The sequence below is a fragment of the Lissotriton vulgaris genome, chromosome 6 (assembly GCF_964263255.1).
Source record: "Lissotriton vulgaris chromosome 6, aLisVul1.2, whole genome shotgun sequence".
In the NCBI taxonomy this organism is placed as follows: domain Eukaryota; kingdom Metazoa; phylum Chordata; class Amphibia; order Caudata; family Salamandridae; genus Lissotriton; species Lissotriton vulgaris.
Window position 1 is genome coordinate 486,341,954 of NC_141694.1, and position 72,089 is coordinate 486,414,042.

Genomic DNA, 72,089 nt, shown 5'->3' on the forward strand with positions numbered 1-72,089 from the left:
ATGATTGTAAAAATTTAGTGTTATTAATTTCATTAATTATTTAATTATTATAAGTTAATTTAAGTATTTTTAAGTATATTTTAGTAATTAAATTTTAATATTAGTTTAATTTAACATTGTTTTTAATAGTCGATATTTTTATAAACTATATTTTTTTAAACGATATTTTGTACTCGATATTTTTGTACTTACCTGTTTGTAGATACAAACTCGATATTCTGTCTGTCGATATTTTGTCAACGATATTTTTGCAAGTCGATATTCTGTCCCTCAATATTATTTCAGTGATCCCGGGCAGAGAAAAAAGGGGAGTCCCAAAATGTGTTTTCCTCATGCAATTTCCCATAGGAACCTTTAATCGCAGCTGCAGCCCGAACTGATGAACAGAATTACAACAAATTTGGCAAAGAGGTCGCCCTTGGTTCAGAGTCGTGCCTTTTGCTTAAATGGTGTAAATCCTTTCAGTAGCTCCTGAGAAAATCAAAATCACATATATATCTATGGCTGCGTAGGATCCGCGCACCCTGCCCAGCACGAGCTGTATGCTAATTGGCTGTCAACACTCCAAACCAGTGTTGGCAGCCATCTTGTGCCTCGGTAGAACCAAGGCACAAGAAAGCAGAAAAACAAAAGCGCAGAACGCTAAAAAGGGGCAGGGTAGAAACACCCTGACCCCCTAGGCCTACTCAGAGGGTCCCACAAGGACCCCCAGAGCCAAAAAAAGCATTAAAAAAAATCAGCGCGATTCGCGCACCCAGCGTGCATTTCGGCCGAAATTTTAAAAAAACGAAGCGCGGGCTCCCACGCTTTGTTAGTAATTAGCCCCTGGGGGGGCCAAGTCCTGGGGGCATGATCAAAAAAAGTGTGTGGGGGCCCAATCCTCCCCCACTGCCCTGGGGACCGCCAACCCCCTGGGGCAAAGGATTTATATTTGCGGGGGGCACATGGCTCCCCGCAGCCCCAGGAACCGCTACCTCTGGGGCTGGTTGATGAAATGTTGTTGGGCTTTAATGCCCCCCAAGCCCTGGGGACGGCCACCCCCGGGGCTTGATTTAATTTTTGATTGCAGGGGGCACACTTCACCCCCGCAGCCCTGGGGACCGCCACCCCCCGGGGCTTGATTTTTTTTTAAAAACATACCCTGTGTGGGGGTCTCAAGTAACCCCACACGCCCTGGGGACCACCACCCCCTGTGCTTTGTAAATGGTGGGAGGGGGGCCATGCGGCCCCCCCTCCTGGAGCCTTGTGATGGCCCTGGGGACCGCCACCCCCCAGGGCCATCCTGCAGTGTCCCGGACACTAGTTTGCTATGGCAGGGCGGGAGCCTCGCGGCTCCCGCCCTGTGATGGCAAACTGCCTTGCTATTTGGAAGAGAGAGCAGGAAACCTGCTCTCTCTTCCAAATAGCAAAGCAAATTGCTTTTCCACAGGGGGAGCTGATTCTTAGCAGCTCCCCATGTGGAAAAGCAATGCTGGCTCCCGCAGGAGGCGGGGAGCCGGCGGGATCGTGGGGGGATTGGGGACCCCCAAACAGTCCCCAACGGAGAGGGCCAGTCCCGGGGTATGGGGTTTTCGGGGCTACAAGTGGCCCGGGAAGGGTGCCACATGCCCCCCTCCCCGAAATGTAAAATTAAATTAAAAAAGGCCGGCCCCGGGGGATGGGGTCCCCGGGGCCATAAATGGCCTATGTAGGGGGGCAAGGCAGCCCCCCTACTATATGCAAAATATTTTTTAAACGGTCCATGCCCAGGGGGATGGGGTCGCCGGGGCTGAGTTTGGCCTCAGGAGGTGGGCCACACGGCGCCCCTTCTTAAACCAAATTAAAAAGAAAAAGACTGGCATTGTGCCGGAGGCCACGCGCCCTTCTTGTAGCCCACCAGGAACCTCCAGTATGCGCCAGGGGGCTGCGTTGCAGAGAGGTGCTCTGAGGCCACGCCCCTTTTTACACCTCTCTGCAATGCAGCTCTGTAGCGCATACTGGAGGTAGCTGGTGGGCTAGTTGCTCCCCAGGGATCCTCAGTATTCTAGGGGAGTTAATCTCCTGACTTAAAACGCGCCACAGGGCGCGTTTGCACAGTGGTGAAGGGAGGGGGCGGGGCCTGAGTTCACATGTGTGCAAACACACCTTGTGGCGCGGTTTAAGTTAGGGAATTAATTCCTTTTCAGACCTGAGGGTCCCTGGGGGCCAATTAGCCCACCAGGTACCTCCAGTATGCGCCACGGAGCTGCGTTGCAGAGTGTTGTAAAAAGGGGCATGGCCTCTGAACACCTCTCTGCAACGCAGCTCCCTGGTGCATACTGGAGGTAGCTGGTGGGCTAGTTGGCCCCCAGGGACCCACAGGATTGAGGAGGAATGAATTCTCTAACTTGCAGACATGTCCCCTCAGGCCACGCCCCCTTCCTTCACCACTGTGCAAACGCGCCCTGTGGCGCGTTTCAAGTTGGGGAATTAATTCTCTTTCAATACTAAGGGTCCCTGAGGGCCAAATAGCCCAACAGGTACCTCCAGTATGCGCCAGGGAGCTTTGTTGCAGACAGGTGTTAAGAGGCTACACCCCTTTTTACACCTCTCTGCAACGCAGCTCTGTGGTGCCTATTGGAGGTACCTAGTGGGCTAGTTTGACCCTAGGGACCCTCAGGATTCAAGGGGACTTAATCTCCCAACTTAAAACGGCTATAGGGTGCGTTTACACAGTGGTGAAGGGAGGGGGCGGGACATGAGGTGACGTGTGCAAACACGCCCTATGGCGCATTTTAAGTTGGGGAAAAAATTCCCCTTCAATCCAGAGAGACCCTGGGGGCCAAGTAGCCCACCAGGTGCTTCCAGTAAGTACTGCTGCGCTGCAGAGAGGTGGTGCAGACCGTGCTCCTTTTTACACCTCTCTGCAATGGCGCTTACTGGAGATACCTAGTGGGGGTAATTTGCCCCTAAGGACCCTCAGGATTCAAGGGGACTTAATCTCCCAACTCAAAACGGCCACAGGGTGTGTTTACACAGTGGGGAAAGGAGAAGACGGGGCATGAGGTGACGTGTGCAAACATGCCCCATTGCACGTTTAAAGTTGGGGAAATCATTCCCCTTCAATCCTGAGGGCCCCTTGGGCCACGTGCTTCCAGTAAGCACCACTGTGCTGCGTTGCAGAGAGGTGGTCTAGGCCGTGCCCCTTTTTACACGTCTTTGCAACGCAGCTATGTGGCGCTTACTGGAGGTAACTAGTGGGCTAGTTGGACCCTAGAGACCCTCAGGATTCAAAGGGACTTAATCAGACAACTTAAAACTGCCACAGGGGGCGTTTACAAAGTGGTGAAGGGAGGAGACGGGGTCTGAGGTGACGTGTGCAAACGAGCCCTGTGGCGCATTTTAGGTTGGGGAAAAAATTCCCCTTCAATCCTGAGGGACCCTGGGGGCCAACTAGCCCACCAGGTGCTTCCAGTAAGCGCCATCGCGCTGCGTTGCAGAGAGGTGGTCTAGGCCGTGCCCCTTTTTACATCTCTCTGCTACGCAGCTCTGTGGCGCTTACTGGATGTACCTAGTGGGCTAGTTGGAACCTAAGGATTGAAGGGGAATTATTTCCCCAACTTATAACGTGCCACAGGGCGTGTTTGCACAGTGATGAAGGGAGGGGATGGTTTAGGAAAATGGCTTTATATATACTGGCCCAAAGTAAAATCTGCCGAACTACAAATTCCGATTTACTCGCCTGTTATCAGGAGAGACCTCAGTGCTGCTTCTTTGAGCCCAGTACTGATCCTGAAAAGTAATTCTAACCGTACTTACCAGTAACTTGAATTTCCTTCCATAGGCTAACATTGACTGGTTTCACTTGGAAATTCTTCTAAGTGTGGAGTTTTGTCATCACTGATGTCATTTGAGATGTCATCAGTGATGTTATCAGTGATGTCACTGACCATGTCATGAATGATGTAATATGTGACATTATCAGTAGTGGATTGCGGGCGTGCGAGTTATAGTTAGTACAACTAACTATAACAGAGGTTTTGTACGAGTGAAATGTCCAGCTAACTAGAACACCCCTAAAACCTTTGTTTTTTTCAGTGAATTTCTAAGGTTTTTTAAATGCTAATTCCTAACTATAACATGTCTGAAACCTATGGTTTTTTCAGTGAATATATATCTACATACACACTGCAATACCATGCTAGAATATAGAAATGTTGCATTCAGTTGTTGTGAGGTAAGCCCTGTGTGTGTGGTGGATTCCTTTTCAGAATGTGTGTACTGTTTTGAATGTCCTTGTCTGATATTGATTGTGTATGTACTCTTGTCATGTTAGGAGAGGTGGGGGTATTTCCCACTGTTTTAGGGTTAGAAGATACCCTGTGTATGTGTAGTTGCACCTTGTTGTGTGGCGAGGTGGATTGTGTTATGTATCACGCTGTATAGGGCTTTGAGGTTCCTTTGTGTATTGTGCCCTAAACAAGGCAAGGTGGCTTAGGTTATTTATTACCCACTGTTTAGGATTTGGAAAATGTGTGCAGTACACATTATCCTTTTATCTTTTGTTGATAATCAATATGAACTCGGCTACTCATAACGTGTATAATGTTGCAAAAAACACAAGGCTGCTTTACCCATGGGGGTTTTTAAGCATAATAGCATTGATGGTGCTTCATATTATTCTGAGATATGTTACTTTCATAGCTCTAATGCCTTACCCGTTTATAGAGCAATTTGTGCAAAAGAAGATTGGATGAGGTCATTAGTAATGTCATCAATTATGCCATTTGAGATGTCATCAGTGATGTCACAGAACATGTAATTAGTGATGTAATATGTGAGGTCATAAGAATTGCATAGCAGGAGCACAAGTTATAGTTAGCTCTGCTAACTAGAACTGCTGAATTTCTGTGGTGTTTTGAGTTCAAAATGTTAATGACATATTCACCAAACTCAAATATCACTTTAACCTTTGTTTTTTCAGTGAATACATACCGACAGATAGATAGATAGATATACACTCACACGCCAACACACACAGACACATACACCATTGTTAAGCCTTCTTATTCAATGTTTGTTAGTGGTTTTAAAGCTAACATTTCACAGAAAATGATCCCCCATAACCCATAGCGCTGATGGGTTAAGTACATTTAGCTTCCGTAAATAAATAAAAGTTAAACACAGCATTTCTTCTATCATAGTGACAGTGCTGCTCTAAGAACATTAATTAGTACACATGACAAGCTCACCCTTGCATGCCCAGTCCTTAAGGCATGCATCTGCCAATGAATCACCTCCCCTGTGTCCGAAAATAAACATTGTAAGCACAGAACACATTGCACTTTATTTTCTTTCTGTATGTAGGTCTAGTTAAACCTACTCTATACTGTCAATATATTACAACAGAAAAGAACATTTCACAATGCATGGCTTTAATTCTCTTACAATGTGTTTTGCATTTAAAGTCTGGTTTATAATAAACATTGATGCATATAAAATATTTCAAATATTAGCACTTAAGCCCAAACAAATACCCACAATTCTCAAAACATTGAAATATATAACTACAGTCTCTGTCAAACAATGAATAATAAACAGATAATCCTGATCTAAATCCTTTTAAAGATTACTGAAATCTATTAATATATCATGCAGTGTATAAAATACATAAGGGGTAATGTGTACTATGATCCTATTTTGCTGTCTAGGGGCTCAGGTGACATTTAAAAATCACTTGAACATCAGCCTGGTTGTATGTAAATATCACCAGAACCCCAATGCTTCTTAGTTACATGTAATGTATGTGTAAATGATGCTGTTTACTGCATGAGTTACTGTTAATATGCACTTGTCAATTGGCTAACTCTTGACCCGTGAACAAGGCTTTCACTGAAATTTCTCAGGGTTGCCGACTCTTGTAAAAAAGGTTTTTATATTGCTGCAGAATCTAGGAGTATGTGGTATTTCCTGTGGACATGCAGTGTGAGTTGTGCATATATATGTACATATATATATATTCACTGAAAAAAACAAAAGTTACAGGGACGTTATAGTTAGGCTCACATTTCACTTGTACAAAACCATAGAAATTCAGCAGCTATAGTTACCTGTGCTAGCTATAACTAATGCCCCTACAATGCACTGCTTATGACCTCAGATATTATACTATTCAATCAGTCAATCAATCAGAACATTTATAAAGCATACTACTCACCCGTGAGGGTCTCAAGGTGATGGGGGAGGGGGTGCTGCTCCTCTCGAACAGACAGGTCTTGAGTAGCCTCCTGAAGGTTAGCAGGTCCTGGGACTGCCGTAGGAGGATGGGGAGGAAGTTCCTGGTCTTGGCGGCGAGGTAGGAGAATGATCTTCCGCCAGTGGTCGCTCTTCGGATGCGGGGGACTATGGTGATGGCGAGGTCGATGGAGCAGAGCTTGCGGTTTGGGGTGGAGTTCTGGACTTTTTGGTTCCGTCCAGAGGTGTCAGGGAACAACACCCGAAGACCCCGGAGTTCCACCTGTCTTGGTGCACAAATAAACAGAAACACGGGCTTCTCGATGGTGGCGTCAAAGACCAAAGGTTTATTACTGCAGGGACACAGAAGTCACAGAAACTACGCATGGGCAGTATCTAGGAGCCTGTTCGATTTGTACAAAGAGGGCTGCTCCTTATATACTGAAAATTGGGCTTCGGGCAAATTCTTCACATGTTACTACATTCCCAAACCTTTGTGTCCTAAACAATAAATATTTGGTGTTGTACAGGAATCGTCGACAATATCTGATGATACAACATTACGAATAAGGGGTTCCCACTTTTCCATCATAATCTCATGTCAACTTTTCATTCAGGACCCGGACCGCCTCATCGTAAATTTCGTTACCTCCCCCTAATAAAGGCCCAGAAGGAAAGGAGCAGAGCCAGGTGCAGAAGATAGAAAAGCAGGATAAGGGATGTTTGTGGGTTGTAAATGGGCAAGGCTACCAGCTTCGGCCGCCTAATCGTGATCAGGCCAACGGACACGAGAACCAGTATAGCAGGACTGGCCTCGGGCAGAGGAGGCAGCCTTTGTCGAGTCATGCAGCTACAGCGTGATCTGGTCTAAGGTGCACGTGTCATTAGAGAGGTGAATCTCCGGCTAAGGCTACGTGTCCTTAATCGAAATGAAGTGATCAGAGGTTATTGCGTATGTGAGGGCAAGAAACACAAAATGGCTGTCATGATCTAAGATGGATGCCATGGGTAGATCAGAAATGTGTTTGTTACAGGAGTACTCTTGCTCGTAGCGTAGCGAAAACACCAGGATATGCTAAATGGATCATTTGCGGTTCGCTGATACCAATATTATGTATTTCCGACAATATTGAAAACACGGGTTCAAATCGTCACGGAACCTCAGACCCTCCTTTTGCCCTTACATAGGCAATTACTCAGTCTATGTCAGAGTCTAATTCTATGCTCATCAGGTCAGTGACATGCTGTTGTATCATCATCCTTTCTCGCGCCTTTTCTCCAAACGCAGGTGGTTTCCTAAAACAAGTTGCAGCACAGAGACTACACAGAGCTGGACCACACTGGATAATCAGGCAGCATGAGAATAGGAATACTAAGATGACACCAATGACCATCAGAACCTTCCATCCCCACGCTGAGATCAGAGTCCAAAACCACTCCATGAAGGACCAGTTTCCCTTGTCTACGTGTATAGAGTCGGAAATCTTGTGTAGCTTAGAGATCGCCTCATAGACTGTTGGAGCATTATTGGGAATAAAGACACAGCAGCTCGATTGGATCATTCTGCATACCCCACCTCGATCTGCAAGTATTACGTCTAGAACCATACGGTTCTGCAACGTCATGAGTCTATCCGCCTGAAGCTCAGCTGTCAAGTTGCTAAGGGCAACTATCATAAACAAAAGGAATCCACTAGGTGGACGGCGGTTGTTACCACAATGGTGGGGAGCAACCAGTGTTGTTAAAATACCCCTCACACACCAACAGGCCCCTTGGTGTCATGCTTCATCATCGGGGTCTTCGCAAACCTCTACGGAATGCGGCGTGCTACGACTTCACGACTACGCAGGAGCACTTTATGAGTGAACTATGTGTTTGGTGTGTGAAGGTACCAATAATGTGAGTGGTGAGGTGAAAAGTGAGGAATTAAAAAATACCTGGCACGTGAGTGCTGAAAAAAATTTTTATTTAGTCTCCGGCTGGTATTATTAAAAAAAGTGCTAGAGTGGTTGTGGTTTACTAATTAGGGTAACCCAACCAAATTAGTGCGTCGACATGTTTCGGAGTACTGGAACTCCTTCTTCAGGACGGGAATATGCACTACTTATCCCCACCTTACTCACATGTGTGTAGATATTAAAAATTGTGCTCTACAAAAATAGATATGGTGAATAATGTACCTATCTATGTTGGATGTACGGTCCGTTGCGCCCAGTTGGCGGTTCAGGATACTTATTAATAGAGGTCCAATGGCCTCATGAGCCACAGCGTGTTGGGGCGTGGTCCGTTCTACCCGATATGGCAACGGTTCTGCACAGGGCTGTCTGGCTTGTTCCCCCTCCACGCGGCTCCGACGAGTCGGAGCCGCGTGGAGGGGGAACAAGCCAGACAGCCCTGTGCAGAACCGTTGCCATATCGGGTAGAACGGACCACGCCCCAACACGCTGTGGCTCATGAGGCCATTGGACCTCTATTAATAAGTATCCTGAACCGCCAACTGGGCGCAACGGACCGTACATCCAACATAGATAGGTACATTATTCACCATATCTATTTTTGTAGAGCACAATTTTTAATATCTACACACATGTGAGTAAGGTGGGGATAAGTAGTGCATATTCCCGTCCTGAAGAAGGAGTTCCAGTACTCCGAAACATGTCGACGCACTAATTTGGTTGGGTTACCCTAATTAGTAAACCACAACCACTCTAGCACTTTTTTTAATAATACCAGCCGGAGACTAAATAAAAATTTTTTTCAGCACTCACGTGCCAGGTATTTTTTAATTCCTCACTTTTCACCTCACCACTCACATTATTGGTACCTTCACACACCAAACACATAGTTCACTCATAAAGTGCTCCTGCGTAGTCGTGAAGTCGTAGCACGCCGCATTCCGTAGAGGTTTGCGAAGACCCCGATGATGAAGCATGACACCAAGGGGCCTGTTGGTGTGTGAGGGGTATTTTAACAACACTGGTTGCTCCCCACCATTGTGGTAACAACCGCCGTCCACCTAGTGGATTCCTTTTGTTTATGATAGTTGCCAGGGGAGACAGAATCCACTTTTCCCTCTCCATCCCTCCTTTGTTAAAAATTATTTAAGTTGCTAAGGGCACCAGCAGTTTCGGTAATAGTAGATTCAACTACCCGTGTTAGCTGACGTATGTTTCTACTATTGGCCATAGGCCCCCAGAACGGAAGGAAACCTTTGAAGAAGTCTCCAGCTTCCTGACCAGCGGTATCTTCCTTGCTGAAGACACCTCTTGCTACTCTGGTCTTGTGATAATCAGATGAAGCAGTGTACGTTGGAGGCAACAATCGAGCAATATAACATGAACCTGAAAAGTCAGCAGGCAACCATGTATACGCTCTATCTTGACAGATGAAGTAGGTACCCCTAGCAGTAAGGAAAGCAGGGGAAGAGTTAGACGGAAACACGTAAGTCTCTACGCACTCACTCCTCCCTAGCTGAGCTCTCGGATTTCTCCCATTACCTTGCAAACAGACCTGACCTCGGTGAGGTACGACCCAGATTGGAGTTGAGCTTTTACGCTTGCTTTCTCCCAAACTAAGGCGATACTCTGAAGAATTCCAACTCAAATATACTCGCAATTCGTCTCTAGGGTAAGATGGAGTATTATTGACGTCCTTGATCATGTCAATAATTCCCGGGACTAAAGCTTTGTTGGCAGAGTTATATTTAGTGGAACGTGGTGGACGTGGAGGATAGGTTTCAAGGGCATAAGCAAAGATGGTTTGAAGGGCCTGAAATGATCCATTATAGCTAAAAGGCAAAACCAGGTAGGGGATGCCTTTATCCATAGTGTGGGGTATCAAGCCACACACCCAGCAGTCTGTAGTGTTAACTACCAGTTGGTGTTGGTGCAAGAGCTGTACAAAAGTGTTATTGATAAATTCTGAGCGTCGAGCTTGCTCATGTTCAGGAAATGAGTGAAAAGAGTGTATAGAAGAGACAGTAGAAGTTGCAGGATCAAGGGGAGGTACTGTAGTTACTGGCATAAAAATCAAACTCATACCAAAGACGATTCCACCCACCAACGTTATCAAAACAATCAAAAATGTAATGGCACATTGTATCAAAAAGCATTTGCTGTGAAGAATTCTGTAAAGTCTGTTTCTGCGAACATAAATCATATTTTCTCGTTGCAGCGCAGGAAGCTCCATCTTCTACAATCCGCTCGCGACCACTGATGATGTGTACGTAGATGAAAATGCCTCTATCAGCCCTGGGAGTTCCCAGAACCAACAGAAAGATCGACCTTGTGTCAGACCCCCGCAGATTCAACTAGGTACACAGCCACGACCCTACGGCTACCCAGACGGCAAGGCAATTTTTAAAAACAGTAAAGCAATAGCAAACTTCCTGGCTGAAGGCAAAAGTTCAAAATTTCAAAATATCACAATAGGCAGTTTCCTGCTTTATTTGTCCATATTACGAGGTCGTAAGTTGTATCTGAGTTTTGCAGGAACTGTTTGATCGGCAAATAACGTATCACTAGTAGCTGTTGAAAAGTTCAGGTTCGCAGATGACAGAGTTTTTTCTGATGCAGAGGACAAATGTTCAGAGTTCAAAGGAGTCTTTTCAGGAGGAGAGTCAGAGTTCGGAGTGTCAGTTACCAATTCGGCATCGCTGAAAGGGATAAACTTGGGCGTTTGCTCGCATTCAGAGGCACCAATTCCTTTCTTCACCCAGTCGTCGTAAGGAAGTGGCAAAGGTACACGTTTGACATGAGTTGCGTGTATCCAGTGCTTACGTCCAGCCACACGAACGGCAGTTCTTGTTGCAAGTAGCACTTGGAAAGGTCCGACAAACTTGGGCTGAAGGTTCTTTGTCCTCGCGAAATTTCGGACCACAACGTGGTCACCGGGTTTCAGCTGATGCCCTGGACTCTCTGGAGGCTTTGGCAATGCATCGAAAACCTGTTGGTGAATAAGACTCAATTTAGCAGTCAAGTCGTAAAGGTAATCGATCAACATAGGATATTCTAGAGAACAAAACTCCTTTGGCCTAGGCACTCCCCAAACATTCGCCGGACGGCCAAAAATAATTTCGTAAGGACTAAGCCCTACTGTAGAGTGTACAGTTGCTCTCGTTGATAACAAAGCCAAGGGTAGTGCGTCTGGCCAAGATAAACCCGTGGATGCCTGTATTTTAGCAAGTTTTAGTTTGAGGGTGCCATTGTAACCCTCAACTAGGCCAGCAGACTGGGGATGGTTTGCACTGTGAAACTTCTGTTTAATGCCCAAACCGGCACACACACTCTGCATAACTTTCCCTATAAACTCACTTCCGTTATCTGACCATACAATCCGTGGCATTCCGTACCTAGGGAAATATTCTTTGAGAAGAATTTTGGCAGTTGACAGGGCAGTATTGTCCTTTAGTGGATATGCTTCGATCCATCTGGAAAAAGCACAAACTACCACCAGGACGTATTTTAGATTATTACAGCGATCCATGTGTATGAAATCTAGCTGAATCACTTCAAAGGGGCAGGAAGGAGGAGCGAAGTGACCAGCAGGAGTTGGTGTTCCCTTGCCAGGATTATGCATCAGGCATACCATACAATTTTTCACCACTCTCTCTGCACATTTACTGATCCCATCATTTTTCCAGACCGGAGCCAACATTTTACAGATTCCTTTAGAACTTATATGCGCTACTCCATGCGCCATTGTCACCACTGCAAGCACATACGCATCAGGCAACATCCACCGCTGTTGTTCTGACAAATCAATCCAACACCCACTCGAATCCAACTTGCCCGTACTTTCTTTCCATGCACGTTTTTCCTTCTCAGTTGCCTCTTTCTGAATCTCTTTCACACTTTCCACTGTATCCTCACACATCCCAGACTCAGAAATCCATCTTGCAGACGTAGCAACATACATTCTACTCATCATATCTCTAGCTGTCTGTTTAGCGGTTTCATCAGCAAAAGCATTCCCACGACCAACATCATCCGTGATTGCTTTATGAGCACTGCACTTTACAATCGCAACTTCAGTCGGCAAGGTTAGAGATTCTAACAAGTCGTTAACTAACTGGCCATGTTGAATCTTAGTCCCATGGGACGTAATGAAACCTCTTTCTCTCCACAACCGACCAAAACTATGGGCCACGCCAAATGCGTACTGACTATCTGTGAACACATTCACTCTCTTTCCCTTAGCTAAGACACACGCTCTTGTTAGAGCTATTAATTCCGCAGCTTGGGCAGAATTCTGACTCACTCTTGCAGTCTCCACAATCGTACTCAACGTCGTTACTGCATAGGCAGCAGTCACATCACCATTCTCCAATTTAAAGCATGACCCATCAACATACAACGTGCCATCTGGATCTGACAATGGGGTGTCCTTTAAATCAATACGTCCTTTTGTCTCTTCCTCAGTTCTAAAACAGCAATCATGGGGCTCGGAATCACTCGACTCTTGATTAGCCGGCAACAATGTTGCTGGATTCAATACATTGCATCTTTTAATCTGAATATGACTTGCTAGCAGTGTCAGCTCGTAGCCAGATAATCTCGCACTGGTAAGGTGTTGCGTCTTGGTTCGATTCATGAGTGTATCCACAGCATGAGGAACCATGACCACTAGCATATTGTTCATCACCAAACCAGCAGATTGTCGAATGGAAGCCGCAGCTGCCGCTGTAGCTCTCAAACAACTAGGTAACGCTCTAGCTACCGGATCTAATGTTGATGAAAAATACGCACAAGGGCGTTGTTTATCACCAAATTTCTGTGTCAGAACACTCAACGCGCAACCTTCTCTCTCGTGAACATAGAGCGTGAATGGCTTGCTGTAATCAGGTGTGCCCAATACAGGAGCTGAACACAATGCTTTTTGTAACTCAGAAAAACTCTCCTGACATTCATCAGACCATGGCACTGGACTCGGAACATTTTTCCCAGTCAAAGCTACCAACGGTTTTGCTAAAAGAGAAAAATTTGGGATCCACTGCCTACAGTAAGAGGTAATACCTAAAAAGGCACGCACTTCTCTCTGCGTGCGGGGAACACTCATTTGCGTAATTGCTTTTATTCTCTCTGGGGTCAACTTCCTTCCCTCCTTTGACAAGAGATGGCCTAGGTAGGTCACTTCTTGGCAGCAGTATTGCATTTTCGAAGGTGACACCTTGTGATTCAATTTGGACAAATGATGCAATAACGAAATCGTAGCTGCTTTGCAAGTTTCCTTGTCATCGGCAGCCACTAGAAGATCATCTACATACTGTACTAGATCAGAACCTTGAGGAAGTACAAAAGGATCTAACTGACTTTTTAATGCCTGACTGTAAATGGATGGGCTCTCACAATAGCCTTGTGGAGCGCGTTTAAATCTGAAGCTTCGGCCTCCTAGACAGAAGCCGAAAATATCTCTGCTTTCCTCGGCTATCGGAATGCTGAAAAAGGCATTCTTTAAGTCGATGACCGAAAACCATGTGGCTGTAGCAGGAATCAATGTTAACAAGGCAGTAATGTCTGGAACTACAGGGAACTGCGGTATCACAATCTTATTAACTTCTCTGAGGTCAATGACAAACCTGTACACTGGAGGTTTTGTAGGATCAGTTCGTTTCAAAATCGGTAATACAGGACTGTTACAGACATTTCCTCTAGTTTCTTCAACCACACCTTTCTTAATCAAATCTTGTACAATCAGTAAAAGTGCACGTTCACCTTCACTAGATATTTTGTATTGAGGGATTCGTGGAAATTTTACATTTGCTTTCAAAGTGACTACATATGGTGGTATTTCTAAAAGGCCTACATCGTTAGGACCAGTCGCCCAAAGAGTATCAGGGAGTGAACGCAGCTCTGGCGGGAGTGCATCCATTGACAAATACATCGGAGAGGTGATTCTTTTACCCAATGTAAGCTGTACTCCTTCCGGAGAACAGTACAATGTCGCATATAGTCGTTTTAATAAGTCTAAACCAAGCAGATTCTCATTACAACCTGTCGTCAAAATCAGGGGTGCTTTCAATTGACATGGTCCAACAGAAATAGACAAAGGACTAGATATGGGGTTGTAAACAGGGGCGCCCGAAAAACCTACAGAAACATTTGTTGAGCCGGACAAAGGTGCGCCAGGGAGTTTCGCATGAATGATAGAACTTTTTGCTGCACTAGTATCCAACAGAAACGGTTCGACTACACCTGATGTTGCTACTGCGACATAAGGCCCACTCTGATCCACTGGAACTGATACTACTCCCTCTCTCTGTCCATGGCTGTCCTAGTACCCATTTTGCTGAAATCCCTCATCATTTTCACAATAGTCTTCAACATGATACTGTTGAGATCTATTTTGCTGAGCAGACTGTCCATTTCGTTGATCAAAGTGATTAGAAGGGCGATCATTTGTCTGTGGAGGCATAGCGCCTCGTCCTCGACCTCTAGAATTCTGCACAAAACCACCACGACCTCTCTGAGCTGCTGCTGCATTATTTTGCGCTAGGACTGGACACTCATTTTTATAATGACCTTCTTTCTTACAATACGCACACTGGTTCCACTGATATTGAGGTCTCGGTGAACTATAATCTGTCCTTTGATATGACCCTTGTTGCGTATTAGTCTGATTCATACGAGGCGGATACGCCTGTTGCAAAAGAACTTTAGTCTTTAAATCTTTCGTTTTCTTATCTGATTTCTCTTTCTCTTCTTTATCCCTATTTTCATAATACTGTGCAGTTGCAAGTATTTGCGCAGTTGTAGAAACAGCCCACGCACTCTCGGAATCTTTTAATTTATTGCATAGTTCAGGTAACAAATTATGTACGAATTTATCGACAAACAATCTCTGTCCTCCTTCTGTGCTCATATCCTGACCACTATGATCTACGAAAGTCTCTTCGAACCTCGTGAAAAAGTCAGAGACACTTTTGTCTTTCTTTTGCCTGCATGCGGACAACTTGTCCCAGTTAACGCGCAATGCGGGCATCAGAGTCTTCATTAAGTCTATTATCCTACCTGGAAGATTAGCAATTAGAGGTTCAGGTTTGGAACCACCTACTTGCTGACCATCCGCTGCAATGATAGCTGCCCAATCACCACCTAGGGCAACTGGATGATTCTCTTTACGTATCTTAGCCCAAATTGGTTGCGGAACTACATTGCCAAATAACATGTCTATGTCCGCTAGATTCATCACACAAGCCTCAACTGTCTGTGCTAACTCCTTATAGTATCCAGCAGGGTTCTTTCGCGGGTCCGGCAAGGCCTGCTTTACTGCTAATACTTCGGCTCGCTTCCACGGAATGTGTATCCACACCCTCTGGAATTGCGCCGGAGCGGCTACAATACCATTGACAGCATCAGCTTGTACAGCGTCGCGCCAAATCGGAGGAACCTCCCTCATTGGATATTGGCGAGTCTGCTTCGTACTACCTTTCTCTAGATCTCTCGGTGAACGAAGTGATGGATCATTTCTATAACTTAAAATCAGTTCCATCGCTTCTTTTATATTTTGACCTACTATCATTGCTGCAGCAAACTCTTTCTGAACTTTAATTAATTCTTCTAAATTCGATTCAGAGTCATCTTCTTCTAGTTCCTCACGTAAAAGAGAGCACATCTCGTCAAAAACATATCGTTGCGTTGGTTCATTCCATTGCATAAATGTATCTAGTACATCTCTCGTGCTATATCTCCTACTCTTCGAAATCCATCTGAGAGCCGTGGAATCTAATATTCCCCGTTCCTCAGTACTTGGAAGCTGACTACGTCTTTGTACAGAGTCAGAAGTAGGAGTCTTAATTAAAGTTTTATAGAGGGGAGACAGAATGCTAGAGACAGAATCAGTGATTCTTCGACGAACAGAGAGCGGAGTCAACATACTGGCAGATGCAGAGAACACAGTAGCAGTTGGAATAGATAGCGGGACAGTAGGAGTATCGAGGAAGACAGCTTGTGAAACAGTAGGTGTAAGCGACATAGGTATAGGTAAAGAAGTCGGCAACCCAGGAAGAGGAGGTGCCGTAGGAACATTCACATTGACCACAGGAGGTACAGGAACTTGATTCTGAGGGGCAGGAGCAGGAATACCAGGTTGTCCAGCAACCGGTAATTGAACATTCGGTACTGGTGGAGCCGTAGCACCTTGTGCATACGGTGGAGGTGACCGTAACAAATAAGACAACAGAGGATCGTTTTCGGGGTCCTCTAGTATCTTAGTTGTTTTCGATGGCAAGGCAGGATAGCACTTGTCAATCGCTAAGTTATGCTCTCTAATGGCCACCTCTATGGCCTTCTCAGACTCGTTAACTTGCAGCTGTTTAGCCGCTTGTTCTAAAGTCAACTCTTCTTGCTCTTTCTGTTCTTTCTTCAACCTTTTAATTTGTCTCTGTTTAGATTCTTTTCGCCAGTAACGGAAAGAATCAAACATTGCCGGCCGGGCTTTCTTCCTAAACAATTTCGCTTCTAAATTATCAAGGATTTCGGGTTCAAAACTACCATGCAGTGGCCAACTAAGGACACCGTCCTTTTCCGTGTAGCGGACCCACACCTCATTATAAGATATAGGACCCACACCATGCTTACAATACAGATCATATAAGGGAGTCCCAATCGGAGGAACCAGACATGAGTCCTCCAATCGTGAATCACTGTTGCAACCAAAACAAGACAACATACAATTTCTCCGACTTACCATTTTGCAATCCGGAACACAGAACGAACAAACAAGAAACAAATATGTGCACCTGAACCAAGAACGTAGGCCTACCAAAAACGAACTGATGTATCGATACCCAAACTAAACCAAATAGATTATCGTAACCAGAACAACCAGTGATAATCTTACGAAACCAAACCAAACCAAGAACCAAAAAGGATTTTAACTACCCTTACGAAGTAACCAGCTAGCAACCACTAAATACTTAACTGAGGCACTGAAGACGTCACCAAGGAGAAACCCGTCACGTTTCGCCGTACTAAGGACTGCACCTCGGGTCCAAGACAGGGCGACGGTCAAGGCAACGGCCCACTGCAGCCGTCCTGAACGGGAACCCTCGTGGAAGAGAACTTCGGGCCACTTTTGCGATATGCCGGGATCGATGAAGTGGGGCGCCTCCCTCAGGAATCCTCACACGAAGCTTCTCGAACTCTTCAGGCTTTTGGACCGGTACCGAATGACGTCGCCCTACGTTGGGCGCCAATTGGAGTTCTGGACTTTTTGGTTCCGTCCAGAGGTGTCAGGGAACAACACCCGAAGACCCCGGAGTTCCACCTGTCTTGGTGCACAAATAAACAGAAACACGGGCTTCTCGATGGTGGCGTCAAAGACCAAAGGTTTATTACTGCAGGGACACAGAAGTCACAGAAACTACGCATGGGCAGTATCTAGGAGCCTGTTCGATTTGTACAAAGAGGGCTGCTCCTTATATACTGAAAATTGGGCTTCGGGCAAATTCTTCACATGTTACTACATTCCCAAACCTTTGTGTCCTAAACAATAAATATTTGGTGTTGTACAGGAATCGTCGACAATATCTGATGATACAACATTACGAATAAGGGGTTCCCACTTTTCCATCATAATCTCATGTCAACTTTTCATTCAGGACCCGGACCGCCTCATCGTAAATTTCGTTACCTCCCCCTAATAAAGGCCCAGAAGGAAAGGAGCAGAGCCAGGTGCAGAAGATAGAAAAGCAGGATAAGGGATGTTTGTGGGTTGTAAATGGGCAAGGCTACCAGCTTCGGCCGCCTAATCGTGATCAGGCCAACGGACACGAGAACCAGTATAGCAGGACTGGCCTCGGGTAGAGGAGGCAGCCTTTGTCGAGTCATGCAGCTACAGCGTGATCTGGTCTAAGGTGCACGTGTCATTAGAGAGGTGAATCTCCGGCTAAGGCTACGTGTCCTTAATCGAAATGAAGTGATCAGAGGTTATTGCGTATGTGAGGGCAAGAAACACAAAATGGCTGTCATGATCTAAGATGGATGCCATGGGTAGATCAGAAATGTGTTTGTTACAGGAGTACTCTTGCTCGTAGCGTAGCGAAAACACCAGGATATGCTAAATGGATCATTTGCGGTTCGCTGATACCAATATTATGTATTTCCGACAATATTGAAAACACGGGTTCAAATCGTCACGGAACCTCAGAGGTGTAGAGGGTGCGTCGACTGTTGAGGTATTCCAGCCCGGCAATGTGGAGTGCTTTGTGTGTGTGGGTGAGGAGCTTGAAAGTGATCCTTTTGTTGACTGGGAGCCAGTGCCTGATCTCTCAGGTGGGGTGAGATGTGGCTGTGGCATGGGATGTCGAGGATGAGGTGTGCAGAGGTGTTCTGTATGCGTTGCGGTTGTTTCAGGAGTTTGCCCGAGGCTCCTGCGCAGAGGGCGTTTCCGTAGTCCAGTCTGCTGCTGACGAGGGCTGGATGACCGTTCTTCTTGTTTTGGTGGGGATCCACCTGTAGATCTTGCGGAGCATGCGTAGGGTTTTGAAGCAGGAGCACGAAAGTCATGGCATAGTCACTGATATCACTTATGACCTCACTGTGACATCTCAAATGACATCACTGATGACATCATCCAGTGATTGTTAGTGTTTCGTAAGCATTTGTGAGACTTGAAGAAAGAGACTAAGCTACTGCATAAGTTAAATTACTGTTCTTTTTGTACTGCTTATGAGTTATTGTATTTCTAATATATGTGATCTGAGTGGCTGTGTGACTGTCTGTATCAGTGTGTGAGAGGGTGTCTGACTGGCTGAATGGGTCTGTGAGTGGGGGTGTGAATGGTTGTATTAGTGGGTGTATGAGTACCTGTAGGTGTGAGTGAGTGGCTGTGTGAGTGTCTGTATGAGTGAGTGGGTGTGTGAGTGGCACTATGGATGAGTGACTGGGTGTGTGAGTAGTTGTGTGGGTCTGTGAATGGGTATGTAACTGGTTGTGTGGGTGAGTAGCTGGGTGTATGAAAGGCTGTATGGGGTGTGAGCGAGTGTATGAGTGATTCTGTAGATGATATCAGTGATGTCATCAGTGAGTAATGTCATTTCAGATGTCATCAGTGATGTCACGCACCATATCATGAGTGATGTAATATGTGAGGTCATAAGCAGTACATTGTGGGGGGCATAAGTTATAGTTAGTTGAGGTAACTATTACTGCTGGATGTCTATGGTTTTGTATGAGTGGAATATGTGCCTAACTATAATGTCTCTGTAATCTTTGTTTTTTTCAGTGAATTTCTAAGCTGTTTAAAAAATATATTTTTATTGACATTTTGTAAATAACAAAACAGTACTTATCAAGCCTCTGACAGTTGGTTTATCATATAGGTTACTAAGTGCCCATCCTCAGATGACAACAGAAGGTTTTAACTCTGTACATAACATTTTGTATTAATTACCTCAATCCTAAGGTTTAAAAAAAATTCTATTTCCTAACTATAACGTGCCTGTAACCTTTGTTTTTAGTGAATTCCTAAGGTTTTTTGATTTCTATTTCCTAACTATGATGTCCTTGTAACCATTTTTTTTAGTGATTACAAAAGGTTCTGTAATTCAATTTCCTAACTTTAACATCCCTGTAACCTTTTTAGGGAATTTCTATGATTTCTAAAATGTTATTTTCTAACTGAAACCAGTAACATTTGACAGTGTGTATGTGAGTGGTTGTATAAATTGGAGAGTGGGTCTGTAAGTAGCTGTGTGGGTCTGTGGGTGAGTGTGTGAGTGATTTTGTGTATGTGTGTGGCTTTATGCTCCGGAAGTTAGGATCATGTGTCCTTTACAGAAGTGAAGCTTCAACTGGGGCACCTGAAATGTTTATATTTATGTGTTTTCATTGGGGTTTAATTTCTGTGAAATGACCACCAGGGTCAGAAAGGAAGATCACCTGCTCATTTATCCAACAAGAGGCCACAGTTTTGCATAAAATGTTTACCCAGCTGCATTAGTTTAGACTGGTTAATTAGTAAGAACTGCCTCATATGTTAAATGCCAGGTGAGTATTCTACTGTATAGCTGCATGATGGTTCATGAGGAAATGTTTCCAACGACCTGCATTTTTGCAATGTTATTGTTTCTCGTGTGTCTTTATCCAGAAATCTGTGATAACATTAATGCTGCCATAAAGAAGACAATGAGACTACAAAGAGTTGAATCTCCACCAAGAAAGTAAATCTCCACCAAGCAAGGGTACTTTATCCTAACTATATGAAGCAAGTGCTTTGTTTGGTGGAGATGTCCTCGTTTTGTTGGGCCTTCAAGAATGCGTCATAGTTTTCTTTGACATCAAGAAACAGATATCCCCAGAAGGCTTTCCTATTTTTTTTTATTATATTCGCAAATGTACTGCGAACAGTCGCAATACATTTTTTTCACTACAGTAGTAATTCGCGATATCGGCTTGATTTGTAGAAAGTATAAAAAACATATTTACACATATTATAATTAATATTTGGGATCACTGGTTTACTAACATAACATATAAAGTGAGATTTTCCTAAATAATTTTATGGTTGAACACAGATTTATTTTATGTTCTGCAATTGCGAATATGTCAGAGTACGCGATGACGTTGCAAAGATCACGGAAGAAAGGGATCTCACTGGACAAGACACTTTTGATTATTCTAGAAAGGAAGTCGCCACCCAGTTTTATTTTCTTTAGACTTCCAGTGCCGAGGTTGAAGGTTCAGCACCTCCTCTTCTCAATATGAATATGGATTTAGTATAATTTTGGGAAACTATTTCCAAATAAAATGACATCTGGTGGTAGTGAATATCAGGAGCCACATCTTGATGAAGACAGTTCTTTGGAAGAGGAGCCCCTGGCAAAGCCATAATCAATTGCTTGGAAGATTTTTTACTATCCATTCTGGGAGAAGAAAGTGGTTGCTAAGTTTGTAAAGTGCTCAATATGCAAGAAGACCCTCTCCAGGGATACGTCCAAGAAGTATTTGTGTGGCTCAATGAGCATGTTCTATCATCTGAAGATGAACCACACTAAGGAGTTGACCAGAGCACAGAGGCAGTCTAGTACAGGGAATCAGTCTACCTAAACTGCAACATCAATTGCTCCTGAAGACCCTCTACCATCTGAGGTCCCATCAAATGTCCAGCAACAGTTCCCAAAGAACTCACCAGCATGCCAAAGAATTGGCATTTTTTGTTTGGACTGCAAAAAGTTCTAAACGTAGGGAAACACTCTGTTGCCACACTTTTGGATGCTGCAAAAGTGCATAAGTGTTAATTGTTTTGTTTTTTATTTTTGAATGACACTTGTTTCCCCAGTTTCCAGTTTTTTCTTTTAAAATATTTTCCAATTGCCATTCTATTTGGTAAAAAAAACACAAAATATTAAAACACAAACAAAGTTCTGAAAAATCACAAGTAACAGGTTTTTGGTGGAACCACCTTTTTGGTTTAAAAAAGATAAATTGTATGTGTGTATGTTTAAGAAAGAATATGAGTGTCAGTGAGTGAGTGGGTGCATTAGTGACTACATAGATGTGTAGTTTTTTTGAGTGAGTGGGTATGTGGTTGGGTGAGTTGGTATGACAGTGGCTGTGTGGATTCCTAATGACTGTGTAAGTGTTTGATTGGGTATGTGAGTGGGTGCATCAATTGCTGTATTAGTGAGTGAGTGGGTGTGTGAGTGGGTGTGTGAGTGGGTGTGTGAGTGGGTGTATGGATGCATGAATAGGTACATGAGTGGCTGTTTGGGTGAGTAAGTGGAAACATGAGTGCTTGTTTGAGTGAGTGTGTGTGTTAGTAGTTGTATGGGAAAGTTAGTTGTTGTATCAGTGACTGTGAGGGTGGGTGAGTGGCAGTACGGGTGAGTTTGTGTGTCAGTGATTGCATGGGTGAGTGGGTGGGCGTGTGACAGGCTATATGGTTAAGTAAGTGTGTGTGTTAGTAGCTGTATAGGTGAGTGAGTAGGTGAGTTAGTAACTGTATAGGGGTGTGAGTAGATGTGTAGGAGAGTGGCTGTGTTAGTGCTTGGATAGGTAAGTGAGTAGGTACGTGAGTAGCTGAATGTGTGAGTGACTGGGTGTATGAGTGACTCGGTCAGTCTAGGTCTAGATGTCTCAGTAGCTCTATGACACTTTACCTTGGTGAATACCTTGACAATGTTAGTTTGTAGAACTACACAGGAAGAAGTAATTAGGAAATTACTTTACTCTAATAGATGGTATCATTTATATAAAAAACATAAAGAACATAAATATATTAGTATTACTTTTTGCAATATTCCATGATTAACTTTCAGTTGCCACACCCTGTTAAACACAGTTCTTTGGAGAAACAACCCCCAGGAAAGTGGCAATCAATTGCTAAGGAATGTTTCACCATCCCCTCTAGGCAAAAGAAAGAGGTGGTAAAGCATACTGAGTGCTCTTTATGTATCAATACCCTCTCCACTGGTAAATCAAATAAATATTTGTGCGGTACAATGAGTATGTTGACACATCCAAAGACGTATCACTCCAACCACTGCTGAAAAAGAACATACATATGTTAGTATTACACTTTAAAAATTCCACAAACAAAACAGTACATATTCTTTATGCTGTAATAGTATATTGCATTATAGTCAAAAAAGGTTTCATTTTCTTTTTTGTTAGTTCTCAGCTTTCATACTTGTACATCGTAAATGATGTACTGTATTAAAATTCCTACTTGAACAGTGGGAAAAAACAATTGCATAGATTGTACAGTATATCAGTGCAAATAAGTGAAACTATGAAATGCAGTCACTACAATTATGTAATGTTTTACCTACAGTTACTGAACTAATTCAGAAAAACATATGTTGAAAATCAAAGTTTAATTATTATAACAGGTACAATACTACTATTACAATAATGCACATGTGTTAATGTGTGCTTAGATGTGTTAGTTAACCCCGGGTGGAGACCTCCGCTCTGCCCGAGGAGTGTGTGGAGATTTGCCTCCTCCGTGTTCCGCGGAGAGGGCAACTCTCTGCACACTCGACAGCAGAGCAGAGTTTGCCAGCCCCTGCCTCCACCCCCCTATATTAACAATTAATTCTACATTTCATTAAATTAAATTAAAACCACTTACCTGACATGCAGCGTCCCCGGACTGCCCTCCTCCCCTTCCTCGCTGTCTGGGTAATTCTTGGAGAAAATTGCACATGCGCGAGCGCCCACACATTTCTCGCAAGAAAACAGTAGGGAAAGTGTTGGATAGCGGAGGGGAAAAATACTATTACCACTCCAAAGAGTGCAACAATAGGGAAAGTGTTGGATAGAAAAATAATAACATTTACTATTCAAACCCCAGTGGGAAAAGTGTTTGAATGGCAGAGGGGTGATAATTACTATTCCCACTCCAGTGAGAGCAACAGTAGGGAAAGTGTTGAATAGCGGGACGGGACGTTACTGAAGGAATAAATGTTATAATGTGAAAAATAAAGTACATAAACTCAGGAAAAATTGTTTTAACTCTTTTCAGGACTACAGACCCCAAGATGCCAAGCGGTGAGAAGAACGCAAAACAGGCCCACTAGGGGGCGATGCATCCAATAAAAAGTGAAACTAACAGCCAAACGAGTTTGTACTTTAATTTCAAACAGCCCAGGAAGAAGAGTCCTTGTGACTCGAAACGTGTTGGCAAGATTATTGTAATCCCGGAATGTTGGGGTGAATGCTGAAAGTAATCTGGAAAGATGGCGAGCTGAGTGTGCCCTTCCAAAGTTTTCGGGCGATTTGTTGGAGATATATATATATATATATATATATGAGAGCACAGGATTCCCTCTCTCCAGCTCTGCGTCCGCGGTCAAAGCCTCCACGCCAACCACAGGAAGGAAATATATATATATACATATTACCTACTGGCGGTCGCCAGTAGGTATATATAGTTAGGATCTTTTCTCTATGTAACTTTTGAAAATTCTATGTCTAATAACTTTGACGTTTGTGGACGGAATCGGGTGAAATTTTCAGGAAAATGGCACATTTTGTTTCTGAGCAGCCCCTGAAAATTTGGGGGGGTTTCGTCAAGGGGGGGCCGAGAAAAAAGGGGGGTCCGAAAACGCGTTTTTCCCATTCATTTTTCCGTAGGGCGTTTGGCCTCACTTTTAGCTCGAACGGCTGAATGGATTTGCACGAAACTTGGCAAAATAGTAGGGACTGTTAGCCCGATGTGCCTTTGCTGGGTCTCAATATATGTGCTCCAGTGGATTTTGAGAAATTAACGTTTAAAAAAACAGATATATCTGTGACAGCGTCCCGGATAGCGCTCCGGTTCGTGAACTTTTCGCGTGACGGAACTTTGCGTAGCGAAGCTGATTGGCTCTCCGGTGTCTGTCAACATTCTAAACAGTCCGGAGCGGCCGCCATCTTGTCTCTCGGTAGGATCGAGAGACAAGAGGAGGAGAAAAACGAAGGGGGAATTTAATGAAAGGGGGCAAGGTAGACCCTTCTTGACCCCCTAGGAATGATGTTGGGGTTATTAAAGGGTCCCGTGGGGCAAATAAAAAAATATAAATTTTTTTGCGGTAGAAGCGCTTTCCGGTTCGCGAACCGGGACGCGAAACGGGAATTCGCCATTTTGTGTTTCGATTTAATTAAATTACAAGATGGAGGAAAAACAATGTGAGAAATGGGTGTAAGGGGGTACGGGAGACGTATCCTGACCCCCTATGTTTTCTGAGGGTGGCTGAGGAGGCTCATATATGTTGATACTTGTCTTCCAGCGGCTGCGCGTGAGCGTTTTTTTTTTTTTTGCTGCGTGACGTCTGTTAACGTTCGATTAGAAGGAAATCAGGAAGTGTTGACCGCCATTTTGACACTGCGAGTAAATATATTGTTAAAAATAATTGTTATAAATTAATCCGTATTGATAAACATTGTCTGCGCTATCTTGCTTTTTTTCCAATGCCACACTTTTGTCGTGCACGGCAGCCATTTTAGATGCCTTGACCAGACCCACTCTCTGCACGCCGCCGATCGTGACGTCTGTTAACGTTCGATTCGAAGGAAATCAGGAAGTGTTGACCGCCATTTAGACACTGCGAGTAAATATATTGTTAAAAATAATTGTTATAAATTAATTTGTATTGATAAACATTGTCTGCGCCATCTTGCTTTTTTTCCAATGCCACACTTTTGTCGTGCACGGCAGCCATTTTAGATGCCTTGACCAGACCTACTCTCTGCACGCCGCCGATCCTCAGCATGGCTCACCACCCTAGCAAGCATCTCCCCCACGCACTGGTCACCCCCGCTCTCTGTCTTCTGCATGGGCCATAAACCTCCCCCCATCTGCGCTGCTCTTCCCTGAGAATCACACCCTGTGCCCGCCCGACACCACCCTTTCACCCTATTCACTACTGCACTCTCTGACATTCCTCTTCCTTTGTGTCTGATTGTCCAGGCCGGTCCCAGGCTATCACGTAGCCCTGCGGATGTAGTTTATGGCCTCAACTGTAAAGAATCACCCCTCTTCAAAGGAGTTACAGTAGATCAAGGCCCCCACCCGATGAGATCCGTCACACTACACGCGTTCCTACTATCTGATAACCATCCTGTATTGTGATTGGGGAGGGGATTCTCACTGTGAGGGTGTGTGGGACCGAGCCTGAAGCGGAAGATTCCAGGGATGCCTCTTTGTACATCAAAGTTTTTACAATTATGTGTCACATTAAAAATATATAGCACTCCAACAAAGTAGTAGGATTATAAAACTTTAATAACTTATAAATATATAGAACGCAACAAAAACAGTAAACACATTTAAAAAAATGTTTTAAAACAGAAGCAACAATGGTCAGTAGCTGTCTTTTGTGCGAATAGTCCTAAGGCAGCACAACGTGCTGAGTTCTGTACGGCACCCAGGTGATGTCACCTGGGTGCCGCACTGGTTTTGGTATCCTACAATGCTGCTCCGAAAAACGGCGTGGGGCGCCCCGGGGGGGAGGGAGGGGGGGCCTCGTCAGTAGCGGTCTGTTGTGCGAATAGTCCCAAGGCAGCAGAACGCGCTGAGATGTGGATGGCACCCAGGTGATGTCCAGTAAGTTGTCGCACTGGTTTTGGTATCCTACAATGCTGCTCCGAAAAACGGCGTGGGGCGCCCCGGGGGGGGGGGTGAGGAAATATAAATTTTATGGTCAAGAAATGTTCCCTAACGTGTACCCCACCGTCTCCATGTACAAGCTTAAAGTGCATGTAACTTCCCTCCTGTGCCAGCTATGAAGACGCAAATACATTTGCGTCCAACGTTAATATGTCCTCTTTCAGATCCACCTTGAATGGATTGAATATTCCGTTCCTAAGTATGCCGTGCCAACGTCTTTATGTAGTGTACTTTACACGTTTTCCAGCTCTGGCGAAGTAGGCCCCGAATTCTGCCATCAAGCCTTTTCCTGCCTTCTGACTCTGAACGCCTCAGCCTGAGCTGCCTCTGTACCCGTGACCTCTGCCTTACTTCCTGTGCGGCTAACGGCGCTTAGCCCAGCCTGCTGCCTGCCAAGACTGTATTCAACCTTCGAATTATCTGTTCCGCTCCTCAGAGATACATTCCTGCCTACTAGTTCAAGTAAACATCTTTCCAGCTGCAGAGCAAAGGGCCCGGCCTCACTGTCTTCGTGCAAGTAATTCATAGCTCCTGTTACCATGGTAGGCCCATGCCCCCCCCTCATCTCATGCAGACACGTAGACGCTTATGCACGCACTCACAGTTAGTATAGAATAGCCTCTGCCCAAGAGACCTTTCCCTCTAGATAATACGGTTCCCAAACATCAGATATCAGATATGATATAGGTACGAGTTGATCTGACATGCCAGACTTCTGTCTCTTTCCGCTAGTGTAAATGTCAAGTCCCCTGCGCCCTCCAGCTCCACGTCAGTCACACGTCATGCAGCTGCGCGCGCATCCAGATCTCAGATTTCTGCTGACATTGCAAGATTCTGCTATGCACCCGCCTACCTGTGACACTTCTATGTGACGTTTCTAGCACACACGCCTAGTTCACGCCTTTTTGATTACGTATTGCTAACACGTGTATGCTCTTATCTTGTCTCACTCAGCTGTTACGCCTCCTGTATTGATATCTATTGTATGATTTAAGTATAAAAGTTATGTCTTGTCAATAAAGTATGCTCTATCCCTTCCTGAACCCCAGTGGTGTCAGGAATCCGATATCCAGTTCTAGAACCATTCCTTTTTAAGGAATAAAAACCCCCAAGAACTCTAACACCACGGACTCTGCGTCTTTCTTTCCGATTGAGTTATTTTTGTTTAAGTACTTACCTGCATAGAAATTAGGACGGTAAATCAAATATTTACCACATTATTTTGGCGCCCGAATAGGGACCCCTCCCCCACCTCACGCGCCGGTTGGTGCGTTGCAACCTTTGCCCCCTGCCATAAGTCAAGACGGACAATTACGCGTACCTGCAGGATTTCCTGTATCTCCCTCTGGCCCACGGAGGTGACGGAGACTGCGATCAGCACCCAGACGAGGCGGTGAGGAGTGCGGAGGATCCCGACCAGAGCCTAGCCGAAAGAAGCAAGGTCCGAGGTGTCAAGAGGCCCACCAGTTTCCGAAGTATCCACGTGTCGAGTCGAGTCGAGCCGAGTCCGGTCCAGTCCAGTCGAGTTTTCCGAGGCTTTCTGTTTCCGTGCTTCCCGGTGAGTACCATTGCTGGGACGTATCTAGACGGGTGCATTATTATGTATCCGGTAAAGACGGGTTTGGGTACACAAACGCGGTCTGCACTGTTTTAGACAGTGTATCTGTGCTGTTTAGCAGTACATCAGTTATTCAAGTTCTTGCACTGTTCTCCAACAGTGTATCTGTGCTGTTTAGCAGTACATCAGTTATCGTGGGTAGTCATATGTGTTCAAAATGTCTTCATGTAATTAATGTCGTGGTATGAGTGATTGTTTGATGTACATTACTGTGTTTTTGTGTAACTAGCTGTGTTCAGAGTAAGTAACAAGTGTTGAGTATCCAGTACCAAGTAACAGAATGCCGCTTTTCAATAAATTAAGACAGATTGGAACTAGGAAAGGGATACTAGAGGAAGAGATTCCTATCCCACCTAGGGACACTCCAGGAAATTTTATGTACCATAAGCATGGCCTAGATGCCATACTGTATCTAGATTTATGGGCCGATTATACCAAGCACCTAGACGAGAGACACAGATGGCCCGTTACAGGAACATGGGATGCCGAGTGCATCATGAAGGTAGAAGAAGCGCTATGGAAAAAGAAAGCCAGACAATCTCAGAAAGACGCCATAGAATTTTGGCGAAAAGAATCGCATAAACGTGCCGAAAAAGCACTCCGAAAAGAAGACAGACATAGAGAAGAGTCGGATAAAGTCCGAGAGAACGAATTAGTTAATGAAGGGATCCGAGTAAAAGCAGAACAAGTAGATCGCATGCGAAACACTCTTGCAAATGGCATGTATTTTGTGGCCGAGGGTCTGCCTAAAGCCACTTCAGAAATACCGAAAGATCTGCCGCCACCATTGGTTCCGACTAAAGTAAATCACCGAACCACCAAAGACATATTTCTCGCTTCCTATCTAGACGATGTAGCTCCCGCTTACACCAATTCACGTGCCCACGTACCGCCTACTGACGGTGACGGAGGTGGCAACATACTCCAAGACAATGTCCAGTCAGCACCGCAACAAAGTTCACCCGTTCGACAGTCTGCTCCACCTGTTCCTCCACCTCCACCACTTCCCACATCTAAGATTAATATTCTAAATCCGTTTGCGCCTGATCCTGGTACGAGTCAAGTTCAGGTACAGATACCGACTCCACAGACACACAATCTTCAAGTCTCCGCCTCAGGAGGTGCGACAGGAGGTCTCCAGACTCCGCCGCCAACACATAGATTGAACCTAAGGGACATAATGAGGCAACGTACACCCCAAACTCCACGTTTCGACATGCTTAAAGATCCCCTTCCAATTTGCAGATATGATCCAGTACCTGGTAAAGACGATAGAATGTTGTTAGCATCGCTACGCTTACGAAAAGTTGCAGATTACCTAGTGTTATTTCCAGGAATGACTGAACACCTAGATAGAATATATCATTTTGTCCAGACTGGGGAAAATCCTGAAAGTATTAAAGAGGCCCTGGCTCACCAGAAAGTTGACACTCAAGGTTGTATATTACGTTTCTTTATAAATTGCTTAATAAGAGAACGAGACAGGCCTGGAGTAGACCAGGAAGAGATGGAAGCACTAAATAAGTGGGGTCAAAATATAGCCGAAGGAAAACATGATAAACTGAATTGTATAACAAGCATGTACAAGAAAATCAGAAAAACAGTAATAGAGATACACGAAAAAGAACAAGAAAAAGAAAAAGAAAGGGACAGGAATGACTCCCCCGAGGAGGACGGACCTGAAGAACCAGACACGACTAAAGAGATGATAGCGTATGTAGGTAAGGGAAATTACCTTAGGAAAGGAATTCGCCCAGAAAGCAAGAGAGTTTTTCTCTCTGGCATATCAAAACCGAGTTCTCCTGAATATCTGTTTCAAGGCACCAATAAAATTCTTCAAGAACGAATGGGGTACCATGTACTCGATTCTATGGATGAACAAGAACTAGCCCGGTCAGCAGTACTATGGGCTGACAATACTAACACGTATAATGATGACACAGTAGCACAGACATTTCTGAACCTTTCCCCAGACGAGCAGAAATTGGCCGGTGTATACATGATTCAGCATCTCATCACGTTATATAGACAACAACATTCTGATCCAGGTCCCTTACCGGATACATTAGAGGCGCTACTTATGAATAGATGGAGAGGCCTAAGTACCACATTAATTCAAATAATTCTAGAACAACGACGCAAATATAACGCTTTCTTAGGCCCACAATATGTTTCAGCTCCGCCCCCAGAAAGAAAAATGTTTCATTTTGACAGGCAGAATCCTTTACGAGAAGTACACCCAGTTATGAATGCCAATAACGCCTTGGAACGTGTGTTTGTGTACACACCTTTAACAAAGTTAGAATTGTTAGAAATGAAGAAACTAGTACCCTGTCACGATAAAGACCCTGCAGGTTTTCACCGAGAACTTAAAGACATGTTACTCATGGGAGATTACACGTATACGGATATTATGAAATTATTAAAAGTACTGCTGCCCACCGGCATTTACGAGAAACTCAAGGAAAAAGAATGGGAGGTGGGAGATAAAAAGATTATATGGACTGAAATAGAAGACGAGGAAAAAGGTCGTACCCCAGGGCTAGGCCTTGGGGATAAAGCTAAAGCGTTACCAGGTTTAATAGTACAGGTCTTGCCAAGATTATTGACGACTAAAAAGGAAGACTGGGACGCAATCTCAGCCTGTAAACAGAAACACGATGAAGATACTAGTGACTTCTATTCAAGATTCGAGAAATGTTTCATTATTAATAGTGGCCTGAAACCAGGTAGCGAGTCATACCCACATCTTTTTGTAACAAAACTAGTCGAGAACTCCCTGACACAAGTTAAGAACCGTGTATATAAAGTTGAAAGTACATGGCAAGCAAATACGCCATCTCAGATGTTACAAATGTTACAATACCACCAGAACAGAATTAGAGAAGAACAGGACCACGAACAGAGACGTATGAAAGACACGAAAACGAAAATGTTAGTGGCACAGTCGGTTCCAGCCGACGGTCAGAGGAAGGGTACGACCCAGACAGGTAATGCAGCAGCTCCCGTTAAAGGGACATGCAACTATTGCAAGCAGCCAGGTCACTACGTACATGAATGTCCGGTTCTGAAACACAATATAGCAACAGGTAAAACTAAAGAAAGACCGCATCCGCCTAGACAAGACCAGGTCCAGCAACAAACTTTACAGAATTCACAGCCTATGCATGCTCCACTACATACAGCACAGACTGCAGCGGTATCACAGCCGCAGCCGCAGCCCATTGCCGCGACACAACAGGTTTCACGGCAGATGAACCAGTATGCCCAATCTGATTATCCCGATTATCAGCGATACACATGAAACAGCCTAGAGAGGGAGGTTGGCTTGCCTCCTATTGAGATTCCTGTAGATCAAGAGGGTCCTTATGTACACAGTCAAGTATTGGGAAAAGACAGAAAGTTTTTAATTGACACAGGGGCAAGCCGCACAACAATCAGCCATAATGAAGTCCCAGGGGCACCCCTCTCAGGCTCACAGAATGTTTCCCTTGGTTTTTCAGGACAGCCTATTGTAAATGAAGTATCGAAGCCAGTCCCCCTAGCAGTAGGTCCATTATCACGCGTTACAGACCTGTTACTCACGAGATCATGTCCAGAAAACTTGCTAGGTATCAAAACGTTGAAGGCTTTAGGAGCTGTGATATGTTGTTCTCCGGAAGGAGTTAGACTTTTCCTACGTGACTTTAAGGGTCACTATGTATTACGAGAGTTAGATGTCAGATTGAAAAATGTACCGAAACACCTGTGGGCACAAGGCCCAACCGATGTAGGTTGTATGCACATTACACCATACCGTGTTACACTCAAACCAGGAATTGTTTTACCACGACTCAGACAATACAAGTTACCACCCGATGCTGTAGTGGCTTTACTGGAAATCATTGAAGAGCTCATTGCCAAAGGAGTGGTCGTAGAAACCGACTCTAATATCTGTAATTCCCCTATCATTCTGATTCTTAAACGTACTGATCCCAATGCACCGCCAGTCTATCGGCTGGTGATTGATTTACGAGAACTCAATAAATGCATTGTCCCACAGTATCCTGTGGTTCCCGACATCTCATCCTTATTGACTACTATTGATTCAGAAGCGACGTTCTTTACTGTAATTGACCTCAAGAACGCCTTCTTCAGTGTCCCCATTGATCCAGAGAGCCAATACCTCTTCGGATTCAGTTTAAATGGACGAAGTTTCAAATTTTCACGCGCACCTCAAGGATTCACAGAAAGCCCCAGCATCTATAGCCAAGCACTGAAAAGACAACTTGATTGTATCCAAATGCCAGTTAACACTGCCTTACTACAGTACGCCGATGATCTGCTGATCACCGCACGAAGTGAACCCGAATGTGAACAAGCATCACTGACAGTTTTACATTTTCTGGCCGACAAGGGACACAAGGTGTCCCCTTCGAAGCTACAATTCTGTGTTCAGCAAGTTGTGTACTTGGGTCACTTGCTGTCCAAAGTGGGGAGACAGCTCACTCCTGACCGCATCCAGTTAATTGTAAATATGCCACAACCCCAGACACAAAAGGAAGTGCGGGCCTTTATAGGCCTCACCTCGTACTGCAGACAATGGATTCCTCAATATGCATTTCTAGCTAAACCACTCATTCAGTTGACAACACAGGAGGCAGCGACTTCGACTGCCCTCCCTTGGACTCAGGAACATACACAGGCCTTTGAGGAATTAAAGAAAGCTTTATGTCAAGCACCAGTTTTAGCAACACCATGTTACAGCAAACCTTTTACACTTTTTGTTACAGAACGTGATGGTACAGCATTGTCTGTCCTCACTCAAGATCAAGCAGGTTCACATAAGCCTTGTGCTTATTTTTCAAGTACATTGGATTCAGTAGCCCAGGCACTCCCTGCGTGCTTAAAATCAGTTGCAGCGACAGCCCTAGCAATCAGACAGAGCGACTCAATAGTATTAGGACATCCATTGACAGTACAAGTTCCACATTCTGTAGAGGTCCTTCTAAACCGAACACAGACTCAACACCTGACTATAGCACGACTGACAGGTTATGAATTAACGTTATTCCAGCCACACATAGAAATCAGACGCTGTAACATTCTGAATCCTGCAACATTGTTACCTTCAATTATGACAAATTCAGCCCAGCATGATTGTATAGAGATCATTAATGCAGTTACAAAGCCCCGACGAGACCTAACAGATGTTCCATTGACTAATCCGGACCTGACACTTTACGTGGACGGTTCATGTATGAGAACAAGCACAGGAGAATTAGTAGCCGCATATGCAGTGACCACTGAAACTGAAGTCAAAGAAACACATCGTATTGATACACTGTCCGCTCAAGCAGCAGAGCTTATCGCTCTGACCCGAGCCTGTATACTAGCCAAGAACAGAAATGTTAACATATACACAGATTCACGTTATGCTTTCGGAGTCGTACACGACTTCGGAGTGTTATGGCAAGAACGAGGTTTCTTGACCTCTCACGGTACCAAGATTCAACACGGTCCCCTTATTCAAGCACTGTTAGAAGCAATACATTTGCCTTCAGGCATATCCATCATGAAGTGTAAAGCACATACTAAAGTTACAGACTCCATTTCCCAGGGTAACGACCTGGCAGATCAAACAGCAAAACATACAGCATTGACTCGCACTCAGACAACTGATGTAACAAAGATCATAGTGCCGACACATTGTTTGACAGTTAGGGATCCCACACTAGATGTAATCGATATTCAGACACATGCTACTCCAGATGAAATCAAGAAATGGACTGAACTAGGAGGGATCCAGACAGACCAGGGATGGATGACGAAGGGAAAATCTACATGGTTTCTCCCTGACTCTATGGTTCAAGTCATAATAAATACAGCACATAGTCCAGCACACCTAGGAGAAAAAGCTATGTTAGACAGTTTACAGAATCTCTGGTACAACAAACATTTACGAGCAGCCGCAAAACAGAAAGTGCGTACTTGCATGATCTGTTGTCAGTTCAATCCAGGTAAAAGCGTCCCTGTAGAGCAAGGTGGATTTCATCCTCCCGATCACCCTTTTGAAGTTCTCCAGATGGATTATATCCAGATGGACCGTTGTCGAGGATTCAAGTATGTCCTCGTAGTTGTTTGTGCACTTTCCCGTTGGACCGAAGCATATCCAGTCCCAGATTACACTGCCCCGACCACTGCCAAGCAGCTGGTTCGTGAATTCTTCCCACGGTACGGCTTGCCTCGTATCGTGTACTCAGATAACGGACAGCCATTCTCATCCGAGCTCATGACGCAGGTTTCACTTCTGTTAGGATACCAGTGGAAATTCCATTGCGTCCGACATCCCGAGGCCGCTGGCCTTGTAGAAAGGCATAACCAGACACTGAAAACACGCCTTGCTAAAATCTGTAAAGAGAAAGGGGTCGACTGGATAGTCGCCCTGCCAGTTGCACTGTTCTATATGAGAATGGTCCCCCATTCGAGATCAGGACTATCCCCGTATGAAGTGGTCTTTGGGCGACCACCAAATATGTGGGGGACGCCCATGCCTAAGAAAATAACCGATGTTGATTGTAATATGCTGACAGATTACCTTGCCTCCTTGATGTCTGCACTCCAATCATGTCGTTCACAGGTTGCCGCAGCTTTTCCCGACAACACTGATGTAAAGCCACACGATGTCCGTCCTGGTGATACAGTCTTAATTCGCAATTTCGACAGAAAAAGCCCGCTGGAGCCCCGCTGGAAGGAGCCGAAGATCGTCCTTCTGACCACGAGGACGGCAATTAAAGTTGAAGGACGAAAGGGGTGGATCCACACGAGTCATATTAAGAAATGTAATGAACTGTTGCCAGAAACTGACTCTTCCACCCCCTCAAAGGACTGCCTTGATTCTACAGACTTTAAAGTTCCCAAGAGAGAGAAAACTCCCCAAGAGGAGTATAAAATGAAATTACGGTCTAGCAAGTCAGACAGTTTAATTGTTTAAGTCCTCCCCTAGGTGAATCGGTTAAATTAGTTTCTGACATGTATCCCCTAGACCGAGATAGAGAGAGAGAGAGACAATTCAAGAAGCGTGCATATTGTAAATCACTTCGTAGTCACTGTATAGTGACATTATTGGTTATGTTTTTTCTAAGTCTTCTGATTATTACGGCCAGTATATTGCTGTCTATATACTACCCTATCTTCAAGCGTGAACAATCTGCTTACAATGTCACTGCCGAACATTCTTTTAGTGAGTTACCCCCTCACGAGCTATCTTACAGACTTGCGCTGCGCAACAACACATTCATTAGTATGTTACATCACTCCCATCAGACTAATAATGCTACAAACTGTTGGATATGTGGCCGACTCCCTCCCTATCAGAAATACAAGGGAGTTCTGCCTCTTTTCCCATACCCGTTCACTCACAATGGCTCATGTGGAGCATGGTTTGGAATAATTAATTCTTTAGATCCTGATATTGCTGTTTTCGAAGGAAACTGGGTTTGGGGAAACCTGAACTTAGTTTTGCTTAACGCCTGTTATCCCGACAAGAAGGGACTTCCCATTAGAATAGGAACTGATCTAGAAAATGAAGTATATGGATTAGGTAATTATACAATTAACCTCATGATTCTTACTGTTGAATCCGAATCTGCACCAGTTCTCCCTGCTATGTCAGTATTACCAGTCACAGGTGATTTATGTGTCAGAAAGAAGGGTTCAGTACATTTAGGTCATAGTAAATGCACTACTGTGGTCGAATTCAGTGATCAAGGAAAGTCTACATTTAGAGCTACTCGCCACTCTTACTTTGTTTGTGGCCATACCGCATACATACGCTTACCTCCAGATTGGGATGGTACCTGTTACATTGCATTCCTTCTGCCACCTGTTTTCCTAGCCCCTCCTGATTATCACAGAAATACAAATCTAGTAACTACTAGACTCCGAAGAGATCTCCCGATTGTCGACTATACTGAAACGGCATGGGAGCAATACACAGATTTCAATAAAGGTTTCTTCCCCTACTTAGGTACAGTTTTTAATAGTAAACTGATACGAAAATTAACTAGAACCCTCGAAGCAGTAGTGAATGAAACTACTTCCGCTCTAGGTAACTTAACAGAGGAGCAATCTGACATGCGGGTTGTTGTTCTTCAAAATCGTCTTGTTATTGACGTCATCCTAGCAGATAGGGGCGGAGCCTGTAAGGTCATCGGGTCGAGTTGCTGTGTTTTCATTCCAGAAAACGCGCCAACAGTATATAAAGCCATCACACGTCTTCATAAAATTGCAAGTTTGATACATCAGAATCCAGGCACCTGGACTTGGTCTGGTTGGTTCTGGACAACGTTGACCGCTTGGGGATGGAAGATCCTATCCTTCCTAGGCATTGCCCTTCTCATAGTATTCAGTTGCTGCCTGTGCCTACAATGTGGGCCGGCTATCTGTGGTCTATGTGCCACATCATGTATTCCGTATTCAAGTTCCCACTCAAATCGCGAAAAGAAGAAAGAAGAGCAAATGATGTTACAAGAACAGACTGATCGATTCATGAGGATCGATATATCATGAAGGGTCCATAGGGAACAAGGAGGGAATGAGGAAATATAAATTTTATGGTCAAGAAATGTTCCCTAACGTGTACCCCACCGTCTCCATGTACAAGCTTAAAGTGCATGTAACTTCCCTCCTGTGCCAGCTATGAAGACGCAAATACATTTGCGTCCAACGTTAATATGTCCTCTTTCGGATCCACCTTGAATGGATTGAATATTCCGTTCCTAAGTATGCCGTGCCAACGTCTTTATGTAGTGTACTTTACACGTTTTCCAGCTCTGGCGAAGTAGGCCCCGAATTCTGCCATCAAGCCTTTTCCTGCCTTCTGACTCTGAACGCCTCAGCCTGAGCTGCCTCTGTACCCGTGACCTCTGCCTTACTTCCTGTGCGGCTAACGGCGCTTAGCCCAGCCTGCTGCCTGCCAAGACTGTATTCAACCTTTGAATTATCTGTTCCGCTCCTCAGAGATACATTCCTGCCTACTAGTTCAAGTAAACATCTTTCCAGCTGCAGAGCAAAGGGCCCGGCCTCACTGTCTTCGTGCAAGTAATTCATAGCTCCTGTTACCATGGTAGGCCCATGCCCCCCCCTCATCTCATGCAGACACGTAGACGCTTATGCACGCACTCACAGTTAGTATAGAATAGCCTCTGCCCAAGAGACCTTTCCCTCTAGATAATACGGTTCCCAAACATCAGATATCAGATATGATATAGGTACGAGTTGATCTGACATGCCAGACTTCTGTCTCTTTCCGCTAGTGTAAATGTCAAGTCCCCTGCGCCCTCCAGCTCCACGTCAGTCACACGTCATGCAGCTGCGCGCGCATCCAGATCTCAGATTTCTGCTGACATTGCAAGATTCTGCTATGCACCCGCCTACCTGTGACACTTCTATGTGACGTTTCTAGCACACACGCCTAGTTCACGCCTTTTTGATTACGTATTGCTAACACGTGTATGCTCTTATCTTGTCTCACTCAGCTGTTACGCCTCCTGTATTGATATCTATTGTATGATTTAAGTATAAAAGTTATGTCTTGTCAATAAAGTATGCTCTATCCCTTCCTGAACCCCAGTGGTGTCAGGAATCCGATATCCAGTTCTAGAACCATTCCTTTTTAAGGAATAAAAACCCCTAAGAACTCTAACACCACGGACTCTGCGTCTTTCTTTCCGATTGAGTTATTTTTGTTTAAGTACTTACCTGCATAGAAATTAGGACGGTAAATCAAATATTTACCACAGGGGCGGCGTGAACGGGCCTCCCCAGGTGGAGGCTCGTCTGCTGTAGTGGGGCGCCCCTTTACCGTTTCAGTTGCCATTCCGCCCGCTTTTGCTACACTGTGCCTCATCCGCCATTCAGCTGTTTATCGCCCGCTCTTGCGGCTACAGCGTCTCGCTCACCATGTAGTTGAGTTGTGCCCACTCTTGCGGTGCAGCGATAGGCGGCTGCCACGGGACTCTTAAAATGGCGGCCGGCTCTTCGGATTTGGGCCTGGTCCACTAAAATGGTCCTGGGACACCTTGGAACTCGGACGCTTGTCTGCTAGGGCTTGGGCTCCATTCTCGAAAGCGTCCCCTCAGCCTTGAAGATTCTACAAAAGTCTTGGGGGCCCCCGACTCCCACAGGCTTCCGGTGGGGAGCGGCTGCCATGATTGCTTGCGGAATGGCCACGACGGAGCTACAGATGGTGGTGCTCTCATGCTGACGCCAGCTTCAGTCTGAAACATCCAGAAACACTGTAGACTATCAATTCGATGAGTTCCGGTGGAGCCCCAACGTGACCCGGTAGGGAAGAACTTGCCCTCCCCTTTTTTGAGTGATGGTTCTTGTTGCCTGTCCCCTCTGTTGTCATCTAACGGAACCTTTTTTGATTGCCGAGCGAGAAAAAAAAAGGTGGGTCTTTCATTGTTTGGGAAAAAAAAATCTTTTAATCCAATGAAAAGTGTTATTTTTAGGTCATATGATCAAGCCTTCCATCATTAGGAAACCAAAAGTAAAATGAACCAATGAAAAGTTTTATAAACAAGTCACATGACCTGTTATGCGGCTTTGGGCTATAAAAAGCGTACAAAATCCGTTGGCCCATGAGACGGCGTCAGTAGCGGACCGATGTGCGAATAGGCCGAAGGCAGCACAACGCGCCGAGATCCGGATGGCACCGAGTTGGTGTCCAGCAAGTTGCACTGGTGTGGCCGTCCTACAATGCTGTGCCGAAAGACGGCGTGGGGTGCCCGGGGGGAGGCGGCGCGAACGGCCCTCTTCCGCCTCCCCAGGTGGAGGCACCTCATCTGCAGTGCGGCGCCCCTTAACGTTTCACACGCCGTCCAGCCGAGTTGCGCCCGCACTTGCTGCTACAGTAGGCCGAAGGCAGCACAACGCGCCGAGATCCGGATGGCACCGAGGTGGTGACCAGCAAGTTGCCGCACTGGTGTGGCCATCCTACAATGCTGCGCCGAAAGACGGCGTGTCCAGCTGAGTTTCTCCCGCTCTTGCGGTACAGTGACTCGAACGCGCCGAGATCCGGATGGCACCGAGGTGGTGTCCAGCAAGTTGCCGCACTGGTGTGGCCATCCTACAATGCTGTGCCGAAAGACGGCGTGGGGTGCCCGGGGGGGGGGGGAGAGGCGGCGTAAACGGACCTCTTCCGCCTCTCCAGGCGAAGGCATCTCATCTGCAGTTTGATTTGGTGGATAATCCCCGACCTGCCAGTACATCCACCATTGAAGTGGCAGTGACAGAATCAGAGGCAAGGGAAACGGTTCTAAATCTTCAGAAGAACTTTGGACAAATGAAAATGACATGTTTAACTTGCGGCAAATTAATTTCATGTGGAGAGAGGAGTGTTATTCTAATCAATAGAGCTTATGAACATCATCATAGTCGCTGGTTGGTGGAGACATTTTGACTATATCCTGGACCTGTCCGGCCTTGCCCAAAATGGCGCCGGTATAAATGGGACTCGTAACTCCTTGTTGTGTACTGGTTGCCCAACCTTGATATCACGAGATACGTATGCAGTTTTGAAGCACATGGCGGGCGGGGACGAGTACTGATTGAACATTTGGACATCCCTATTGATATTAAGTTCTGATGTGTTATTGATTACTGTACTATTGAAAGTTCGATTTAACGTCACCCATGGTACTTGCCCGCAAATGTATATCTAGATAATTTTATTGTAACTGGCCCTGTCGTACTTTAATTATAAAATGTACGTCCACCGATTCCGCAAATGTTAGACACCTTAGTTCTTGCAACCTAATGGGTTGCTCGTTACATTGTTCTACAGTGTAAATGTCCCCTCATCATATACGATTCCAGTTTGCTCCGTGGCCGGCCCACGTGGTTATAGGCCCGTATTTGTATACTGACATTTTCACAATAAAGGTTTTTAAAACAAAACATGGTAGTAGTACTTACATTGGAAAAGTTTTGAATAATAGCCACTGTTTTCGAATCAGTAAAAGGCAAGTGAAATAAAGCAGTCCAATTACATGACGGTTAAAAGGTATAATACGCAGGAACGCAGTAAAGATAAATGGTCAAGGGCTGTTGTGTTTTCTACTCCTGCAACATAAAGTGATCGATAAGAATCTGATATTCAGGCCTATCGGCGACTAAGACAGCAGGCCGAGCCTCTTTTGCTCAACGGCTCCCTCATGGGACGAAGAAACGCCCTTTTTCTCGAAATAGGAATATTTTACTTACAGGACAGTTGTAAATTTCCCGGGAAAATACATTCGCCTGGAACATTATAACATATATGTTTAAGAAAAAAAAATGTTCGAAAGCAATGAAAAGCGTTATTATGACCAAGCCTTTCATCATTAGAATAACAAAAGTAAAATGAACCAATGAAAAGTTTTATTAACAAGTCACATGACCTGTTATGCTTATGTTACGCGCTGCGCGCCGCGCTCTGGATCGCTTCCGGGAAGCTGCGCCTTGCGCACCGGAGTACTTCCGGGTGCGCTAACGTGGCGCGTCATATAACGCATTACGCGACAACGCAGGTCCAGAATATAGTCAAAATGTCTCCACCAACCAGCGGTCGGAACACAACCCCTTTCAGTAGTCCAAAAAGTTCTGTTAAATGACAACAGAAGGGACAGGCTACAAGAACCTTCAGTCAAAGAGGGGAGGGCAAGTTCTTCTCTACCTGTTCACGTTGGGGCTCCACCGGAACTTATAGAATTTGGGCGGGGTGGGTGGCGGAGCCGAGCTGTCTTGCAGTCATCATGGCGTCGAGCTCAGTTCATCTCACTAGTTTCGTATTTCTCATGAGGGGTTGTTCCTAATGTTTCTATTTTAGCGAGGTCAAAAAGAGATCCCATTAGTTGCCTACTGATTTTGCTCGATTCCTTTTGTTTTTTAAAACGATTTTTCACTATCTGCAAAGACTAAACAGAGTATTGCGACTCTGTGCTTGTTTGTTATTAGAGAATGAAGCAAAGAGATCCAATTCTAAAACAGTAAATGCTTGGATAACAATCAATCAAATGGAGAGAGAAGCAGGCACGACGGATTACAACGGGGCAAAGGCCTGCGTTACCTACCCTTCACTATCTGCAAAGAGAGAATACTCCTAAAAGAAAAAAAGGAGGGGGGCAGCGTTCAAAGCACATCAGCGTGCATAGACACGAAAATGTTTTTATCTACCACGTACTTGACATTTTAAAGCTTTTCATATTTGCTATTAAAAAACCATTGAAATTCACTGAAAAAAACCATAGGTTATAGACCATATATAGTTAGGAATTAGCATTTACAAAACCTTAATTTACTCGCACAAAACCATAGAAATTCGCATATATAGTTAGTTGCAATAACTATATATCGCGCACCCGCAATCCACTGCTGATGATGTCACATATTACATCATTCATGACATGGTCAGTGACATCACTGATGACATCACTGATGACATCTCAAATGACATCACTGATGACATCACTGATGACATCAATCATGTGATAATACGATTAACCTCTTCAGACTCTAATATAACCTTAGATACACTCAGAGTAAACAGACACTCACAGATTGTCACTCATCCATGGAGTTACTCATACACCTAGTCAGTCATGCAAAGAATCAATCACACCTCCATTTCCTCAACTATACAGTTATACACACCTTACTTATTCAAACATATTCTAACACATATTTACTCTCTTATACAATCACTGATACAAGTTTTCAATGATCCATGCAGCCACTCACACATTCACTAGCTCTTATACACAGTAATGTATATATGTGAACTCTCATATGTTCTTTGTTTTACATATGTACTTACTTTGACATGTAGCATTGAGATATCCATTCACTCACCAATACACTCATGCACACAGTCAACCACCCATACAGCTGTTTCCACATGCAGTTTTGAACCCATACATCTAGTGAATCAACTGTTCATACATCTATGCACAGAGTCACACACCTCCCAGACACCCACACACACACTCACTCTCCCATACAAATACTTGGGCAACCAATCAATAACCCATATAGTTACTCATATAGGTACTGATCAACACATGCAGCATCTTACACAACAACAGACATACTGATGCACACATTCAGACAGTTTAGTCACTAACCCATGCACTCAGTGAGACACATTTAATCATTTACTCATACAGTCAGTCATGCACCTACTAAATCCTTCATCCAGACACTTATACATCCACTCATTCTTCAATATGTAAGACATATTTTAACTTTACAGAAACTTACAGTCACTGGATGATGTCATCAGTGATGTCATCAGTGATGTCACTGACCATGTCATGAATGATGTAATATGTGACATCATCAGCAGTGGATTGCGGGTACGCGATATATAGTTATTGCAACTAACTATATATGCAAATTTCTATGGTTTTGTGCGAGTAAATTAAGGTTTTGTAAATGCTAATTCCTAACTATATATGTTCTATAACCTATGGTTTTTTCAGTGAATATATATATATATATATATATATATATCTCCAACAAATCGCCCGAAAGCGAACTAACTATAACTGAAGGATTTCTATGGTTTTGAATGAGTGAAATGTCCAGCTAACTATAACACCCCTGAAACCTATGTTTTTTTCTGTGATTATATATGTATATTCACAGAAAAAAACATGTTTTTCAGGGGTGTTATAGTTAGCTGGACATTTCACTCATACAAAACTATAGAAATCCCTCCGTTATAGTTAGTTCTGTTAACTATAACTTGCGCGCCCGCAATGCACTGCTGATGATGTCACATATTACATCATTCATGACATGGCAGTGACATCACTGATGACATCACTGATGACATCATCCAGTGAATGTGGTTTAGTTTGAAATTTAAATATGTATTATATATATATACACCACTCTGTATTGAAGATTGAGTGGATATATAACTATCTGGATGGAGGATTTAGTAGCTGTCGGGCTGTCTGTTTAAGTGAGTAATTAAAAATGTCTCACTTAATACATGGAGTAGTAACTAAACTATGTGAATGTGTGCATCACTGTCTCTGTTGTTGTGTAACATGCTGCATCAGTTGGTCACTAACTACATGAGTGTGTATATTCGTTTTTGATTAGTTGGGTGAGTATTGGTATGGGACACTGAGTTTGTATGTGGTTGGATGGGGTTTGTGTAACTCTATGCATAGATGTGTGAATGGTTGATTGACTAGGTGTATAGGTTTAAGAGTGCATGTGGAAACAGTTGTTTGGGTGACTAAGTGTATTTGTTTGTGTGTTGGTGAGCGAATATATGTTTTAGTTGTACATCTTCAACAAAGTAAAAAAAAAAGGCATTGTATGTGAGAGTTGGTGTATATAAATAAGTATATGTAAGAGTCAGTGATTGTGAGAGGAACTATATGAATGAGTGTATAATTGTAATGGTGATTTTTTAACATATTAACTATGAGTTACTATGTGTTTGAATAAATGAGGTGCTGTGTGTATAATTGTGTAAGTGAGTAAATGTAAGTGTGATTAAATTTTTTTCATGTGTGAGTAGGATTACTGCATAACCGACTAAGATGACTGCTGTGTCAATGTCTATATATGTGTATAAGTGCATTTGATAGTGTTCTATTAATTAGTGACTGCATGTATAAGTGATTCTGTTGTAGAATGGGTAGTTGTGTGTGTAGACTTAGGAATAAGTGAGTGGGTATGTAGTAACTGGTATTGGTGTGCCATATGGTTTCAAATATGGTACTCTGTATTTTACAGTGAGTAATGAAAGGTTATACTAGTGTATGATGAGGTGTATTAGATTGTCACTTGGATGATGTCATCAATGATGTCATTTGAGATGTCATCAGTGATGTCATCAGTGATGTCACTGACCATGTCATGAATGATGTACTATGTGACATCATCAGCAGTGCATTGCGGGCGCGCTAGTTATAGTTAGCAGAACTAACTATAACAGTGGAATTTCTATGGTTTTGTACGAGTGAAATGTCCAGCTAACTATAACACCCCTGAAACCTATGGTTTTTTCTGAGAATTTCTAAGGTTTTTTAAATGCTAATTTCTAACTCTATCGTATCTGAAACCTATGGTTTTTTCAGTGAATTTCAAAGCCTTTTTAAATGCTAATTTCTAACTATAACGTCTCTTAAACCTATGATTTTTCAGTGAATTTCAAAGTTTTTTTAAATGCTAATTTTTAAGTGTAAGTTATACCTAATTTTTTGTACTGATTTTCTACAGTTTTTTAACTGTTTATTTATAAATATTTTATTCATTAAAGAGCATTATATATTTTTCTGAAAATTGCAAAAGTAAATGTAAAAGAAAATGAAACTGAAATATTGTTTAATTTTTTTGTTTTATTTTAATAAATTTATATTATTTTCATTAAAAAAAATGTTTTTCAAAAATGTTTTCGGAGTCGGGCACATAAAGCGTACACATCACGGTAGGTGTGTGCATTGGAGCCGCAGTTTTAAAAAAAGTTGTGAAGGATCCGTGTACGGTGTGCGACGGCTGTGTGTTTTTCAGTTACATCATATGCATTTAATATTATGTGATGTGAGCGATTGGTATGTGACTAGTTTGTGATTCCTACTCCCGTGCATTTACGACACATGCGCATTACAGTTTGCGACGCTTGCGCGGTGGCGGGTCCCGTGTGATGTCATACACGTGATGGGGAACGCTGGGTGCGCGACTCCCGCAGAAAATGTTTATGTTCTAAAATGATATGCATGTGTCTTTAATACACATATTAGGGCAAGAGATTATCTAAGATATTCATAAAAATAATATATTTGTACTTATAATAAACTTATATTATTTTTAAATATATTTTTGCGAAGTCACGTCGGGTGCGTGCTTTGTGAGCTCAGAGTGCGCCGATCCTATGTGACCTCAAAAAAAAAGATTTCATTGGTTCACATCATTTCCCACTGTAACTATTGAAGGACCCCACCCATTTTAATCATTCTTGTTGGACCATCTTTAGGGTGACATCTCTTTTCCTACAAGAACCCTTTTTGCTTGTTTTTTTGTGTTTTTCAAAAAATATCAAACAAAATGGCATCTGGACAGCAGCAGGAGGAAGTATCTTGTGAAGAAGAATTCTTCCAGAAGGCACCACGTCCACAGAGGCAGGAATCTGTTGTGTGGAAATTCTTCATTTTTCCACCTGGAGAGAAGAAAGTAAATGTGAGAAAGGTGACATGCAAAATTTTTGACCGAGTCTTGTCAAGAGGCAGTGAAGAAAAATGCTCTTGTGGCACTTCTTTTATGTACAAGCATCTCCGGAACACACATCCTCTAAATCTTGCTCGGGAGAAAATGAGGCGAGCTGCTTTGAAACCATCACCTGCTGTGGCAAGTACATCTGGAGCGTCCTCAGGAGCACCTGCAATGGACATTAGGTCTTAATTTGCCTTTCTCAACCAACACTGTGTAAGAAACCTATATGCTTCGGTGAGCAGTCAGTGGATGCAGTTTGTGCTGCGCAACGCAACCATCATTGTTAATTTTTTTTGTTTGTTTTTGGAATGATAAGTAATTCCAAAAGTTTCCTGTTTTATTCTTCTTTTTCTGTTCATTTTTTGCAAAAACACCCCAAAAAATACAAAATTGTTCAAAAAAATAGAAAATGCGAAAGAAAAAAGAAGAAAAAAAGTTCTTATCAGAACTACCTTATGTGGTTAAAGACAGAACTATAATTGCAAAGTAATGTGTGAAAGTTTGGTTGAATATATGTATACAGTATGATTGACTGAAAGAATGCATTAGTAGTGTATGGTGAATTTATAGGTAAAGATTTATGAGGAAGTACTGCAGCAAGACACTGCAAGCTCTTTAGCTGCACTGCACTGTGGCCCTACCGAAGCACAGGGATGTGACATATGTACATGAATATGTTGCAACTCCGTGCTTCCCTCTGCACTGCTGCACAAACTGCAGCCATGCGTTGACACAGGTACCCTTGCACCATGGTGCAAGAATGTCTGTGTTGTGCGGAGATTGTTTTTGTGCAGGAAGGGAAACCTTCCAGCACAAAAACAATTAGTAAAGGCCTTTTTCTCTTTCAATGTTTGCTGTGGAATGCTGCATGAATTGAAAGAGGAAAAAATGAGAAGAAATTAAAACAATTCTCCTTGTTGCGCCTTGCTACACCAACTCTAGGATGGCGCAGCATTCACACGAATTTCCAGATTTACTATTTCTCATAAATCTGGAGATGTGTCTTGTTCTATGGGGGTTGCGTGGGAACACCCACAGCAACACCTATCGAACGCCCCTTCAATGCAAAGTTCTGTGTATGAAGGGGTCGTATTTACAAGGAGAGAAAAAACCATGCAGGGTGGCTTTTCCTCTCCTTGTAAATATGAAGGAGTGCCTGGCGCCATCACTACATTACAAAAAGTGATGTACTGGTGGTGCTTGTAAATCTGCCCCATAAGTGCTTAGGTATTGGCAGACTGATACAATAAGAACATAGTGCTGGATGGGTGATTGAAGAATTGCTTGAGACTGACAGGAGGTATCATACGGTGCATGGGTACTTCTTCTGTATTTAATGGAGTGGACCAATAGTATGTATCTGCTTAGATATTTTGTAGGGATTATGCACAGAATGTTTTATGTGTACTTGTGTTGGTGCCTTGGTCATTTTATAAGAATACCACTAGTAACTGGAATGATGACAGTGCTGCAAACAGAGTGAACACTTAATTTATAAGTGCTTACGTATTGGTGTAGTGATAGGATAAGTAGATAGTGGTAGATAAGTGATTAAAGAAGTGCATCGGACAGACTGTACGATTCCTACACTGCATGAGTACTAACTGGGTATTTAGAAGAGTGTATCAATAGAATGCAGCTAGTAGAGGTCTGCTTGGATAGTGCACAAAATATTATAGCTGTACTTGTGTTAGTAGCTAGGCCATTTCATAAGTTCATGACTAGTAACTAGAATAATTACAGTATTACAAACAGAGTGCATAGTTAATTTATAAGTGCTTAGGTATTGGTGGGGTAATAGGATAAGTAGATAGTGCTGGATGGGTGAATGGAGAATTGCATGGGACAGGCAAGAGGATTCCCACACTGCATAGGTCCTAACTGGGTATTTAGAAGAGAGTATCAATAGTATGTAGCTGGTTAGAGGTCTGCATGCATAGTGTACAAAATATTGTACCTGCACTTGTGTTAGTGGCTAGGCCATTCCTTAAGTATATGACTAATAACTGGAGTAATTTCAGTGCTGGGGAACCAGGTTGGAGTTTCTGCTTCAGCTCGACATTCTGTGATTCTGATCAAATCACTTAATCTCCCCATGTCTACAACCAAAATGAATTTGTTCTTGTGCGATGTAACCAATGCTCATGTTAAGCACTCCAATATCTGACAAGTCTGCACTATATAAAACTGCAAAAACACAAAAAATAAAAAGTGTTTTGCACACTTCTGTCATTGGGCTACATGTGGGCTACATCTGGGTGATATTTGTGCTACATTTGGGCTCTTTTGTCTCTGGTGGCCATCTTGGGAGATTTATTTGTTATGAAGTTTCCTAATTTCCTCATTTACTACAGTGTCCTTAGTAGAAAATGCTTTCAGATTTTTACTTTGATTCCATCAAGAAGGCATTCAGATGTGTCACACATTTGCCATACATTCAGAATGTTAGCACTCTAGTTGCTTATTAGGTCACTGTAGTAAAGCTACTGCTCACCAGGGAAGTCTGCTTCTGGTATTGAAAGTGCATGTTTCAGTCTGAATGTCAGAATGTTTTAATGAAATAGAAGAGGATTTGAGAAGTCACTGAAAATGTGCCCTAATTTTTCTTTCTGCAGCACTAATCATACTTTCTATGGCAAAATGAACCCCCTCATTTTGTTCCTTTTAAATTTAAATTTTTAAGAGTTACCACTTTATTCCAATCAAGATGGCTTCAGGTGTGCAATACGTATGTCATAAGTTAGACTGTTAGCACTCTAGTTGTTCTTTAGAACACTCTGAGAAGCTGCAGTAGAATACAAAGGAATCAACTGACAGTCTCTGCCCTTGTTGGATGTACATGTTTTACTGAGAAAGATAATATGAATTTACAGAAAATATGCTCTCAGTTTAGCTTATAGATCACCTTCCAAACCTCTACGGGAAAAGCATGAGAAAATAGTTTCCTCTCAAACATGATTCATGATATCCCAGCAGAAGGCTTTTTCACATGGTAAAATCACCTTAGAACACACCACAATTCCTAAAATGAGTATGGTACCATCAACAAATGATTTATAATGTAACTAACGTCTTAAAACCTTCTATTAACTGCAATGCTTTTTAATGAGGTGCTCTCATGTATATTGGTCCCAAGATGGCTGCCAACACTTCTTGGATGAAGAGCTGACGGCCAATCAGATCTCACAATGAGATGTGTGGTTAGGCTCTGCCCATATATATATTTTTTTCCCATAAATATTTTAAAAACTATTGAACGGATTTACACCATTTAACAAAAAAGACTCTTTCTGAACCAAGGGCTACCTTTTTGAAAAATGTGGTGTAATTTCGTTCAGCAGTTCGGGCTGTAGCCGTGTCTAAAATTTCCTATGGAAAATTGCATGGAGAAAACACATTTTGGGACCCCCCTTTTTTCTCGGCCCCACTTGTCGAATCACCCCGAAACTTTCAAGATCTGAGTGGACCGGAGCAGGCCCTACCTTTGTAAAATTTTGCGAAGATTCGTCAATCGGCACAAAAGTTATTGGGAATAGAATGTAGACCACAGCAGCAGACCAAGGTAAAGCACAATCACTAACTCAGTTTCCAAGTAATATTGCGAGTGCGACAACTTCCGACACCTTCTGCTGAGAGGTGTCTATTAGACAATAAGAATCAAAAAACAAAGAGGAAGGTGCACTACATAGACAGTCGAGAGAGAAGTGTATTCTTTGAAGGTTCTTCTTTTTATTAGATCACAACAGCGGCACACAGCCAACGCAATAAACAGCAAGGTATCTCAAGTGTCTGCTTATTGATACAATATAATGCCTTTCCACTTGGTCACACAGCAAAGAGGTTAGCAGGTATTGTAACAGCCTCACTCATTCCTCCAATGAAACTACCGCTTCAACATAATGATGGAGGAAGACTTACACTTTGTTAGATTGTGTTTGTGGAGGTGTTCAGTCAATAAGGTGTGTTGTGTTTAAAGATTTATGAGTTTTTTGTGGGTTAGACAGGAGGGCAGGACCAAATTGCTTATATATTTCCTCAGTTGATATGGATGCCCATTTTCTGGCAAATGCATGTGGGTGGTTAGTAGCTAATGATAATGAGTTGATTGTTTTAATTGCAGTTAGGTGCCTTGTAAACATACCACTACATTATATTGAACACGTGACAGCCTATTCACAGAAGTATTCCTGGGCATCAATTGTGTTTAGGCTTGAAAATACCTGATTTGACCTGCCAAGATTTCACAAATGGATTCCTGGTGAGCTATACATGTATTTACTATTGCAGATGTGTCTACCATGAGTGAGAACAAACCTGAAATAGTATATTCTACACAAAGGGTAAAAAATGGTCTGCTTTAGAATTTTCAGAATTCCCACAGACATGTACGTTTTGGGCATTCTCAAATTCTTTACTGATCTCTTTCCGCAATGAATATGGCCGGAGATTTACTCCATCAAAGGGACTGAGTACCGATTTCCTCATGGGATAAAACAAAGAAAAGGAACATTGAACAGGTGTCTCCATTCCTCTTCTGAAGATTTATAGGCTATATAGAACTCTGCATAGTGGGAATAGAAGACTACAGTATTAGCCATATGACATTGCAGTAGTACACTTGGAAACCTACCTAGAGCCGCTTTTCAAACACACTACTGGCAATGATGCTGAATACCAAAAAAACGAAAAATACTAAAAACAAGTGTAGTCCCTGAGGCTGTATTGCAATGGTATGTAATAAATTAACCATCAGTGTATTTGGAGCGTAGCTGTCAATAGTGCAGCAGGTGCAGTGGCACCAGAGTCCAAATATTTGAGGGGTCCCTTGCACCCCACGGCTATCTTCTACTACTCAATATGGGAGCATAGGACCTCATTTTCATTCCTTGCATTAGTGTCCAACACACCCTTGCAACACCTAAGAGCAGAGTCTGGCTGGGCATCGGTTGTGAGGGCAGCTGCCCAGGGCCCCGCCTTCACCTTAGCAACAGGGAGCCACGCGTGCCCACAGGCTACCTGGATGGACCCCTACTCATTCAGCTTACTTCTCTTGTGCCCCTCCCCCATACATTCACTTTTTGAAAGCAAGATGTGCATGGGCCATGCACATCGCACTTTCAAAGGTGTGGTGACTAACCAGGGGAGGGAGAGGTAATCGATCAACAGCTCAGGAGTAGAGTGGCAGGGCAGTGTTTGGTTTGCAAAACAAGGTGAAAGGATTGTGCAATTTTCTATGAGTCATTTCAAAGCAACAAGAATCCTTTCATCGCTCCTGGGGGATTCATTTTTTTTTCTTAGCCCCTGTGGCTCTGAGGTCCAACATATGTGCCCACCTCCCATGTGCCTCCGAATGTCTGACAAAATATCGAAATCAAAAATATCGAAATACAAAAATATCGGAACAAAAATATCGAAGTCAAAAATATAGGAATCCTATCCCTAACAAGGTAAGTACAAAAATATCGAAAAATTAATATCGTAGTACAAAAATATCGAAATTAAAAATATCGTTTTTTTAAATGTATTAATAATAATGTAAAAATAATTATAAAATACATATAATGTTACAAATATTAAATAAAAATATTAAAACATAATTAAAAAATTAAAACTAATACATATACATTTAAAATAAATTAAAAACTTAATAATTTAATGTAATTTTATATTTTTTAATTTCATTTAATTGATTTAATTTAAATTTATTTTATTTTTACCCTGTACGACTGTACCCCAAAAACCCAAAACTGACCCTGAACGCTAAAAATACCCCTTTACCCAAAAACCCAAAACTGACCCTGAACCCTAAATATACCCCTTTACCCAAAAACTGAAAACTGACCCTGAACCCTAAAAATACCCCTTTACCCAAAAACTGAAAACTGACCCTGAACCCTAAAAATACCCCTTTACCCAAAAACTGAAAACTGACCCTGAACCCTAAAAATACCCCTTTACCCAAAAACTGAAAACTGACCCTGAACCCTAAAAATACCCCTTTACCCAAGAACTGAAAACTGACCCTGAACCCTAAAAATACCCCTTTACCCAAAAACCCAAAACTGACCCTGAACCCTAAAAATACCCCTTTACCCAAAAACCCAAAACTGACCCTGAACCCTAAAAATACCCCTTTACCCAAAAACCCAAAACTGACCCTGAACCCTAAAAATACTCCTTTACCCAAAATTAATTAATATTATTTAATTACCAATTAATTATTAATTAAAATAACAATAAAGTAAATATATTAGCACATTAGCTGTAATTAATTAAATTTAATAATTAATATTATTTTTTCCCAATTAATTAAACAATAACAAAAAAATATATATATAAAAAAATACTTTAATTAATGTAATTAACTCATTAGTATTAATTAATTACCAATTAATTATTAATTAAAAATATGTTCAAAATTATATTAATGAATTAACTAATTAATATTAATTAATTACCAATTAATTATTAATTAAAAATATTTACAAACATATATTAATTAATTGATTATTATTAAATTACTTCCCACCCTATTCCCCTATAAACCCACAACCCGCTACAGTACTATAAGACAATATTTAATTAAATTACATTAAAAATTACATAATAAAACATAATAAATACATTATAATATACACAAAATGTATTTAAAAATCGATATTAGTAACATCGAAATTATTGATTTCGATATTATTGACATCGATATTTCAAACTTCGAAATTACTGATATCATACTAATATCGATATTAAGACTGTCGATATTACTTACCTTCTATATTATGTCCCATCGATATTTAAACTTCGATATAATTGTATTTCAAAATTTAAATCTCGATATTTTGTCTGTGTACCGTGCCTCCAGGCCATGATCCATGCAGGTCTGCGGTAGAGAGACCCCTCTTTCAGGCATAGCAGGACTTAGGTTTGCAATTGTTCCGAAAGAAAAAACTCTGAAAGGGCCAGACATGATACTAAATAGGACTTTAAACAAAATAAAATGCATTCATTTGTAACATTATTTTTTTCTATGTTTATTTTAATAACTGGTCGTTAATACTGCTCAGGAGCGCATCTAAAAGTGTTTTTTTTTTCGATTTGAAGTATGTACAGATAAGGGCTAAAAATACTGTCTTTATATGATTTTGCTTATTTTTTGTACTGGCCAGGACACTAAAATACTGGTGGTACCATTAGACACCTGGCTCGGTGGCAACCTTTGTAGCACTACCTCATAGCTACATGGCCCAGAGAAGGGGCCCCCTCTCCCGAGCCTCAAAGAGGTATACGATAACAGCGAGGAGGGACAGCAGAGGAGAACTACACCAGTTCTGCAAGGCCCAGGCAACTCGCAGTCATGGTGCAGTGCTGAGCACTAAACCATGGATTTGAGCCCCAGGCAGGGTGGGGTCCTTTCCAGGGTTGCAGCTACAATTAGTGCTGCAGGTGCAGTAGCACTGGGCGGTTATCTATGTTTATTCTGAATCTTTTTTTCCGCGGACTTTGAGTCCGCATACCATTACTCCGCGAGGTCTTTGACCCCGCATACCATCACTCCACATTTTTTCACAACGCGTGTGCATTTACCACGCATGCCTTTTCAACAAATTACGTTGTAAAGGCATGTATGGTAAATGCACTCGCGTTGTGAAAAAAAACCCAGAATTCATGAAGATGGAACCAGGAGGAGAGTGGAACCATGACGAGAGAGAGGTAAGGGGGTTTGGGTTAATTTTTTAGGGGTGGGGGGGTCGTGCTGCAGTATTGATTTTGTAGTGTAGTGTAGTGCTGGGGGTAGTGTTATAGGGTTAATGGTAGTGTTGTGTTTGTGTAGTGTAGGGTCATGCGGGGGTAGTGTTTTAGGGTTTAGGGTAGTGTTGTAGTGTTTGTGTAGTGTAGGGTCATGCTGGGGGTAGTGTTTTAGGGTTTAGGGTAGTGTTGTAGTGTTTGTGTAGTGTACGGTCATGCTGGGGGTAGTGTTTTAGGATTTAGGGTAGTTTTGTAGTGTTGTAGTGTTGTAGTGTTGTAGTGTTTGTGTAGTGTAGGGTCATGCTGGGGGTAGTGTTTTAGGGTTTAGGGTAGTGTTGTAGTGTTTGTGTAATGTAGGGTCATGCTGGGGGTAGTGTTTTAGGGTTTAGGGTAGTGTTGTAGTGTTTGTGTAGTGTATATTAGTGATGTTGTGTGTGTGTAGTGTAGGGTCGTGCTGGGGTAGTTTATTAAGGTAGTGTTGTAGTGTTTGTGTAGGGTAGAAAAGTGGTTTTTGGTAGTGTTGGGGGTCGTGCTGGGTAGGGTGGAGAAGTGTGGCTCAGGGGTTAGAGGCGGCAGACCCGGAAGCTGAGATCAGCCCTGGACCAGGGTTCAATTCCCCGCCTCAGCGGGTCTTGGGATCAAAAAAAAAATTCCACAGACTCGATAATTCTCGCTCCGGTGCCTTCTCAACTCACGGGTTCACACTCTGCGACTCTGGGCAATAGCTTGCTTAATCTCCACAACGGCCCCTCGCGGCGGGATGCCTGGCTTTCACCTTGTGGATACCCTGCCGGGGTTATCTCACAGGGGAATACCAGGACGGGTTCCCTAAGCAAGCGCCGGGAAACCCTTTGTGGGTAGCTGTGCGCTATATAAGCTCAAATACATTTACATTTAGGGTAAATGTAGAAAAAGGACTGTTTGTCGAGGGTGGGTTGTGCAGGGGTACTACATTAGGGTGTAGGATAGTGTAGGGTACTCTCACTTACCTTTAAAATTTTTACAATGAGTATACCTTTAACGTGCATGTCTTTGGGTTGTAGTGGCATGCGTGGTAAAGGCATAGTCGTTGTAAAAGTTTGCGTTGATGACCAGCCTGACTCCTTGTGAAGCGGTCGCTCCACCCTTCCTCCCGACCTCGTAGCGCTGTAGTGGTATTGTAGCACTACTTCTCCCCACTGCCATACTTTTAAATCAATTGATTTTGCACCCGGTCTGTAGCGTAGCGCTCCGCTCTGCTTACATTGTGTTTATTATTTAAATTGTGCCTGTGTGCGTAGCGCTGCTTCTCCCCACTGCCATAGCTTTAATTAAATTGATTTGGAACCCGGTCTGTGGCGTAGTGCTCCGCATTGCTTTGTTTGGTGATTTTATTTATATTGTGCCTGTGTGCTCCACCGCTAGATCGCATTACCCACATTGCCCCCTGAGCACAATTGCTGCCTGATTGCGCCCATAGCGTCCTGTTGTCCTTTTTGTTGTTGTTTGTCCACCATTTTGTTGTGCCTGTAGCCCGTCCCTCCCCCTACGCTCCCGCCTCCCAGCTCCCCCTCCCACGCTCCGCCCCCCTCCACTTCTCTACTTATGACAGATGCATCTACGCGCAGCGTTCACGCACAGCGGTCGCGCCCCATGCGCGCCGAAGTTGCGCCAAAGGTAAGCCAGTCTACGCCCGTCCGCGCCTTACCCAGTGCCTGTCCCCCTGGTCCCCGCCGCTCCCAACCCCCTAGAATCACATATGATGCCGCAACTCTCCTCGCCCTCAACCCCGGACGCACACCACAATGCTGCGAAGCCACCCCAGGACGTACCCACGGCCCATTCCCCTGCCTCTCCTGCAAGTTCAACTGCTTCAGGTCCCTCACCAAACCCACTTCCTCGACATACAGCTCCGACTCTAACCGCCTGAAGTGCATCCTGCTTAACACCCGCTCGGTCCACAGACACGCAACTGAACTCTGGGACCTACTCGACACTGCGTCACCGGACATCGCCTTCCTTACAGAAACATGGATGAACACATCATCAGCACCCGACATCGCCATAGCCATACCGGACGCTTACAAGATTATCCGAAAAGACCGCACCAATCAAACAGGAGGAGGCATCGCCATCATCCACAGGAACACCATCAAAATCACGACCAGCTCCGACGATAATCTTGCAACCGCCGAACATCTCCACTTCCAGATCTACACCGACCCTAGGACCACCCTTAGAGGCACCCTCATCTACAGGCCTCCAGGTACCCGTACTCAATTCAGCGATGACATCACAGACTTCGTCAGCCCACATGCCCTCGCCTCCGAGAACTAAATTCTTTTAGGAGACCTCAACTACCACCTTGAAAACAAACACGACAGCAACACCACCACCCTTCTGGACAACCTGGCCAATCTCGGACTCAAACAACTTGTTGACACCCCCACCCATGCAGCCGGACACACGCTCGACCCTATATTCACCTCCAGCAAGCACATCTCCTTCGATCGCACCACAGCTCTCCATTGGACGGACCACAGCTGTGTTCACTTCAGCTACAAAACCACCCTGAACCACAACCGCCCACAACCTATTCCTCGGAGGAACTGGAACAAAATCACCTCCGAACAACTCCTCACATCACTCAACCAAAACCCTCCCACCCTCTCGTTGGACCCAAACCAAGCGGCCACCAATCTCAAGCAATGGATCACCCACAGTGCTGACGAATTAGCACCCCTGAAAAAGCACCAGATCAAATCAGCCAGTAAAAAAGCTCCCTGGTTCAATGACCTTAAAAAATCCAAGAAGCTATGCCGCACCCTGGAGAAAACATGGAGAAAAAACCCAACCACAGACATCATGGCCACCCTCAAGGCAGCCACCCGCAAACACCACCAACTGATTCGATCCGCCAAGAAATCAGCATTCAAGGATCGTCTCGACAACAACACTCACAACAGCAAGGAACTCTTCAACATCGTCAAAGAATTCACCAACCCCACCGCAGCATCTAACGACATCACTCCCTCCCAAGACCTCTGCGATGCGTTATCCTCCTTCTTCTACAACAAAATTGCCGACATCCACAACAGCTTCGAGAATACTCCCAGCGATCAACCCTCCCCACCCCCCCCAGATCCTACTCCGCCAACTAACAACCTTAGCGACTGGAACCCAATCACCACTGAAGACACCATCCGCCTAATGAACTCAATCCACTCTGGCTCGCCAACCGACCCCTGCCCCCACTACATCTTCAACAAAGCTGCCTCCATCATCGCACCCCATCTCCGTGATGTCATCAACTGCTCGTTCAACTCTGCCACCTTTCCAGAAAGCTGGAAACACGCCGAACTCAGCGCCCTTCTGAAGAAACCCACAGCAGACCCCTCTGAACTTAAAAACTACCGACCCATATCCCTCCTCCCATTCCCGGCCAAAGTCATTGAGAAAGCCGTCAACAGCCAACTCGCCGCCTTCCTTGAATCCAACAACTCCCTCGATCCATCTCAATCCGGGCTTCGAGCCAAACACAGCACCGAAACCGCCCTCATTGCAGCGACTGACGACATCCGAACACTACTGGACAACGGAGAAACAGTGGCCCTCATTCTACTCGACCTCTCCGCCGCTTTCGACACAGTCTGCCACAGCACCCTTATACAACGCCTCAGCAACATCGGCATACAAGGAAAAGCTGTGGACTGGATCATCTCTTTCCTCGCTGGGAGAACTCAAAGAGTCTGACTTCCCCCATTCAACTCAGAGGCCACTGAAGTCATCTGTGGCGTACCACAAGGATCTTCACTCAGTCCCACCCTCTTCAACGTTTACATGAGTCCACTCGCTTCCATCACGCGTCAACACAACCTCAACATCATCTCTTACGCCGACGACACCCAGTTAATCCTCTCCCTCACCAAAGACCCCAACACCGCCAAAAGCAATCTTCACGAAGGCATGAAAGAAGTAGCCGAATGGATGAAACATAGCCGCCTAAAACTCAACTCAGACAAAACAAAGGTGCTCATCCTAGGATCCTCCCCCTCTGCCTGGGACGACTCTTGGTGGCCTTCCGCTCTGGGCACAGCACCCACTCCCACAGACCATGCACGTAACCTTGGCTTCATCCTAGACTCCTCTCTCTCGATGTCCAGACAAGTCAATGCAGTCTCATCCTCCTGCTTCAACGTACTTCGCATTCTCAAAAAGATCTTCCGCTGGATCCCCCTCGAGACAAGAAACACTGTCACCCACGCACTGGTCACGAGTCGACTGGATTATGGTAACACACTATACGACGGAATCACAGCAAAATTACAGAAAAAACTCCAACGCATCCAAAACGCATCAGCGAGACTCATTTTAGACATCCCTCGCCAAGATCACATCACCGGACACCTAAAAGACCTCCACTGGCTTCCCGTCAACAAAAGAATTACTTTCCACCTTCTCACCCACGCTCACAAGGCCCTCTACAATCTAGGACCCGAATGCCTCAACACTCGACTGTCCTTTTACAAACCCACCCGCCAACTAAGATCGTCCAATCAAGCCCTCGCCGCAGTCCCGCGCACCCGAAAATCCACCATGGGTGGCAGATCCTTCTCCTTCCTTGCTGCCAAGACCTGGAACTCACTCCCCACTCACCTCCGCCTTACTCAAAACCATATCTCCTTCAGAAAAGAACTCAAAACCTGGCTATTCGACAAATAATGAACCCCTTCCCCAAGCGCCTTGAAACCCTCTGGGTGAGTAGTGCGCTATATAAATGCCTGAATTTGAACTTGAACTTGAACTAATTTGCGGGGTGATTGTATTTGCAGTGTAATAATTGTGGAGTTATGGTATGCGGGGTAATTGTTTGCGGAAAAACGTCACATTTTTGCACTGGGCACATTGAAACAACATAATTGCTATGTTTTTCCACCTCAACTGCAGTCAAAGGGCACCACTTTCCTAGCTTGTACAAAGGACCATGGCATCCTTACTACTCTAGTGGTCCTAACCTCTTGGACTTGCAGAATGCTTATATTCGGTCGGGTTCTCACTCTGATTAGTAGCTCAACTAGCACCAAGACACCTTTTTTGGCTTAATAGGCATATATAACAAAACATAATATTACACTCCATGATTGCTGCAAGACCCAGGGGAATGGGTCCTCTCCTCCTGGACCCTCACAGTCATAAAGAGTTCATAGTGAGGTGGCTTCCCACTTTAGATTGCAGCACTAATGCCTAGCCAACAAATTAAGAAGAAGAGTCAATCAAAGGGTCTGGTTTGGCTCTAAAAGCTTGTGCACCAGCCGAGTCATGAACATGCTTGGCATGTAATTGACACAACAAAAATATAACAGATTCTCTTCAAAGTTCAAAGAAGTGTATATTTAACATGCCAGAGGCATTTATTAAAAGTAATAGTTTTTAAAAATGAATGTATGAACATTTATGCTCGCTGCCCCACCATAAGTGAACTAAGAGGCAAGACAGTTGTCTGAACGCTCTATACTTGGCCAAGATTCTTATTACACATGGAACAAAATTATACTTTATTAAATCAAACACAAGAGGGGTCATCGTATATCACAAACCCTGAAACCACGCACTTTAATATGCTCTTATGTGATAATGGAGGCAAGCACAGGGAAAGCCAATAGATCTCGTCTTTAGCAAGTTTAGCAATGTTATACAGCAGCACTCTGCAGCATGGCTGAACGTTTTTTTTTCATTGCTGGCGAAGGATGCAGGGGCAACACGGATAAAGGGGGACGCAGAACAGAGGGTGGGTGGGGGTGAAAAAAGCACAATGACGTGACCAGAGATGTCTGCGTCATAGCATTTTTCTTTGCTATGGTGGATGAGAGGGCAAAACGTACAATGGAACGAGAGGTGCAGGGGGAAGTGCTAAGATGTGGCCTTTGGTGTCTTCGTTATGGAGGTTTTTTTTTGGTCATGTGGAGGCAACACAGACAATGGAAGCAGGAGGGAAGGTAGGTGCAAGGCAACTCGGACAACTGGAGTGAGAGTGGGAGCAAGGCAACGCGGACAGTGGGGGAGAGGGTGGTTGCAAGGCAAGAACATTGGGCGGGAGCGCGGTAACATGGCAACATGGACAACAGGAGGGTAGGTGGTAGGCAACACAGACAATGGGAGGAAGTGAGTTGGCCAGGCAACATGCACATAGGGAAGGAGGGTGAGGGCAAGGCAACAGTGACAAAGGGAGGGCTGTATGGGGCAAGGCAACACTGAGAAAGGGAAGGCAGGAGGGAGGGTGGGGTCAAGACATCAGTAACGATGGAAGGGGGAGGGTGGGGGCAAGACAACCCACACAACAGGAGGGATAGGGGCAAGCCAACACAGACAATAGGGTTGAGAGAGTGAGGACAGGTCAACATCGGACAAAGGGAGGAGGGAGGGAGAGTGTGAGCGAGCTAACACGGACAAAGGGAGGAGGAATGTGCTATTCAAGTAGGAGAGAGAATGTTGTAAGGCATAGTTGGTCATGTGGTCCAAGTGGAGCAGGCAACACCAACGCCATAAGTTACTTTCAGAAGCTAGAGGCCCAGAGGCCACCAATGGAATCTATGCACCAACTATGTGACTAGTGAGCCTAGAACAAAATTACGCAGAGCTGTACAAAACTGACAGGATGATGGAACTTCAATGATAGTGGAGGAGAGCGCACTGACTTCTATGTTGTAAATTGTCCTGCAAGACAAGGATGGTTTCTGCAGAGGATTGACTTACGGGGAAAATATGCAAAGCCTATAGGTTACTGGCGAGGAAAGGATGAGAAAATGACAAGTGGTACATGTGTGGCTGTCTGGTATTCTTCAGGAAGCCGAGAGACTGTCTCGAGAGAAGTGCTGAAGGCGAGGACTTTGGAGTTTGAGATCTATGCATTAATCCCATTACCATGAGCAAGCATTTGGTAAAGTTCATAGGGTCCTCCTGGAAACAAAAAAACAGGCTTGTTGCCTGGACGTCGAGCGAGGTGAGAACCCTCATGCAAACCACCACACACAGACAATGCAGAGGATGTGAAGGCCCAAGCACCCCTCCCTAAGATTAAGACTGAGTTATGGATACTGAAAACACAAATTTGAAGATCCCATCAAAGTGATGGGGAAGCTGGCATAATCGGGGAAACTATGGCCCTTAAGGTTTCCATGTTAGGCAGCAGGCTGTGTGGAAAGTTCCTGCTCAAATCTGGGCGCAGGCACAAATAAATCAGCAATCACTGAACACAATAAAGAAACAGTAGCTGATAACCTAGCAATCCATATAAAAAATATTATTTAATTAAAACTGAAACAGTACAAAGACAAAATCCAAATACTTTGATGGATCCAAATGGGAACGCACAGACATGGGATGTGGGAAGGGGGCAACAATGACGATGAACGTAGAAACAAGATAAAATAAAGTACCACAATCTGAGCGCGAGTAGTTGGAGGACATCAGTAAGAAAGTAATCAGTACTTGGCCCGTGATCCAGGAAAGGGACAGACACATGAGGATAACGTGAAATGTGCATGCGCTAACCAATGAAAGACAAGGAAATGAGAGTGACAATGAAATCAACCAGTGGTAATTGGCGGACTCTAAGCCACTATAAGCTAACAAAATGTCTTGCAAGCAACAGCACATGCGCTTTCTCAGGGGAGACCTTAAAAAGGAGACAGACTGAAATAAAATATTTGCCTAGGATTACTCACTCCGGTCATGTTTCTGCAAAGGATGTTGTTGCTTATTTTTTAATTCTTGGGGCATGAGGTTAGACAGTAAGGTTAAGCATATACAACACATAAAATCTCAGCCTGTTTTGGGTTCAAGGATCCAAGAGAATCTAGGGATGCACAAGAGCCTGTGATCTGGCTCGAGCTCTTAGTGACTCACTCACCTCTACTAGTGCCTAATGATACATCTTTCTACTTCAGATGTCAGCCCTACAGCCCTGTGCTTAAGGTCATATCAGTTCACAATGCTGAAACTTCCTACTACAGACTGCACAACAACTGCCTTGTGCATAAATAATTGAGTTCATAGTGCTGCAGCTTACCTTATTTAAATTACAGCACACTGCTCTTAGTATAGGACTGTATAATTGAACGGTGCTGCAGCCTGGCGCTGTTGCATAGGACTACCTGGGAGTGTAGCATTGAAATTCAGGAATGCACACATAGATATATGTGTTTTTGTGTAATTTTTTGGTTTTTATTTTTGTAGGGCTGTGTTGTTGTGATATTTGTGTGTAAATATTTATATGTTGTATATTGTATTATATGGAAAGATTGAGTGCAAGTGAAGGTACTCTCGTTGTATATAATCATTTGTTGATTTTTGTGTGCTCCACCTAGTTGTTTGATATATATATATATATATATATATATGTGATTGTAATTTGTGTATTCATTCCTTAAAAAATTCATTTTTGGATATATCTGGGTTTTTAATTTAACCTGGATTACAAATAAATACTGAATCGATCCCTCTGTGCTCCTTTGTATTTGTATACATCTTTTTGATGTCATGTGCTCATGTACATGAGGGTAATTTGGGCACTACCCCTATTTTTTCCTAGCAGCTTGCAAGTTAGACTGCAGCATTACTTTCCTGTTCAGGCTTTATGTTCATAGTGCTAAAGTATTGCAAACTTGCAAGCCTATACGTGCTAAGTTACAACTACATGAAGTTGTATTTTCATAGCCTGGAGTGCAGCCATATTGCTCTGTACAGGTGAACATAAACATTTGTAATTCTTTAGCTTCCCAACTTAAACTGCACAAAGGTTGTCATAGGTCTACTACTCTACAGTTCTGTAATGCATTCTATATAAGACCTTATGGCACAAAGTTTACTTTCAGCCAGTCCTATCTTTTACTGTTTTTATTTGATTTTAACATTTTGATGCACAAACAAAAAACCAGCATTTCAGTCTTAAGAATATATGAATACACATGTGATTGTTAAACTGCACACAAACCATTTCGTTCTTGCAAGAATGTACCATGATGAGTCTGTCTGTGCTGTTTTGAGCGTTGCACATTCCAGCCAGCTCGGCAACTCACATTCCTTTTACATTTCTGTTATCTGACAGAAGTATTTGGAACCTGCCGGACCTGGCATTATTTTCAATGCCAGGTCCGGTTTTGTTCCGGCATTTATCGGCTCTGCAATCCACGACTACACCCCGTCTAGAGAATTGCGCTCTGCCACTCATCAACTCCTCATTGTCCCTCGTTTTAAACAAAAAAATGGGGAGGATCCAAATTCTCTACTTTGGCTCCTGCCTTCTGGAACTCCCTCCCACTTCACCTGAGATCTTGTTCCCAGTACCCCCTTTTTCGTAAAGACCTTAAAACTTATCTTTTTACCCTGGCCTTTCCCTCTTAAACCGTCCCTTGGCCTCCTGTCTTTCTCGTTCTTTAGGTGGTAGTACTACATAGCGCCATGAAACCGCTCAGTGTACGCGCGCTCTAGAAATACTTTTAAACTCAAACTCAAACTCAAACAGTACATAATCAACACTGACACAGTAGCATTCCCATCTGCCCACCCTTGTTTCGACCCAGGTTATGCATGGGAGGCATATAATGAAGCGGTGTGGGGGTGGGGGGGGGGGGGGGGGCGTCGCTGACGAGTCCCAGGATGATAAAAGGGATTGTTATTATGATTGCTGCTCAGGTGCATCGTCTTCGGAGACTTATGTATGATGTGTGAAAAGATATGCTTTTAAGGGGTCCCATATATCCCTGGGGCGTAAAGCCGGGGAAGTAAGTCTGCATAGTTAGTGAGTTGCTCCTGACAGTATATTAAGTCGGTGAACCATTCCTTAAATTTCGGTGCACGCCCTCTGCCTCATCTACATGCAATTCAGTGCTTCGCCAGAAAGAAGGATATAGCAAGAAATTTGCGGGAAGATTTGGCAACATGTTTAGTATAGCCCAGTAGGGCGGTCAGAGGGGTGAGCTCCAGGGTTTTCATAGTCATCTGATCAAAGGCATCAAGCATGGTAACCCAGTACATGTGAACCTCATGACAGTCCCAGGCCAAGTGTAGAAAGGCCGCCCAGGGGCATTACATCGGGCACAATGTTCAGAGTCAGACAATTTATATTTACACAATTGTACCGGAGTATAGTATAGACGGTGTAAAAATGTATAGTGCGTGATACGCAGCTTATGGCTGGCAGCAATTCGCTCAGTGTGCTCGCTGCAATATGTCCATTGATCATCTGTGAGGGTGTATCCCAATTCTGCATCCCAATATGCTCTGGAAGGGCATGGGGGTCTTTCTTGCGCCGTGTGCACCATATGATATAATGTAGAAACCATGTGTTGTGGGGAGTCGGCACATAGTAGCCACTGCAGAGGAGCTAATGTGGGAAGTCTGGTGTGACAGACCGAAGGCCTTGCTGTAATCACACATAAAGAAAGACTTCTAGGGGGGGTTGGTTGGGTTTCTTTAAAGATGTGAGTAAGCGTCCGGAATTTCCCATTATGGTATAGATCACCTCAAGTTGTGATATTGGTATATCCCCAGAGTTTGTGGAATCCTGTTTCCTGCATGAGTTACATTTGTGGATGATATGCCAGTGGAAGCAGTGGAGAGTAATGCATAGGGCCCTTAATAACTTCAGTATGCGATGCCAGGCATTTAGTGTGCAAGTGAGTGTAATAGGTGCTGTGTCTCTTAACACGGGGGGGTTAAATAGGATACCTTCTAATGGTATTAGGTCCACCAGCCAGTGTTCCACCTCAACTTGTGCCATATAACAGGGAGGGTGGAACCAGTAATAAGCATAGTGTGCTGGTGCGCAGGTGTAATATAGCTCAAAATCCATAATATCGAAGCCCCCTTGTGCATAGGGTAGAGTGAGCAACCCCCATTGTAAACGAGGCTGTTTGCTCCCCATACTAATTTGATCATTTCCGTCTACAACATTATGAAAAATGTCTGTCCTGGATTATACGGAATATTAAGAAACAGGTATAACACCTGGGACAGAACCACCATTGTAATCAATGAATCCTCCCGCCATCGAGATGGGTAGAGAAATCCAATGCAGGACATTGTCGGTGATACGATCTAGGGTTCCGCCATAATTTAGGCACATGGGCTCTTCTCTGTCAGTGGTGAGTCGTATCCCCGGTAGTGCATGTCAGAGTAACACCACAACAAGGGGTAGTCAGGGGGAAACGGAGCCGCCGCATGGGTGAGAGGGAGGATCTGCGATTTCTCCCAATTTATGTCGATACCAGACATTTTCACAAACAGAATGGATTGAGATTATTTTGTGGATCACAAACATAAAGCATAATCTTATCTGCCTACAATGATAGTAACATTTGCCACAAGTTACATCGGAACGCTTTTTCTTGATGGTGTTGGCGTACCTTGGCTGCCAGAGGCTCTATCGTCAGGGTGAACAACAAGGGCGAGAGCGGGCACCCCTGTCAGGTACCCCTAGTATTGGCAAAAACAGGTGATGTGTATCCATTTATGCAGACCTTAGCCACTGAAAGGTGATAAAGCAGTTTGATCCAGAAGAGAAATATTGGGGGAAATCCCATGAGCTGCAGGATATCCAGTAGATAATCCCACTCAACTGAATCGAACGCCTTAGTGGCGTCAAGGAAAACTGCTGCTAATGGCAGGTCTGGGTCCATGTTGTGGTGTAGTTAAAAAAACGTGCAGAGATTATGGGTAGTTGCTCTGCCAGGTATAAAACCTGATTGATTAGGGAGGGCCAACTTGTCCATAGGCAAATTTAATCTGTTCGCTATAACCTTAGCCAGGATTTTAGTGTTACAGTTGATGAGGGAACGTGGCCTATAAGAGTCACACTTAAGGGGGGATTTTCCTGGTTTCAGCAAGGAAATTATGTGCGCTTCTCGCATAGAAGGGGGTAGCCTGCCTTGGTCTAGTGCATCTTTGAACACCTCTTGAAGGATAGGGGCCAGGTGTTCAATATATGTTTTGAAGAATTCCACGGGGATCCCGTCTGACACAGGTGCCTTCCCTGATTTCATGTGCATTATGGCTTCTTTTATTTCATCCAATTCAAAGGGAGCACTGAGAAACTCCTGTTGAGAGTCGCCCAGCCACCCCAGAGCTACTTTCTCTAAATAAACATTAAGATCTAGTTTGTCACGCCTCTGCGATGTGTACAGTGAGGCGTAATGATTAGTGAAAGTCTGTACTATATCCGAAGTGTCCCTGTAAGGGATATCCCCCGGCCCCTGAATCTCTAGCACATTGTTTGTGAAGCGTATCTTTCTTATAATATCTGATAAACCTTTCTGGGGTGTTCCCTCTCTCCATATAGTTGAGCCACCCAGTGTTTGCCTCTACATTTCACTTCCCTGTCAGCAGTGTATATATATTTATTGATTTTGTCTTGCAATTCTTGCTGTACCTGTCCATCAGTGTCGGTGCCAAGCCTTGCCTCTTGGTGTTTAATTTCAGTTTCTAGTCTTTTTAAATATCTCTGTATATCTCGTAGTACTTACAAGCTTTTGAATATGCAGAAATACCTAATCGTAACCTTAAAGGCTTCCCAAAAAGTCTCTAGACTGTCCACTGATCCCTTGTTCCTCTGTAGGAACTCCTCTATTTCTTGACCCAATTTGTCTTGAAAAACAGGGTCCAGGAGTGTTAGAGGCTGGAGCCGCCTGGTCCTTTGGGTGGCATCATATCCTGGGGTTTAAGTCCCAGTCTTACAGGGGCATGGTCCGAGTATGTTCTGGCTTGGTGTGTGGCCGTCATAATCAGGGGGCCTAATCCGCATGTACAAAGAAGATAGTCGAGGTGGGCCCAGGAAGCATGTTGCATGGCATGATGTGTGCCTTCAGTGGTGTGTGGGTGGAGGTAGCGCCAAGCATCTATTACCGTATTAGCGTTCATTATGTTGTGCAGCGCTTTATATGTGCCATTGTAATGCTGTGGGGCTGGGTTGGATCTGTCCATCTCTGGGTCTAAAGCAACACTTAAGTTGCCCCCTATATAATATGAGTGGACCCTATTTCCACAATTTTTCCCCATATTGTATCAAAAAACTCGGGGGAGTCTGTATTGGGGCCATAACAGCAGCCAGGGTGACACAGTCTGTGCCCAATCTACCCCAAGCTAAACAGTAGCCGCCATGTTGATCGTGCGCTGCTCCGGCCAGGGAGAAAGGAAAGCCTTTTTTTATTAGTATAGCCGTCCCTCTGGAATAGGAGGAATATGATGAAAATATGCCATGCTCCGCCCACTTGCTAGCAAAGGAGTTCTTATCTCTGGGGTTGGTGTGAGTCTCCTGGAGCATGGCGATATGAATCTGGTGCCTGTCTAAATATGTTGAGAAAACTCCAAGGGTTTGGCTTATGTGCAGCAAGGCCACGCCAAAATATCATTAAACAAAGCTGAATGCCAGTGCTGCACTGTTCTTTAACCATTAGTTTGCGAAGCAGTGAATAAAACAACTTCCCTCACAAAACCACTATTTCATTTGAATTAAATCCCAAAAACTTTAATGTATATCTGTTTCATCACACTTTTCAATATTTTCAAAAGCATTTATTAGAACTACTCAAAATTGAAAATCCAAACAGTCAAAATCGCTATCAATTCTCTTTTAGGAGCCCCTTTAGGAATTGAACTTAACAATCACTCTCAAAAATCCATACTTAATACACAACAAACATACTGTGTCTGAATCATACATCAATACACCTAATTCTCACATCCATCCATGCATTCTCATGTCATACATACAGAATGCCCACCCTGGGGTAGTTTCACAAAACCCTGTTTTCTGGTGTAGCACTCTAAATTCAATATTTCATAAATACAAAAACAATACTTAGAATCCAAAGGCCATCACCTAAATTAAACACAGTAAACAATTTTTACAACAGAATAAATCTATTCAGATTGGCCTAAGCAACAATGTGGTCTACGCGTTTCGAATCTTCCACATTATGGGGATTCTCCTCAGGACCAAAACTTTCTGAAAGACAAAAAACGAAATCCTGTCTTACTAGATAAATTCTCTAATACACCTCCATTGTCAACACCACTCACGCAGCATTTTGCATCTTACCTTGTTGTCCGAACTACGTGCAATCCTGTCTCAAGTTCTGTAAACATAAAAACTATATTGATTTCTGCTCTTGATATTAAAGTTCCATTGTATAATAAAATGCCAGGAAGATGGAATATCTCTTACTTGGTTGCGATGAGTACGTTGCACGGCTGAATGATAAACTTCTGTAATGTATATTGACCAATTTCTGTGGAACGATATAAGATCATATCAGGCATCCATTTAAGATTCCAAATCTAGAAATTGACTTTACTCGTTGAAGAAAAAAAAATGTACCTGTTTATGTTCAATGGCACCAGTCACAATTTTATTGTATCTTTGGCTCAGGGAAGTGAAATCAATCCAGGCCTGAAGGGAACAGGAGAGTGGAGTTAATCGGCTATACTATAGCTTTAAAAAGTGCCTTGCCAACACAGATTAAATGCTTTCTACACAAATTTCTGTTTGCCATCATAATCCGCCTTTACCCAAAAAGCCACTACTTGGACAACTTCGGGTTGGACCAACTTATCAGTCACTCACTTTCCTTTATGCCGTGCATTCTGTATCAAAGCCGTCTCATAATGCTCTGCTGCCTGACTCAACCCGCAGTGGCTTCGCGAGCCGTCATGTGAAGGTTCCCTTAACGCGGACAACGTTGTTAAATATCTTAATCCTACCTGGCTCATTCGCGGAGGCTCCGATTTCAAAACGACGGGTAAACAATCCCCGATCACGACGCTGGCTAGTCGCGTGTACACACCGTTTCGAGATGCAATGGATATAGCGTCATTGTCCTGGCGAATGCTGGGAGTTGAAGTTCGCTTTATATCTTTAATCAGCTCTATCATCAATGCAGTCTTTGCATGCATCCCTTACAAAATCGCATTGCTCTCTAAGAATGCTGGCACCCTTAATGTTGCCAGTTTATCATCAATTGCACCCTTCGAAAAAATGTTTTTTTTAAATTCTATGCTAAATACATAAAGAGATATCATTTCGCCGTGTCTTTGAATCAAAAGGGGTAACTGTACATCTTAGTTCTACACCAGGAATGACATTCCGGCAAATAAGGTCTTAGCGCTGGGTGATTATAGTCTTCTTTGGAGGACTCATTATACAGGCATTATGTAAAACTAGTTGTCTTTATCAGGCGTACGTTATTGTTATCTCAATAATTGCTCTGTGCTTATTTTAAATGGCAAACTTCCATGTATTTATTTTAGCACAAGTGCCTTAACCTACCACAATCTGCTGTGCATGAAACAGAACTCTGCCTCAGTCTACATTTGACTCGATTTAGGAATACAACTACCCTCTTTAAGTTGTGATGATCCTAATCAAATCTTTTGCATCGCTGGTAGTCTCGTGTGTCAAAATGGTCTGTGAAAATGTTTATATAGCTCATCAACCAAACCTCAGATATTCCAGTCATGTCCTGTGTTAGTAACTTCTATCCATCTACCTGGAATGGAAATGCTGAATGAATCAGTCTACAGATGATAGATTTCCGATAGTTCATTTAGACCATCAACTGCTGTGTTGTATTTTATTATTAATGTGGCCTCTCTTTTGATCAGACTAGCCTCCAAGTCACCTCCTCTTGCATCTTGTTAGACCTTTGAAATTATGGCCCATCTCAAGTCTTTATCAGTGTGGGCATAGCTATACCAATGATTCACTAGAGGAGTCGTTTGTATGTTCTTTTTGATCCTGGATTTATGTTTTGATATCCGATGTCGGATTTCCTGATTCATTTTGCCAATGTATAACTTTTGGCATGGGCACAATATTCCGTACACCACGTATTTTGATTTGCAATTTGTGAAGGGTTCGTGTTTCCAGTATATTCCATTGTGTACGAACACATCACCTTCTATTGTGAAGTCGCAACAGATACATGTCCCACATTCATGATGTCCTTTGATTGGTGGTAAGCCCACGTAAACTCGCAGAGTGGCAGTTTTCTGTTTAGGTAGCCAACATTTTACCAATGTTGGTACTTTCCAGTATTGCAAGCAACCGTATGTTATTTCTCCGACTTCGTGCCTCCAAATCTTCATTCTTTGCTGCTATAACTTTCAGCACTTTATCCAAGGCGCTTACCTTCGTCGGAAGTTGAGAGGTGGTGTCTGAAGTTGAGAGGTGGTGTCTTCGTTGTCGGAGGTGGTGTCCTAATTAATACGGTCCTCATGGCATACTAATTTCTGCACTATGGCATCCATGAAATTAGTTATTGAGTCCATTTTATCAGCAATAGCGGCTAGGCCTTGTCGCACTTCTATCAGTAAGGCCCTCATGTCATCCTCCGGCACATGAGGCAGTCCAGATGTCATTGACTCGGCGCCTTCTGTTGTGTCCTCATGTCGCGTACGCCCGCTCTTTCTGGCATCGAACATAAGCCTGGGTTGTTTCAAGTCAGCTTTACCCATGATTTGTTTTCCGAGGCTCTTGTGGTCCGGTCTGGATACTGGGTGGTATTGACGTCTGACACGTTCTCCGGGCGTAGCTGTCAAGAGGCCGGCTGTATTGCGTTCTATAGCAATAAAGCACAGCTGTGTCTGCTACAAGGCTTATGGATGTCCCACACTCATTGCAGTAGTATTCCAGGCAGAGTCAGGCAAGACGCTTTAAAATGATTGGATAGTGCAGAGTCCGCGCTCAGGGTGCTTCGCGTCCGGGGTCACACCCTTACCCCTCCGCAATACAGGGCCTTTGTAGGGTAATGTAACGTGAGTATCGCCCACCCGGTTCTGTATGGAGGGGCTCCCTCCCAATCTCTCCGCAGATGGCCCTGGTAGAGCTGAAAGCAGGCAGGCAATTCACTCTTCTGGCCTACCTCAGGTGCTTGCTGGCACGCTCTTTAAACGGAAATAAACACAATGCTATGATCCTGCCCATCACCAACACCACACTGCAGAATTGAGTCAACGGGCGGCATCCGGCAATTTGATCCTGCTCCTATGCGACAGCGGAACGATCACCAGAACGTCCTTCGCTCAAGTTTCAGTTAGCCACAAGCAGATTGCAGATGGCGCTCAAACGGCGCTGCAGCATCCAGGTATCTGCAGCTCTGGCAGTGCGGTCACCACCGGAATGGCCGGGTAGATGTCCCCCCTTCCCAGTGTGGCGTGACCCGGTACGGTGTCTTCAGCGCCCGTGAGCGCCCCTGCTCAATATCACTGTCCCATATGGGATGGGAGCAGGTGGCAGTACTCAATCCGATGAGGTTGGTCTCGCAGGCTCCGCTAGAGGCTCTGCCACCACGTGGGCGCCGCAGGGTCGCATGCTAGGTGCAGCCCAGGATGAGTTCCAGGCTCCCACGTCTCAGCGGCCGTAGTCACTGTAATGTTGCCTGTACCCCCAAGGAATACGCTGCAGCCACAGTATGGTTAATCACTTATTTATTTGTATTTCTCCCTAAAGAGCGCCGAGCCGCTGCTGCTCGCACTCGACTCTTCGCGCCAATGCCCCGCGTTGCGCGCGCAGCCCCAACATGGCCACCGGCACGTCACGTCGCCGACGTGACGTGCAACCACTAGACTGCGCCACTACATATCTCCCCTTTTTTCCAACACAGAACATTTTAACTCACAGTCCGCCGTTCATGTCAAAGTCTCGGAACCTTGCTGGTTTGACCACCATTCTACCCCTCCGGGTCAGTCTCACCGGGGTAGTGGGGGCCACCCCTTCGTTTCTTCCTCCGCTTCCTGGCGCAGCCGCGCTTCCTTCTCCTCTACTCAGGTCCTCTCCGACCGCCTGCTCCTGGTCGCCATCACCAGTCCTTTCCCTTTGCTGTTCTTCTCCTCTCATACTCGGTTCTGCCTCGAGATGTTCCGGCTGGGCAGTTCCCTTTTCCTCCTCTCCTAAGTCTGCTCCGCCTTGATTCCAACTTAGGATCTTGTTGCATCTCGCCATGCGATCCTGCGACCATACGTTTCCTTCGCTCAGCAAAGCCGCCCTGCCCAGTACTTCCTTCACCTGCATGGGCTTGCTGTATTTACTCTCTCCTTTCCTTTGTAGCGTGGCCATCTTTACTCGTACCCATTCCCCTTTTTCCAATCCAGTGTCTTTTGCATTCCTCTGGTTGTCGTAGTGTTTGGTGTCGACGGCTTGTGCCTTCTCCAAGTTGGCTCGCACCACTGCTGGGGACCACTCACTCGTTATTGTTTTCTCTTTCCACACCCGATTGTCTTGGGTGAATGGTTCGCGTCCTCTCAGTATCTGGAAGGGGCTGTAACCAGTCCCTGTGGGGGTGATCCTGTACGCCCACACCATGTGCCATATCTCCTTTTCCCAGTCTTTTTTGTCAGAGATGGCGGCTTGAACCGAGCCCATCACCACTCTGTTAAAACGCTCTACTAGACCGTTCCCGGCAGGGTGGTATATGGACGTGTGCTTTGCTAGGATGCTGTTCCTCTGCATGAAATTGTTCCATTTCTCTGATCTGAATTGGGGGCCATTGTCGCTTAGGATGGACTTTGGGATACCTTCCCTCACAAAAGTGTCGGCCAAAAATGTTATAATGGTCTCTGTGTTCATTGTCTCGTCTACTCTCAGTTCTGGCCACTTCGAGTACCTGTCCACCAGAACACATACATACTTTTGGACTCCATGTACATCTAAGATCGGGCCTAGGATATCCACTGACAGCTCCTCCCACAGATTTCTCGGGAGGTCAAATTTGCCTAGAGCTGGACGCAGGGGTTTGAGAGTCTTATCTGCGCCTTGGCACCATGAACAGTCTCTGACGTGTCTTTCGGCCCTCACATCCATTCCTGGCCACCAGTAGTTTTTCTTGGTCCTCAGTTTTAGTTTGCCAATTCCCAGGTGTCCCTCGTGGAGTATGTCCAAAAGTTTGGGGATGATGCCTGTTGGGGGAATGACCTTCTCTCCCCTGTACACAAATACTCCATCGACAACTCTTCCCTGACTTCAAAATATGGGTTGAGGTCTCCGCGGGTCTGTCTTTTGTCAGGCCATCCCTTGGTGATATATGATTTCACTTCCTCTAGGATCTGGTCTTCCTCGTACGCTTGTTTCCATTCTGGATGGCTTATGGTGTTTTCCTGGTCTTCCGTGAGTGCTACCCATTCTTCTGTTCCCGCTTTGTCTTCCTCGCTCGGCTCC